At 43.6% G+C, this 72,089-nt stretch overlaps 1 protein-coding gene across 1 annotated transcript; it reads left to right on the forward strand.

Moving 5' to 3' along the window:
• The first annotated feature begins 19,243 nt into the window (after nt 1-19,243).
• Nucleotides 19,244-59,631, forward strand: TSPAN2 (tetraspanin 2). Its single transcript, XM_043459964.1, has 8 exons — nt 19,244-19,395; nt 36,151-36,253; nt 46,594-46,691; nt 47,855-47,929; nt 49,310-49,408; nt 50,737-50,808; nt 54,036-54,119; nt 57,283-59,631. Exons 1-8 carry the CDS (start codon nt 19,327-19,329, stop codon nt 57,346-57,348), a joined length of 666 nt encoding a protein of 221 aa, XP_043315899.1. The 5' UTR covers nt 19,244-19,326; the 3' UTR covers nt 57,349-59,631.
• Nucleotides 59,632-72,089: the final 12,458 nt, after the last annotated feature.

Consider the following 72,089-nt stretch of genomic DNA (forward strand, 5'->3'; position numbering starts at 1 on the left):
TGCTTAGTCACTCAGTCATGTTCAACTATTTGCAACCCCAAGGACTGTAGCCCACCAGGCTCCTATGTCCATGGGGATTCTCCAGACAAGTATACTGGAGTGGGTTGTCATGTCCTTCTCTAGGGGATCTTCCCAACCCAGGGGTTGAACCCAGGTCTCCCGCATTGCAGGCGGATTCTTTACCATCTGAGGCAGCAGGGACGCCCAAGAATACTGAAGAGAGTAGCCTATCCCTTCTCCAAGGGATCTTCCCAACCCAGGAATTCAACAGGCAGATTCAAGTCCCACATTTCCCCTAGTGAACATCTTAAAAAGCATCTTTTGGATATATACTTAGGAGTAGAACTGATGTTCAAATTTGCAAAATAATGCCAAATTGTTTCTCAAAGAGGTTATACTAAGTTACATTCTATCGACAGGGTATAAGAAATCCTGCTGATTTCTCACTTCGGAGTTCTTACACTGGCTATCCTCTCTGCCTGAAATGCTCTTCTCTAGGCATGCACAATTCACTCCCTCATGCCCTTCAAATGTTTCTCAAATGTTACTTTCTCAATGAGGTATACTCTGACTTACTCCATTTAAACTGAAATTTTCCCCACCCCACATTATGCTCAACTGTCCTCACATCTTTCTATATCTCACTTTCTAGAATACTATACAACTAGCTAATTATTATATTTATTGCTTCTTGTCCATCTCCTCCCAGAAGAATGTCAGCTACCATAACAACTAGCATTTTGTCTTTTTGTTCACTGCTATGTCCTGAGCACCTAAATGTGTATCTAGGACAAAGGAGAAGTGGATGAACTTTTACTGAATAAATGAATGTCTACATCTTTTCCAATTCCCTGTATCAACAGACTTGGTAATTTTTGCCAATTAGTTAGACAAATGTTAACTCATTATTGTCTTATTTTTCCTTTATAACTACTGAGACTGAATACCTCTGCACATGTTTCTTAATCACATAAATTTCCTTTTCCGTGAAACCCATGTTCATGTCATTTATCCATTTCCTATTGTGTTTATTATCTTTTTTTTTTTTTTGAATTGCAGGAATTCTGCATGTACAAACTTCATACTGATCCTTTGCAAGTTACATGTATCACAAATATCTTTTCCCAGTGTATAACCCGTCTTTAAGATGTTTAATAAACAGAAATTCCTCATTTTTATATAATCAATGTTATAGTAAATTTCTTTTATGTTTTGTTTAAGAATAAACTATTCTCATGCCAGATCATCAATGCTGGGGGAGGCAGAGCAGTCCTTTCTACAGCTTTCCTTTTAATTAAAAACTTATTTTATTGACCACAGGAGATCCATTCATGAAATTTAAGGTATGAAAAAGGACCTCTGAACCTCTCCAGAGAACAAGCCCACCTACCACCAGACCCAGGACCCTTTCTTTCACTTAACCTCTTCACCTTCTCCCCTCTGGCAACAAAATGAGAGACAACACCATCAATCACTCCCTAAGAGCTGCCAGGTGGGCAAGAGGTGGGGGGAAGTGGAAAAGAGCCCAAGGGAAGGGACTGCAGTTCAGAAACACCAACTGGCAGGAATAGCCCTCCCCCTGCCAGAGGACTGGGCAAGTCCCAGCAGAGGACTCCAAGGGGCACTCAGGGATGTGAAATGTAGCAAAAAATGATGATAAGAATGGGAGGTGGGGGTAGTAAACTAAGGAGAGCTCTGGCTAAAGCAGAAACAAGAAACTTTTTTGCACTTTTTTCCAAAAAAGGGGCACCCTTTCAGATGGGCCCCATTGAGGCAGGGGACAGTTGGGGTAACCTCTGTGCCTCTTAGAGAACCAGCATTGGTGTGATCGCACACCGCACAGGTTCCTGGAAATGAGCAGACATCAAAGGGCGGGGACAGAGAAGGGAATGGCGTTGCTGAGGCCAAGGCTTTCTAGGGCTCAGACCGTGACCTTGTCATTCACTAAGGACAGGCTTCCAGAGGCTTCTTCGGCTTCACAACCCAAGAATAAAGCTTATTTTTCCTGAATGGAGGAGAAAAGAGGAAATTTGAAAACATAGATACCAGAAGATGCCCCTGTCCACCTCCCTAAGATTAGCTCAGCTATCAGCATATAACCTGCAGGAATTTTCAGAGTCCCAAGTTGCCCACAATGGAATAAGTCACTAAATCTTATTTCAAGTGTTCAGACTTTGCCTCCAGTGAATATTTGGCTTTGACACTTCCTGTCATCTCTGCTGAGAAGAGAAGCAAAGCCAGGCGTAGCTGCCAGAGTTCTGGGCGTAGGTAAACCTCCTGCTTCAGGCCTCCCTCACCAACTCCATGGGGAGACAGGCAGTGCTGAGCACTGGACTTGAGAGCCAAAAGAGCCAAAGCCTGCTCAAATTGTTTCTCCTCCTGCACATAACAAAGGAGTTGCTCCCCTTGTTTTGAAAGGGAGCACAAGCCAGGAAACTGAAAGGCTATCAGGTAGAGAAGGGGGTCCAGGTCTGCCCTTTATCCTAAACACATGCCACAGAAAAGTATCAAATGAACCTCTGTGTCCTGCAGAATGGTCCAAGGCACCCAAAAGAATCCCACTGGGCAGAAGCTCAGTGCAAATCCCCCAGCCCTGCAGACATCATCAGACATGTGAGCATGGGATTTCCCCCTCCAGGATTCCCTGCTGCTCAGAAGCCTCTCAGCCTTTTAGGAAATGTGGTCCCAGCACAGGCAGACTGCATCGGGATACAGGCGGTTTTAGCCTTATAGGGTAACCTCAAGAAACGGAGCCCCACGTCTAAACTGTTACAAGAGGGCTTGCCCTAAGGCCCTCGCTTGAGACTCTAGACGCAGACCGGTTTACCCACAGTGGGAAGAGGGGGAGCACAAGTCCTGCCTCCAAGGAGCTTCCAGTCTAAGGAAGAAATGCTGCTAGCGATGCACTTGACCTGAAGGGCGGCGCAGTCCCTGCTGTCAGGTAAAGCGCCTCCTCCAGAAAGCTCCTCAGCGCAGGGAGGCGCCTGACAAGGCAGACCAGAACAGAATAAAATGTGAATTTGGTGAAAAAAAAAAATAAGATACCCAGTGAAACTTCAGTTTCAGATGAACAAGGAAACATTTTTTTAGTATAAGTATGTCCCGGGCAATATTTCAGACATATTTAAACTTAAAAAAAAAAAAAAAAAAAAGGTTCCTTCTGCATCTGAAATTGAAATTTAAGTAGATATCTTGTATTATATCTGGCAACTCTAGAACTGAACAAAACCACAAGGCCCAAACCTAACTTCGTATACGCAGGAACGTGTAAGCCGGTAGAAATTAAAAGGTCAAAGCATAAAAACGCTGAGGGAGCAAAAGTAGTGCCTCCGAGTTAGCAGGAGGCGGCTGGATCTGCGGGCTGCTCGGCGGTGGCAGAGTGATCGGGAATACCTCAGATTCTGACTGCCCCCACAGGCTGCTGCCGGTTGCGTCCTCGTCCCTGTGTGGCAGGCAGGGTGCGATCCAGAGAGAGAAGTCCCGAAGTCCTGCAGCCAGCTGCGTCCACTTGTCCGCTCGGCCAGAGCTGACACAAAGCATTCTGGGAGGGGGCGGGGCCTCGAGGAGAGGCGGTGCCAAGATCTAGGGAATGCAGGTCGCCACCCAAGGGACAGTGAATGCTTCTGAAATGAAGAGTGATGCTAACTCTTCTGGGTTGCCAGGGAAGAAGCCTCCGGGAGACCTATGCCGCTGGAGATACTGGCAACACAGAAACTTGAGAGGTGGAGAAACTGAAAAATGGGAAACATGAAAAATGATGCAGAGCTGAAGCCACAAACCCCGAAGGCCTGAACTCCCTGCAAAGTCAACTCAAGAGCACTTCCACGTAAGGGAAGTCAGAGGTTTCATCTTCTAAGAGGGAATCAAAATGCAACTTTGTGAAAGGCAGTTTTTCAGAGACAGTTTTAGTAACCTCAGCTCCCAGAGGCCTGAGACTTGAGAATCGCCAAGGCTACCCAGTTAACAGACTAGAGGCTGAAGTCAGGAGAACTGCATGACACTCACCTTGACATAACTCAAGCCTTCCTCTTGCTAGTTTTGACCACCAGCCTCCAGGTCCTTGGTGTCCTTTTACGAGAAGAACTGGGAACATCTGAACGTCCTGGAACATCCGGAGCCAGAGTAGTTCTTCCCACCGCTGAGAGTGACAGCTAGGGCTGCCTGCTTTGAGGAGCTTTGAGAAGAACCTAAGACGGCCTTAGCAATCATCACTGCTACTATTAGTGTCTACCTGGCAATGTTAAAAACTTTACCCACTGTCTTCTTTAATGCACAGACAACCTGGGAAGTGGTCCCCCTTGACTCTGCTTTACAGAAGAGAAACTGACATGTAGATGCCATGGGCATCTACAAGTCAAGACAGTCAGCATTCAAAGGAGACCAGTGAGACAAAAGCTCAGACTTTGAAATTGACCATGGAGGTTAAACCCCTGATTCTTGGAAGAAGAGTATCCGAAGATGCTAAGGGCAGGCTCCAAGTCCTTGCAAAGCTGCTTTCTGACAGCAGGGGGCGCCAATGTCTTCGAAAAGTTACTCGTCACAGAAAATTCTGGACATGATTGGTACAAGAGGAATACAGAGGCTAAAGGGAAGAAGTGGGAACGATCCTTTGGGCCACTTGGGCCCCAGAAAAGAAACCCCAAACAAAACTAACCTGTGATGCAGGATAATCAGTCCAGATTTAGCTCCCAGCTTATTGAGCCCTCTTAGCTTCCCCAGAGCTCAGCCAGTGTCCCAGGGGGAAAACCAGCCTGGCCTTTATGGTTTCTCATCTGTCACACCAGCCCCTCAAGATGGCCATAGCCTCTGTGGTTTCTCTCCCCCGCTGTGGAGTCTGCTCGCTCAGGTCAGGTCCACACTCATGCTCAGGATATGCAGATGCCCCCAGGGAAGAAAACAAGTAGGGATCAGCTGTCCTAGGAAAGACCATTTCTTCTCTAGGTCAGTGTGCCTCCTACTCATTGCTTCCACTGCTCTCCTTGTTTCAGTAGATGACTTTGACAGCTTCCCCAGTTTTCTCCTTGATACTGTGTCATTGCGTGGTGGTGGTGGTGGCCTGATGCAACTTGATCTATCCTTCCCAGGAGCGGAAGTCCAGGTTCCGTCTCTGAGCTTCTGCTTTCCTCACTTGTGAAATGATGACGATAGTGTAAACATGAAGGGAAACGAAGGGTGTCAATCAGCCAACACAGTGCCCGAAGTGTGGGACACAGCATAGTGGGGCCTCTGGGTGGCCACCTAAGGAATGTGCAAGGGAGGCCCTGTGGGTCTGGGTGAAGAGCACTGACCTTGGAGTCAGTGGGCACAGATTTGAACCCTGGCTCCCCAGCTTGCTGAGTGACCTTGAGTGACTTTGAATAAGTTGTTTAACCTCTCTCAGTCTGTTTTCTCCCAGTCAGTTGAGGAAAACAAATGTCAGTCTTGAGAGGATGAAACGAGATCCCATATATGAAGCCTTTAACTCTGTGTCTAGCTGTTAGTACATCTTATTTTACTTACTAGATGAAATAAGGGCAGACAGATTAAGGCATTGTCGTTTTTGGGGAGTACCTGTAAAAGACCAAGTATTATAAAGGATATCAGAAAGATATAAGGTAATAAAAATGTTTCCTATACTTTTTGTCCATTGAGCAATTTTCCCAAGTGCTTTGACGTTTATCCTCTTCACATCCTCCCAACCACCAGGTACAGGCAGTCCTCTGTATTCATGGGTTCCATATCCAAAGATTCAAGCAACTGCAGTTTCAATCAACCACAGATTGAAAATATCCAGGGGAAAAAATTCCAGAAAGTTTCAAAAGGCAAAACTTGAATTTGCCACATGAGCAACTATTTACATAACATTTACACTGTATTGGTATCATAAGTAATTTAGAGGTGATTTAAAGTATGGGTAGGTTATATCCAAATACTACGCTATTTTTCATAGGAGACTTGAACATCTTTGGATTTGGGTAGGTGTGGAAAGTGGGGAGCGGGGAGACTGAAACCAACCCTCATGGATACTGAGGGATGACTGATGGTACAATATAGTGGAACAGATACTCTCTCCATTTTAAAGATGAGGAAACTCAGGTTCAGTGAGATTAAATAAATTAGCTAATGTCCACCCAGCAACTTAGGCAGAATCAGAGAAAGAATTAGTCTTCACACCCCTAGTTCCTGCCTTCATGGGTATAATAATCTGACCATAGGAGAACTGACAGCCTTCATAGAAGAATACAGTCAGATAAGGTGGACAGTAGGATAAGGTGGACAGTAGGATAAGGTGGACAGTGGGATGTGAGAGAAGACTAGAGAAAAGAAAGCAGTGGAGAAGCTTGTTAACAAAAACTATGTTTATGTGTTTGATTAAACCACTGCAGCCGCCATTGCCCAGTGCAGATCAGAGCCCTGAAGAGGACAGATGAAGCACGGAAATCTCAATGAGGGGAAGGCTGGAGCACAGTTCACATCTCAGGTCATCTGACAAGGTCAGATTGTGCATCATCCTATGTATCTGTTCCACAGAAATGTTTTGGACTCTTACCACATAGCAGGTGCTGTGTTAGACACCAGCATACAGTCTGGAACAAAAACATATTTCCTGTCTTCATGGAACTTGTCATCTGGTGAAGGAGATAAATAAGCATCACATAGGCTGCAAGTAGATATACATGTATATATATACAAGGGCATCCCAGGTGGCACTAGGGGTGAAGAACCTGACTGCCAATGCAGCAGACTTAAGAGAAGCAGATTCAATCCCTGGCTTAGGAAGATCCCCTGAAGGAGGGCACAGCAGCCCACTCCAGTATTTTTGCCTGGAGTATCCCATGGACAGAGGAGCCTGGTGGGCTACAGTCCATAGGGTCACAGAGTAGGACATGACTGAAGCGACTTAGCACGCATGCACATATACGAATTGAGACAAGTGTTATGATGGGGAAGTACCAGGAGTGCCGAGAGAGCATCTAACCTATAAATGTGGCCATGGGTTGGGAAGCATACAGGAAGGCCCACTCTAAGAGCTGGGCAGGCAGAGGGCAGTGTGCGTGAACTCCCCACACAACAGTACACAGAACCCTCAAGATAAGGGAAGGTGGCAAGCCAGGCAACAGAGAGAGTGATGGAGAAGGTGGGGCAGAGAGACCACCAAGGGCAGGACAGGCTGCGTCTGCAGGCTGTGGTTGGGATCTGGGTCTTGATCTAACAAAAGTGTGCGGCCACGATAGAGCTTTAAGCAGGGGGGAAGTTAAATGAGCACTGAGAAGAGGGGGCAGACGGTGGCCTTTTCAGGTTCTTTGATCTTAAACAGCAGTAGCAGAGTCTGACTTGCTTCAGAAAAAAACTAATTTATGGGAGGCAGACGTTGTAGCATCAAAGGAAAGGCTAAACAACCGGGCCTTGAAAAGGACGGGAACAAAGGAAGTGCCACAGAGGCAGACAGCAGGGATTAAGGGATCGCTCAGTTGGTAAAGAATCCTCCTGCAATGCAGGAGACCCTGGTTCAATTCCTGGGTCAGGAAAATCCGCTGGAGAAGGGATAAGCTACCCACCCCAGTATTCTTGGGCTTCCCTTGTGCCTCAGCCAGCAAAGAATCTGCCCACAATGCAGGAGACCTGGGTTCAATCCCTGAGTTGGGAAGATACCCTGGAGAAGGGAAAGGCTACCCACTCCAGTGTTCTTGCCTGGAGAATTCCATGGACTGTATGTTCCATAGGGTGGCAAAGAGTCAGACACAACTCTGAGCAACTTTCACTTTCACCACCATCAGAACTAACCTGCCAAACTCACGTGGGCTCAACTTGGCCACAAGACAACACACATAAACGCCAGCCTCTCTCAAAACAGCTTCCAAAGAGAGACCAGTGTTCCCCAAAGGGAAAATCACACACAAAAAAACCTGTGGTGGGACCTCCCTGATGGTCCATGGTTAAGATTCCCCACTTCTAATGGAGGGGGCCTAGGTTCAATCCCTGGCCATGGAACTAGATCCCACAAGAGGCACCCAAGACCTGGTGCAGCCACATTAAAAAAAAAAAAAAAAAATGGGATGGTTAAGATTCCCCACTTCTAATGGAGGGGGCCTGGGTTCAATCCCTGGCCATGGAACTAGATCCCACAAGAGGCACCCAAGACCTGGTGCAGCCACATTAAAAAAAAAAAAAATGGGATAGTTAAGATTCCCCACTTCTAATGGAGGGGGCCTGGGTTCAATCCCTGGCCATGGAACTAGATCCCACAAGAGGCACCCAAGACCTGGTGCAGCCACATTTTAAAAAAAAAAAAAAGGGATGATATTCCCAAAGAAATGGGAAAGAATTCTGGTGTGTGTGTGTTGGGAGGGGAGGGGTGGAATCAGAGATCTGCTAAAGATTCCGAAAGAAAGGCAGGAGGATCATTAAGGACAAACTGGATTCCTGTGGTTTTGCCTAGGAAACAAACTCAGCCAGCATCACATCAAGAGGGAAGAGGGTAGACCATATAGGAGGCTTGAGAGATGACGAGTAGAGAAAAAACGACCAGACTGCGCCTCATATCAGGTCACACATCGCACAATGCTCCCTCAGGCCCCATGCTCTGAGTCATCTGGAGCCTTCAGAGAGGTCAGGTAACCACTGAATACTTAAGCCACCAAGCATGGTGAGAGGTGGCAGAGGAAACTGGGAAGGAATTTACTCATCCTACCAATCATTATGTAGAATGTGCATCTGAGTCTTACCCTCTCCTCTGCTTTGGAGGGTGAAGGAAGAGGTCAGTGTTACCTACAGATGAGATTGTGGGTGTGCAGGACAAAAGGAAAATAAGACAAGGGATCTGCTAACACACCTGTAGTCAGGAACCACCCATGGTGGGCCAGACCACTTCCCTTGCCCCTGGAGATATATCTCTTGGAGTCGCATTGTGATTTCCTTCCCAGACAGGCAAGCTTTGCTCAAAATATGTAAATTCAATGTGAAATTTCTCACAGGAAGAGTATTTCAAATGTGGGTTGCAGTATCTTAAGACAACATTGCAAAAGGCCTAAAGGTAAAAATTGCACAAGAGTTTGACACTGAAGTGGGACAGGAAGACTTGGCTTGCCTTCATGGTGTTTTGCTTTGTTGGAACAGAGCTCAAGGTTCTTGTTGAGGCATTGGCCTGACAGTTTCTGAAAGACTTGTTTTTTCCCCTCTTTCACAGAAGACTTCTTGCATTGCAGTAGATGAAAAGTTTCTGGTGGAAAAAGAATGGCAATGATTCCAAGGAAGAGCTCAGAGATGAAACTGTGATGTATAATGTGTCAAACCTTCACAACGCCACTGCCAATACCAAGAGATGCCTCTTTACAGAGAGGCAGTGGGAGACATCGTGGTCACTTCCAACAGCACATGTTACTTTCATGTGCAGCCAGAAGAGGAATTTATAAGAACTGGAGTAGCACAGGCTCCCTAAAGAGGAAACTCTTACTACTGATTCACAGTATTTCCTTACTGGTCTCTCCAGCTCAGATTTCTTTTTCTAATTTGATCCACTGTACACCAGCTCTCAGATTGATCATTCTATTGAATCCCCACTCTGGAGTGCCAACCTAAATCATCCTAAACACCTTAGCCCAATTTTCCTGAATCTTTATTTCCTTGATGATTCTGTCCTATCTGAATACCATCTATATTGTTACTTCCTGAATGTTGATTAAATTACCTCATTTATTTTGCCTTACTGTAAGCAATATTATAATTACTGTTTGAATATTTTTAGTATGCATGCATATAAACACCTAACTTTAAAACATCCATCATGTACCACCAAAAGTTATCTTGTGAATCCCCTACTGGCACCATACTTTGGGAAACACGAGTCAAGGTCTGCCCATGGCTCCAAGCAGGCGCCCTTCATGAACCCTACATTCCGGCCAAGGGGGATGATTCACCTTTCCCCACACACACCACCCACATCCATGTTTGTCCCACCACCGTCTCTGCCTTTCAAATCACACAATCATTCAAGGCCCGAAACCCTGACGCCCCCCACCTCTTGAGGCCTTGGATGACTCCCCTGGCCTGAAGGGTATCACGCTCCTCTGAACCCTCGCTGCCCTTGAAGCACTGGGCACTTCTCATTTGTAACTCAGTGTTGGTCTTCTTGAAAGAGGAGGTTTGGGTAGATGCCATCTCCCCTCTCAGAACATCTGCAGGCTTCTTGAGACCACATCTGGTCACTGCAGAGAGTCTGGCACAATTAAGGCTAGTTGAGTGAATGTATCTCCCTCACTCCTCAGTCCTCTCTTTGTGTAAAATACAAACTTGAGTCATTTTCCAGCTTCCCACAAAATAAAGTCCCATTAACTTAGCAGACATAAAGAGACAAGGTCTTTCACAGTTTGGCCCCACATGTCATTTTATCCCCTCTGCCATCTCCCTGCTTTCCTCCCAGCCAGCACCCCACCCCAACCACACACTCTAGCCACACCCAACTCCTTACTGTCTCTTTGGCTAGTCTCCTTATGATCAACCCATGAAATATACTTCCTGTCTGTCTGTCAAACTCTAGCTCATCAAGTGTTAGCCAAAGTGACATCTCTTCTTTGAAGCCTTTCCCAGCTCTCTTAAGTCTCTCCTCTGTGTTTTCCCAAATCATTCTAGATATTTTTCACTGAAGCACTTGTCAATGATACTATTATTTCTTGTTTAAATGGCTGTTGCTTCCATTGGTCCATAAGCTCCCAAAAGCAGGTGTCATTCAATATCCCCAGAGCCTACCATAGTGCCTGGCAAATAGTAGGCACTCAAGATTTGATGAGTGACCAAAGCGGGAGTGAAAACATAAGCTCTCTAGCCAGACCTCTAGGACCTGAAACCAAGCATTGTCACAGTTTATCTTGGACAGGTTACTTAAACCCACCATGCCACAGTTTACTCATTTTTAAAATGGTCAAAGAAGCTAATAACTATAATGAGCTTAGAACAGAGCTCTGCACGTTAAATGCTCAATAAAGTCTTTTATTTAGATTATTCCCATCAAAGGCTGTGCAGCCAGATGTCTGATGTAATGCTTGCATAGCTGGTTTGAACATGGAATATCCCATGAATTTTCCATGTCCGTAAGTGACAGTAAATTTTTATGGTCTCTGAAGCCCCTGCCCCATCTTTAGTTCTCTTGAGTTGGGGAATGCCCCTTCTAGCTGTGTAATCATGACTATCCCTGGAGCCCCTGGTTTCTAACTATTCCCCACCCCCAACATCTGCTGGTAACTCTTCTTGCCAGGGTCTCTTTTAGGACATCCCAAGTGCAAGTCTCTCCAAAGGGCTCATGTCTGGTACGCAGGAAACACTCATGTCATTAAGTCCATCATTCTCAGTGTAGGCCAACTTGTACTCTGCTATCATGTGGGGACAGCACCAGACATGAATCCAGTACCAATTCTTCTGTCCCCAAAACTCCAGGGACATCTGTCAAGCCCTCCAGGGGTTTTCTTGAAGCCTCTTACAGGTGACTTGAAGTTGGGAAGGGACAGCATCCCATCCATCACCCCTCTCCTTGGGTTGAGACTGACCCTCTCTTTTTAATCTGTCAATGTACTCTTAGCTTTCTCTTAGCTAAGATGATAAGGGGTGCCCTTGGCTGGCAGAATCATGTTTCATTCCATCTTTTGCAAGTCCTATATGGACTGTGTGATGATTGATTTTACATTTCAGCTTGATTGAGGGTGCCTAGACATCTGGCCCAACATTATTTGGATGTGTCTGTGAGAATGTGTCTGTTTATGAGATTAACATTTGAGTGGGTAGACTGAGTAAAACAGATTGCCTCCCTAATGTGAGTGAGCCTCACACAATCAGCTGAAGACTGGAATAGAACAAAAAGGCTGAGTAAGAGAGAATTCCCTCTGCCTGACTTCCTTGAGCTGGGACATTAGTCTTTTCCAGCCTTCAGGAACTGAAAAATCAGAACCAACTGAAAAATCAGCTCTACTTGGATCTGGAGCCTGCCAGCTATTGGACTGGAACTACACCACTGGCTCTCCTGGGTCTCCAGCATGTGGACGTTAGATTGTGGGGCCTTTCAACCTCCATAATCACATGAGTAATTCCTTTAGTATGTATACAAGTACATCCTATTGGTTTTGTTTCTCTAGAGAACCCTGACTATGCAGACAGTCTTGCACCTTGCTTTAGGCTATAAAGGCCCTTAAGTAGCTATGATTTTGCTCTCAGTGTTTGGGGCTTCTGTTGAAACGTAGGAACAAAAGGAAAAATCACATTAAAATAACACCAGATTATTATTCTGTAATTTTTAATTAATCGAATTAATTTCCTAATTCAGATCATTCAAATAAGGATCATCTAGAAGACACAGTAAATATTTAGACTTAGAACTTAGACCTGAATGGGTTATGTTCCTCTCCTTTCTCCAACCTCCTACAAAAGGGAAAATTAAAATGACTAGGTTATTCCCCAACTCCTAAGGTTGTGACAACTGTCTTTTGAGTTTGCTCCTCTCTCCTGTTTCATAGTCCCTTCTCTTGCTTCATACATGCCTGCACAAGCAGGTATATACTCCTTCCTCTCACCAGCAAACACCAGAAGCAGAAAAATAATGAGAGGAAGCCACAGATGCCTGAATGCTGCTGGGAAAACATTGTGGCAGGAGAGCTCAGCAACCTGTGACCATGGAGATGGTTTGTAATCAGCAAACCAAGGCCCTCGTCTTCCTTCCTTCTCTGGGCATCCAAGACATGGCTGATTTAGAAACCCTGAGCCCACAGACTTTTTTCCAGCAACAACTGCATAGCAACAGGATTAATAGCTGCAAACCCAGCAGTCAAAACACTGCCCGTGTCCTGCTTATCAAAACGAAAGTCACGACAACAGGCACACCGGGCTTCTTTTTCTAGCACTAGGGCAGACTTGATATCCTAAACTACATTCTCCATTGAAATTAAACACTAGAGATATATAAGCATCTTTTTAAAAACACATTGCTTAGCTAGCACAAAAGCAAGAGAATCTATAAAGCCCATAATGAAATGAAAGCAAGAACGCTTGAAATTAAGCAGGTACCAAGGCCATCTTTGGCCCCAAGTTTCTGTTTCAACAGCTGCAAAGACTTGGGGCTCATGTAGTAAAGCCTGAAATCCCATTAAGGTAAGGAGTCTATTAGGAGACCCCACCCAAACCTGGTTCCCCTCTCCCAAGGGCTACACCTTCAAGGTAGGAGTGTATGGGAAATAAGCATCATGCAAAAGGAGATGTACATATTTTGATCATGGTGATTAGTGGGGAACTCCCCTGGCAACTTGTAAAGCCAGCCTTCAAATGCACTTGTCATCTGAATTAATACAGTGTGGTGGTACCTTGAGATGATTTGCAGAAGTCAAAGTATACCCATTCTGGAGGAACACCCCCCTACTATTCTGAAATAGCTCTTACCCAGTTGTCAAGATCCTAAATTTCAATAACACCAATTTCAGGGAACTTACCTGTTATTGCTGAGGTATTTGTATGGTGGCCAGTCCCTCCTCAGAAGCCCTTTGCTCCCTTGGCTTCTGTGACATCACTTTCTTTTGAGTTTTCTCTTACCTCTCTGGTCATTTCTTTCCAGTCTCCTTTGAGTGTTACATCTCTGTATGTGCTTGTGTGTATGTTAGTTGTTCCGTTGTATCCAACTTTTTGCCACCCCATGGACTGTAGCCCACCAGGCTCCTCTGTACTTGCCCATGTACGGGTCTCCTAATAGACTCCAGGTGAGAATACTGGAGTGGGTTGCCATTTCCTCCTCTAGGGGATCTTCCCAACCCAGGGATCGCACCTGGTCTCCCCAGATTCTTTATTGTCTGAGCCACGAGGGAAGCCCACTTCCTAAAATGCTATTGTTCTAAAGTTTCTGTTCTCAGCCCTTCTCACATTCTCCCTGGCCATATTATCCATTCTGGTGGCCTAAAACAGCCTTTTGCCTTGGGCATGCATATCCTGGCAGTATAAGAAATCTTTCCAGGGGTACTCCAACGTGAACAGTTTTTAAAGAGTCCATTTCCAGATCCTCAGTTTCCACAGGTACTCTTTCCTAGAATCGATCTGTCTGAAAATATGTCTGTGATTAAGGTGTCTTCCCTCACAAGCTACTGCTCACTCATCCTAAATCTAACTACAGTACATTTCTCCAGAGTTTATATAAAATTCTTTGGGCCAGCAACTTGAAAAATTCATATAGGTACTGAGACACTAACAATGACATTAATATAGTGAATGACTATAATATGGACAACAAATGCTCTTGTAAGTTAGAAGAATTCCAACTATGCTTTCAATAAAATTGAAGAAACACTAAATGAAGTTGTCAGCTATTGATCATCAGAAATAGATCACTGATGATAGATCAGTATGTAAATTGGGGCATATAATTCAGAAGGGGTTTAAAGAATTGATTGGCATTGCTATAACAACTCCTTCCATCCTCATCTACTCACTTATCTAAACAAAGTTTCTCAGCATTAATATCAAAGCAATAAAAAAATATTAAGGGGATTTACACTGGGACCTGTGTTGTTCTAGCAATAAGGAATATTCATTCATGGATACATGAGCTAGTAGAAAAAAATCCCAGCCCCACCAATCTCATTAACAGACACACTTCCAGGAATATTTTATTTCTATGTTTAATGATTGCTTATTTAAGATGTATTTGTTATTTTAATCAACTGTATACTAAGAATAATTTTAATAATAGTCTAGAAGAAATTAATTAAAACTTGAAGCTTTATGGTCTCAGGAGGAAACATTTAATCTCTTTTAATAAACATATAAAAATATTTGCTCAGACAAGTATAAGAGAACATTCAAGAAAAATCTTTCAAGCATAAAAATGCATTGCTTTAGGATTACATTTCATTGAAATAAAATACAAGTTCAAGGAGAAAAAGGAAAGATGTAAAACTTTCAAGGAGCTTGTTTACGTATTTTTAACAGATGATGAATATATAAATGATAAATCATTATGTTTTACACCAAAAATTAATGTTGCATGTCAATTATACCTCAATTTAAGAAATTATTTTGAATTAAGCTGCTCATAAATGTTTAAAAATTGAAGAGAACATCATCTGAAAGTCTTGATCAAAAATTTCATGTTGTCATTTCAGATATTAAATCTGAAAAAGAAAACTTGGATGATGGTAGGTAGCAGATCACACTAGTTTCTACTGAATGCATTAAAATGAGGGATGTGATCATTTTCTTTCAAAATATTTAAAATACATCAGAATGACATCTTTTGCATACACTCAAATTTATAACACATAATTTTATGTGTCAATTTAATGCATGAGAATAAATACTGTAAAATTCTATTTATATGATATTATATACGAAGAAAAACTAATCTATAGTAAAAATATAAAAACAGTAGTTTTCCCCAGGAGAGATGGGGCCATGTACTGGCCAGGAAACTTTCCAGTGGTGACAGTAATATCCTATACCTTAACAGGGTTTGGAGGTAGAAAGGCAAACATATTTGTCAAAAATCATTGACTGGTATGCTTAAAATGTGAACATTTCATTCAAATAAATTTTACCTTTAAAAAGTATAAACAAATATTAGAACTCTACTTACTGTTAGTCATTCTAAACAGTTTAGAGGTAAAATGCATTAATGCCTAAAATTTATCTATAAGTGCTTAAAAAATAAGATAAATTGATGAATGGATAGATGTAGAGGTAAGTAATGTAACTAAAGCAAAATGTAGAATCTAGGCAGTGAGTATATGCTGTTTACTGCTCAATTATTTCAACTTTTTGTATGTTTGAAAATATTCATAATAAAATATTCGGAGAAATGTGCAAAGAAGGGTATACTTTTTCATAATTATTTTAGGGAATGTGTGGACAAAAGTTTGGAGAACATTGGCTTCTATTATCAGCATTTGTGGATGAATCTTCAACCACAGTCCAACTTATGTGGTTCTTCAACTTACAGTCCAAACCTCTCTCCAGAATCCCAATCATTATTTCCATCTGTCTCCTGGACCACATTATCTGGAATTCCCATCAGATCTAAAACAACAGATCCAAACACGAACGTATTATCTCCCTATGTCGGTTAAAATATCATCAGCTGCAAATAACAGAATATATGCGTCAAACAAAATAAGGGTTATTTTTCTTACATAACAAGAAGTCTGGAGCTAGGTGGCTGCTGGTGTTGGTTCCACAGTTCAGCGATCTCCTGGCTGGCAAGTCTGCAATCTCTTGGCCTTTCCTCACAGTCACAAAATGTTCTACAGCTCTAGGTATCGTGTCTGAGTTCAAGACAGGAAGAAAGAGAAGGGAGCAGTGCCAGTGATAGCCGAACCTTTTTTTCAAGACAATTTCAGGTTTTCCAGAAACCTTCCAACAGACTTTCATATAAATTCCATTAATCAGAACTGTGTTATGCGACCATGCCTAGCTGGAAAGGAAACCAGGAAGCAAGTTCTTAGCATTCCTATCCTCTAAATTGGATGTAGGATTGGGTGACAGGTGAGTCCACCTACAGTGTCTGTAACATTCTCCCCCAAACCTGCTTCACCTTCTAAAAGTGTATCTCTGTTAATGGTTCCATGATCTGTCTGGTTACTTACCCAAGTAAGAAATCCAGCAGTCATCCTTTCTTCTCTTTCCCCTCTACCTCTTATATCCAATCTGTCTTGATCTTTCATCAAGTCTGAATCTCTCTCAAATCTGAGCCTCCTTCCTAAACCCACTACCCCTGTCTTGGTTCAGGTTCTCATTTCTTATCTGAATTGCTATGGGTGGTGGTTTAGTTGCTAAGTCACGTCCAACTCTAGTGACCCCATGGAACCCATAGCCCGCTAGGCTCCTCTGTCCATGGGATTTCCCAGGGAAGAATACTGGAGCAAGTTGCCATTTCCTTCTCTAGGGGATCTTCCTGATCCAGGGATCGAACCTGTCTCCTGTATTGCAGGCAGATTCTTTACTACTGAGCCACCAGGGAATCCCTGCATTGCTGTTTTAGTCTCTTAATTAGCTTCAAGTCTTCACTTCAAGGCATCCTCCACACAGCCCCAATTTGACTAAAAACAGAAATCTAACTATCTTACCCCTGCTTAGTTTCTGTATCTAGCTTTGCATAACGTCCAGTTTAAAGGCTAACTTCCTTATTTAATGGAGTTTCCTACTTTCATATAATAATCTACCCTTGAACATGTGTTATCAGCTAGAATGCCCTAGTCCTATCGAGAGTCAGCTCCCCTAAGACACAGCTTTATTGGAGGGAGCGACTGGGGAAGTCTACACTCAAAATCTATATATCCGTTATGTTAGTAGGCAATGATCTGTCTCTACTACATGTGTACTAAAATTGTAATATGAAAGAACAATAAATTTATAATAGGAATTCTTTCCTAAAAAGCCTAGAATAGTCTCTAAATGTAGTTTGTCTTGGAGACATAATATCCAACAATATATTTAAAGTATGATATCATTGTTTTTCATTTATTTCAGAGACTTGTTGAATGTCTACTATGTACTAGACATTATTTTTTAATTTGGTTTTTTTTCTTTTTTAATAGATCAGAGATGACAAGCTGTTTGACTGAAGCTAAAGATGTGCCTCTTTCTGCATACCTAATGACTATTTTACTATTTGGGGCTTACGCTTATTACTGGAACCTGCACACTCATTCTTCTGTCTTCTATTCATTTTCATAAGTAAAACGCATGAGATATTCAAACAAATGTCCAGAGACATAGAGGTAGGCAAAGATGGCAACATGGTAGAAACTGACGGGTAGGCTAAGACACAGTAAAAGCTAACCCTTACAGTTCTTACTCTGTGCCATGCATTGTTCTAGGCACTTTACAAATATTAACTTATTAATCTTCATAACTCTATGAGGTATGTACTGTTATCTCCATGTTGCAAATGAGGAAACGGAGGCTCCAGCATAGTTTTGCACTTTGGTGACCTGACTGAAAGCTATGCCCTAGCACCATCCCCTCTCACCTCCCTCTGCTCCATTTGGGCTCCCTCCCTTCTCACAGTCCTCGCTGAAGGCCCTTGCCTCTCCAGCCTGTACTTTTGCCCAAGCTGCCCCATCTGCTCCTCCTCTCTCTTCAGACTCATTCAGGACCTGCTCAGGCCCACTCTCCCCAGCAATGCCTTCCCTGCCCGATGCCCTGAGGCTAGTAGGTGCCTACCAGAGCCTTGCCCTCGTCTTGCTATAACTATTTATTCACAGACCTGTCGCTACCACCAGAGTCATCGGGCCAGGCTTGGCTGTCTCCTCATTGTCGCGTCCCTGAGGCTTGCTACTATCCCTGGTATATAAGAGGCACTTGAATTAATGCATAGGCTCCCTGGATTTCACACTTTCTTGTCGCCCCCGCCGTACTGTCTGGCACCACATATTGCAGACACTTAGTCAATGGGAGTGGGAGCCTGGTTTCCCCACCAGCGGTTTTATATTAATAAAACAAAGCAAAACAAAACCTGCTCCCGCTTTTCTCCCATCACCACATCACAATAATCCCTGAGGTTTTGCATTCCTTTCCAAAGGCTTCTATTGTCGAATCCATCAGGACCCGGGTTGTCTGATCCCCTCACCGCAGGCCAGGCCGTGCAGCGTGGGGAACAACCTTCTGGACGCAGGAAAGCCTCATCCCGCGCCTTCTCCCAGTTCTTGCCTATTAAGGTAAGAGTTCTGGAGAAGCGCGGGAGGAGCCGAGGGAGGGTCTCCCAGAATCTGCTACCGCGCGGCCTGTGCGCTGGCAAGTCGCTGGGAAACCACAACTTGGGATCCGGGTGCCCCGGGCCGGGTGTCCCGCGACGGGTACTGACAGCTTCTGGGCAGCCTTGGGTCCTACTTATCTCTTCTACCCGAGGCCACCTTCCCAGGTTTCCATAGCCACCAGGGCCGTGTCCTTATTCTCAACCATCACCGCAAGCCTCAAATGAGTCTGCACAGAGCGCTGATTAAATGGGTCTCGGGTTCCCAGTGGACGCTCCTTTCTCGCAGATGCTCCGATAATCACCGCGAGCCGCGCGCCTGCGGGGCGCTTCCCCCGGCCTGGGGAGGGACGGAGGCAGCCTTCCCTCGTTCCGGGGGAGAGCGGGGTACCCGCTCCTTCTGGTCTTTCGATCCCCGGCCCGCGGCGCCCCCACCCATGGCCAGCCAGCGGACTTCGGGGTCTCGGTGATCCTCTCACCCGGTGCGGGCTCCCGCCCCGCCCGCCGCCCCGCCCACCGCAGGCCCCACCCGCCGCAGGCCCCGCCCACGGTCCATCGCGTTCCGCCCCCTCCCCGCCGGCTCCCGGCGCTCCGAGTCCGGGCCTGGGGACTCCGGATCCCGCCGCCGGGGCCGCAGCATGGGGCGCTTTCGCGGGGGCCTGCGGTGCATCAAGTACCTGCTGCTCGGCTTCAACCTGCTCTTCTGGGTGAGACCCGGAGCGGAGAGGGCCGGGCAGGGGAGGGGGCTGGGTGGGGGCGCAGGGCTGGGGTCCCCAGGGAGCTGACCGCTGCGGCGTCCGAAGGCTTCTGAAGGCTGGGTGTTCAAAAAGGCGGAGGTGAGAAAAAGGCAGACAAAAGGGGGTGGGGGGGAGGGAGAGAGGGATGGAGGGGGAGAAAAACGAGAGAGAGATAGAGCAACGAAAAATGGTGAGAAGCGGAGAGACCCCGTGCGTGTGGCTCTTCCCGTTGAAGAACCTCTGTGCCTTGCTTTTCATCTGGAGCCTGATGACACCAGATGCGGGGACACCAGCTTCTCCTTACCTCCAGATTCCCTCACGCACCCCGCACCCCACCCCACCCCCCACACCCCCACCCCAGTGCACACACCCCCTTCTCGCTCTGCCTTTCCGCTGGAGCCCGGGCCTGGCCAGGGCGCGGGGACTGCCAGAGGTGGTGCCCCATCCAGAGTGTGTGAAGACAGCCCCTGGCCGTGGTGGGCATATGTGGGAAATCTGGGGTAGCAGTGGAAGTGATATTGGCGAGGTCATCCTTTTTCTGAATTTTAGGGGAGGGTACCGCTGGGTTGGAAGGAAGGGGTTGTGTTCTTCTGTAAGGGAATGGGAGGAAGGGAGGGGCTTCCAAGGGGCGGCAGCACCACCCCACAACGCCCTGCCAGCAGGCTTTGCAAAATACTACTGCTCCCAGCGATGATCTCATTCAACTTTGCATTGAATGAACAACATTCCAGGGATTAGTGGTTCACTAATATTGTTCACAGATAGGGCCACGACCCTTGTCTCCCGTATTACTGGAACAAGATTAAGGCTAGACCATCCCTGAATTCCTAGATATTCTGTCTGAGGCCCTGAAGGACTAGGAGACAAGGTCTGAGAATTGTCTTGTGTGCACATTCCTTCTTGGGCTTCCTCAAGGGACTGCCAGCCACTCTAACTGCTCAGATAGACCCTGAAGGAAAATATAGATCCTGCTTTGGGTGAAGAAGTTCTTAGAGCTGGGAGGGAGCAGCAGGGGACTAAGGGCTTTCAAACAACTAGGATAGAGGAGGTTGGTGACTGTCCTGACTACTCTGGGGATCTTTTCTTCCATGACACCAACTAATTACTGAAAGATGGTCTCCACTGGTGTCTGCCAACTTGTAAGCCCAGAGGCCTAGGTGACTCCAGCAGTTCCAAGCTCTCAGAGGCCAAGTTGCCATCCTCAGCATCCTTCAGCAGGGAAAGGTGTGAAGCAGGTACCCCATAGACAGTCCTGAGTTTTAAAATTACACATGGCTTTTGTACACTTGGTTATTTGCATCCAGCATACTATGGGGAGGGGCATTCCTAAAGGCCTTTTACGTTGTACTTTGTAATAGTCTGGCTTAATTTTAAAGCTGTTAATTATAAGTGTTACGCTTCAGTGACACTCTGACTGCTTAAAAGAGGTCTTATCTAAGCCTGAGAAGGAATTCTTAGACTGGGTTCAGCTTATTTAGTGCCTGATGTCATGCCAGCCTTTCCAGGGATAATAGGCAACATTTATTGAGCATTTTCATTGTGTCAGAGACAGTGCTAAACACATTGCGTTCATTATTAACTTAATCCTCACAACACCCTGGATGTGCATAGTATTATTATCCCCATTTATACAAATAAGGAAAAACAGAAGCACAAATAGGTCCACTTGCCCAAGGTCACACAGCTAATGAGAGGCAGAGGTGGGCCTCCAACTCAGCCTTCATGCTTCTGAGCACTGTGGTACACGTAGTTAACCAGCTGTTCTCAAAGTGAGTCCTGAGCCAGAGCACCTCCGGGAAAGTTGTCAGAGAGGCACATTCTAAGTTCCATCACAGTCCTGCTGAATCAGAAATTCTGGAGGAGAGACCCAGCAATCTTTTTAAACAAGTCCAGGAAATGCTGATGCATGTTCAAGTTTGAGAATCATACTGTTAAACCATCATTACATGAGACTTGTAAAAATAGCATATATGTAAATATAAATATCTATATGCACACACAATCACACATATATATTTGTAAATAAAAATACTGTTCCCTGAGCTGCTAATCTAATTGAGGAAATGACCAAGGCATATAGAGCAACAACAAACACAACAGTATATAATCAAGTGACAAATTTCACACCTCTGACACAGGAAGGAAGGGAGGTAGGAACAAGCAATGCTTGAATGCCCACCATGTGTTAGCCACTAGGGTTAGGCATGGCCTTTTATATATCTTATCTAATTAAGGAGTTCACAGGAGGGACTTGCCTGGTGGTTCAGTGGTTAAGACTTCACGCTTCCAGTGCAGGGACTTGCCGGACACGGGTCTGATCCCTAGTCAGGGAACTAAGATCCCACATGCCACATAGTCAAATAAATAAATAGAAACACACACACAGTAAATAAATAAGTAAGCAATTTTTTAAAAAGTCCATAGCGTTAGTGATGAGTTGGAACTATTCTCCTGAAGAAGGTGATGTTTAAGCTGAATTTAGAAGGACTGGTAGACTGGAGGTGGACAAGGGTGAGGGGATGATACACCACCACCATTCCCAGCAGAAGGACAGAGCAAGAGTGAGAGTGGCACCTGACAAAGGGATCAGGTTCAAGTGCAGAGACCCCAAGCAGAGTGTGCTTGAGCAAGTTATTCTTATTTCTAGCCTTGTTTTCTCAGCTGAACAATTGGGGTAAGAGTTGTTGAGAGGATTAAAAGGAAAGACATAAAGTATTTGATTTCACCTTCCCATGAGCCCAGTATACAGTAAGTGCTCAATTTTTTAATATTATTATTAAGTGCCTGGCACACAGAAAGCATTAATGAAAGTTAGCCCTCTTTCCCCAGAGTCCCTTAATATCTGGGAAAAGTGTGTATGTTTGCTGCCAAAGAACTTGCAGCTTGTCTTCATTTACACATTAGCTTCTCAGTTTGTACTTGTGGATTTTCCCCACTAGAACTTAGAATGCTCTGAGAGCAGAAAATTTTTTTCTGCCTTGTTCACAAATATATCTCTAGTGCCTAATAGTACTCAGCACACAGAATGCACCCGTAGAAAGAATTAATGAATCGAGAACTTGATATACATGGCCTTTGCTATTTGCACAGATAATCAATTGTCAACTTTATCTGGAGGACCCTTTCTACTTATTACCTGTCGATTGATTCTTTGCACAGATTGGGCCCAAGAGGGGAAGTGGGGCCTTGCTCACTCTCAGTTCCACGAGGAATGGGGACCAGGGACAGGTGGCTCTCCCATGTCTATACCTGTACAACTGAAGGGAATGGGGGGACTTGAAACAAGCGCCTAATGATTTAGAGGAAAGTGATTGTTTGGGATACATAGTCTAAGTATCTACCTTCACTGTAACCAAGGGAACCTGACTGCAGAAAAGCCCCACCCTAGCTTCTTATGTTGTTTTTTCCTGGCTGGAGGATTTGTGGGAAGTTTGGGGAAGGGGGAGAGAGCAGGGGAGAATTTTCCTGGAAGGACAGGCATTTGCCGGGACTTCAAGCATAATATTTACACACACTCTTAGATGCTCGTGTGCCTGCCCATCTGAGGTCCCCCTGGGTGGCAGCACTTCCTTTCCTGTCAGGAACTCACCAGAAGGCAGGAGCATAGGCAAGCGGGGGTGGGGTATATTTTGTGATCTGCAATTTGACAAATGGATTTGCAACCTCCTTCTGGCTGCTTGGCTAAAGTTTCCCTAGGTGGTGCTCCTGATTTTATAAACATTCAACTAGATCCCACCAGAGCCTGGCCAAGGGCTGCTGACTGTATTCACCCTTGAATTTTAACAAAACAAAAGTAAAACCTAGCCCTGAGCCCCACTAATTTAATTTGTTATCACGGTTGATGTCTGACACGTAACCCCTCCCAACATCTGTCGTGTCTAAATTCGGATACTACAATCAGATAGCATGGCATAGTTCCATGCATTTCACTGAAATCACCTTTATTTTTTTCCCTCCGTTGCATAGCAATATAAATAAAACACCACAATCCAACAAGCCACTTGTGTTGGTTTAAAGAAAAAAAAAACCTGGGCGCTGTTTATTTCTCGGTTTGTTGTGTGTTCAGCGTTTTCCTATCATTGTGCTGTGTGAGCTGCTCAGGGTTGCCAACCAACAGGAAACAAGACCACTCCTTGTCAAAAGTCCGATGCCATATATGGCTTGTCTGAAGTTGCTCCCCTTTCCTTCTCACTGTTGTTAATGCAGCTTTGGGGTTTCACTTGGTGATGTCTAACGGGTCCTTTTAAGAAGGGCTGTGTCTTGTGGGCTTGAGAGTCAAAGATGTTTGACTCCACCAAAGATCACAGAGGTTGCCTCCTCCTCTTTCCCAAACTTATTTCAAATAGTAACTTCAGAGGTACCACCTATCAGAAAAACTGTTTAAAAAAAAAACGATACCTGAAGAAAGTATTCTTTGGGATCCACCCCAAAGGTAGACCACCCCAGAAGGCGATTAGGAATTTCCTCGGCCCTGTTGTCGGATGGTCTCTGCTTTTTTTAATCTTTAATGTTTTTGTAATTTTTTTTTTTTTTTTTGGCTGTGTTGGGTCTTCATTGCTTTGCATGAACTTTTCTCTAGTTGTGGTGAGCAGGGGCTACTCTTCAGCTGCAATGCACAGGCTTCTTACTGTGGTGGCTTCTCTTGTAGAGCACAGGCTCTAGGCACTCGGGCTCCGGTAGTTGCAGCACACAGGCTTAGTTGCCCTGCATGTGGAATCTTCCCAAACCAGGGATCAAACCCGTGTCCCCTGCATTAGCAGGCAGATTCTTATCCACTGTGTCACTAGGGAAGTCCTCGTCTCCACTTTTGATTTCTGTCAAGGTGAGGAGAGAGTGCCAGCTGCCAGCCTCCCCTGTTGTGGATGACAGGGGGCACCCAGTGTTGCTGGGAGAGGCAAGGGCCCTATAATAGGGGCCAGCCTGCAGAAGCAAGAGCTATCGTCCCAGTAGTCTTACAGACCTCAGCCAGGTCTAGGCAGCATGGCAGTTCGCATCCACGGATTCGAAGCCTAGAAAGTAGATACTTGCATCTCATTGAGTTTATTCCTGGCCATAGTATTTACTAACTAGGGAAGCTTGATGAGTAAGCTGTTTAACCTCCTTGAGGCTTTTCTCATCTATATAATGGACTTAATCAAGTACCAACATCAATCTATGATTTTGGTGCAGATAAAAGAGTAAGTGAATGTAAAGTATTAGGTATGGTACATGTGCATAGTAAACACTAGGACAAGATTAGTGGTAATCCTGTTTAAACACTAGAAGACAGGAAAGACTAGGAAAGTGGAATCCAGAATCTAAGAGACTCGTGAAAGTAAGGAAAAGTGGGAAGCAGGTGTCCTAAGTCCAACCAGTCAAGCAAAGTGGCAAGAGTCTTGTAGCTTATTGAAGGCCTGGAGTCAAAAGGAGAGATTCTTTCCCCTGCAGTTAGTCACTCAGCAAATATGTGCTGACCACCTAGCGTGTGCCCAGCACCCTGCCAAGTGCTGGGCATTCAGAAATGATTAAGATACATTCCTTGATCTTGAGACACTCAAGACGCCTTTATATGGTGCTTCACTGAGCCTTTTTTTTAATTAACTTTTTATTGGAGTATAGTTGCTTGACAATGTGGCGTTGGTTTCTTCTGTCCAGCAAAGTGAATCAGCGGCACGTGTACACACATCACCTCTTTGTTGGATTTCCTTCCTATTTAGGTCACTACAGAACGCTGAGTAGAGTTCCCTGTGCAGGTTCTCCTTAGTTCTCTGTTTTATTAGTCAGATCATCAGCCGCACTCCCTTGTGCCTTTGAGTGTAGTTTATCATCTCTCTCATGTCGTTGCTCCTCGGGGCCTGGGTGCGCCGTGCCGGTCTCTTCCTCCTCCCATCCCTCAGCACCTGGAGGAGCTTCAGGCGTCACTGACAGGGCTCTGGGTAATGCACACCAGCTTGGCGGCTGCTTGTTTCTTCCCTGTCATGCTTCTGAGCCCAATGGGTGGAAATAGGCAAACCCCATGATCAGTGCCTCTCACCCTTCAATGTGCATACAGATCACCAGGGAATCTTGTTCAAACAAATATTCTGATTCAGTAGGTCTGCATTTCTCAGAAGCCCCCAGATGTTGCTGCTGCTGCTGATCCAGGAAACACATTTTGAGAACAACTGGTTTAGGTGTGGCCCTAAGAGATCAAAGGTGCCCTGGTGGCTCTCATTTCTGAATGGGGCAGGGAGCGTCCTCCCTTTTGGCCTGCTTATCTGGCTTCCTTGTGGCAGTTCTTTTTCCAGTTACCTCTCTACCATTATTCTTTTTAGATTTTTCTTTTACATTGAGCGTTGATGGTTTCTACAGTTACCAGGAGGTCATCTGTCCATTGTCCCTGGCATTTCACTGTGTTATCTCAGAAAATGCAGTATCTTTGAGTCTCCAGTCATGCGTGACAAAAAGGAACATAACTTCTATCCCCCACCTTACCACTGACAATTTATATCACAACAAGGCTGTTCTCCTAAAGCAAGTGACACTACACTAACCGTCATGTCATTCTTGCTAGGGGAATTAAGGAGAAGGAATTGAAAAAGAAGTGGGTAAGATGGGATGACCAGATAGGTTGAGAGCGCATCATACAGATTTGAATAGGGGTTACCTTGGCTTGCTTTTTTTTATCCTGTTTGAATTTTTTTTATGGGCAAAAATAACATTCACATGATGCCTTGGCTTACAAAATGCTCTTACGTACATGACCCATTTGATCATGAATCACAACAGTCCATGAAATAATGTAACCCCCATTTTACAGATGTGGAAGCTGGAAGGGAGACACAGTAGATGGTGTGTCTAGGATCAAAGAGTTAAAGAGGAACAAAAGCAAGATTCACACTCAGGTCTTCTGATTTTAAACACTGTGCTGTTTTCACCAGACATACTTATGAAGGCACTTGGAATGTAAGGTATAATAAATGCTGCAGACTTGGAAAATGTGAAGTCTATGAACAGAGAGATTACATCCAGTGTTTGATTGTCTTGATGCATTCCAGAAATGCAGATACAAAAAAGATGCATAAAACACTCTGGCATATGGGAGAAAGAGGGAAAAGTTGAGAATACCTCTGATCAGCTTAAGGCAGAGGAAAAGCAAGATGGGAATTGATAAAGGGTACATATTGATATCAAGCGATAGTGTTTAAAATTAATTTCAGTAAGCAAAAACTTGAAGAAGAATATGAAACATTACATAAATGACAGGGAAGCCTGGCGTGCTGCAGTCCATGGGGTTGCAAAGAGCTGGATACGACTGAGGAACTGAACAACAAAATATAAATGGAAACTATGTGATAGCTGCTTTCCCATGCATATTTTCTATTTTAACTTCTTTAAACCCTCACAATGACCTTCTAAAACAGCATCTATTGTCACCCCTAGTTTACATATGAGGGAACAGGCACAGAGAGTTCAGAGCCTTTTCCAGGGCCTCAGAGCTGACCAGCTGCAGAGCTGGCTTTCTGTGTGTGGCCCCAGCATCTACCCTCTTAACCACTCCAAGTCTACAGACTGACAAGGAGAGAAGTTTGAAGCTGGGATGAGCATGTTAATTCTAGAGCATGTTAATTCTGCACTCTCCAATATGGTGGCTGTGTTACTAACCACATGTGGCTTTTCACATTTAAGTTAACCAGTATTAAAAGGAATTTAATATTCAGCTTCAGTCACACTAGCCACATCTCAAGTGCTCAATGACAATGGGTCACCAATGGCTGCAGTATTGGACAGCAGAACACTTATATTTACATCCTTGGAGAAAGTTCTACTGGACAGCTCTAGCCTAATTTATTCTTTCTCTCATAAGTCATCTTCTCATGCTTTTCTCTATTGGATCTTAACTAAAGCTAAAGAGAGAGGTGGAACATAGCTTCTGGAAAGGGGCCCTGACATACTTAGTGTAGAGGTTTAGAAAACTCCCAGCTGTTACAGAGAGAGCTAAAGTAAAAATTAGTAGAGGAAGACAGCAGAGGTCTAAGTCATTAGAATCATGGCCACAGTATTTCCTATCTTGAGTAGGATTAAGTTTTCAGTTTTAATGTAACATTAGTCAGTCTCCCTCCATAATAATCATAAGTGCTGGGCATTCACTGTTCTCAGTGTGTAAGATGAAGTCGTTTAATTCTCTCAGGGAGGCATTATTATTACCTCCACTTTGCAGCTGAGGAAGCTGAGGATTAGAGAGGTTAAGAGACTTGCCTGAGGTCACAGGACTAGTAAGTGACAGAGCTTGATTCAAACCCAGGATGCCTAGAACCCCCATTTTTATCTGCTGCAGCTCCTCGACAACACAGCGTATACAAGTGGATGTTTTTATTACTAACCTGTCCAAGTGCATCATTATTCAGTCTGAAAGCTCAGAAGAGGTGAAGTTTTCTACAAGAGCAGTTGGCAAATGTTCCAAAGTGTGTGCCAACCCCTGTCCTCTCCGCTGTAATTGTGATTGGGAAAGCGTCAGCTTATAAACTAGGCCAAGGGAATGGGGAGGGACAACAGAGCCCCCCAGTGGGGCAAGGATGGGCCTGGAAGCTGCTGCCACTCCCTCAGGAAGCCCTTGTGGTCTCTCCTTGCCCTAGCTGTATCTGTCTAGCCCCCTGTGAATGGCCTCATGCTGTCTGCCTTCCTGACCCCAAATAAGTTCTGGTCAAATAGCTGTTAAGAAAATTCTCTCTAGAATACAAGACTCATGATTCCTACTGGGTTCCATTCAAGCTAATTTTTTAAATTAAAAACGTGTTTTGGCTTGTTCCAATCTAATGTAAATTTTACCTGAAACATTTTTTTCTCCCCTCCCATTGTCTTTCTGTAACAACTAAAACTGGGCGAAGATTGTTATTATTGGTTGATATTCAAGAAACCTGTCTATATGCTCGAGTAGTTCTCTCAGACTACCTTGTAAAATATTAGGCCATAAAATAAGTATTGTTTAATATTCCATTTGTGGACTGTTCAATAAGGAAATATTCAATTTGCTTGTGTGAAGCTCCATACAGATGAGATGTTACATGTTTACTCAGAGGCAAGTCTGGGATGAAGCCAGCTAGATGCTGGTAGGAGGAAGTTCAGACAACATCCAAAAAACCACTTTTGTCCTCCTGGAGCTGGTCCTCTAGGTCATGTGAGATGGACATTGGGTTTAAATCAATTTGGTAGCTTGGTAGATTGGATTTTACTTTAGTTGTACTTGATCTTCATTTGATAAAGCCATCTGCTCATTGGAATCATTAGCCAGTAGTCTGTGGCATTTGTTTTAATGTGTGAAGAAAACCATATAACCATCATCTGTCTCCTAATTCTTACGGATCTCCCTTCTCCTTTGCCTTATACTTCTTTAGAAAAATGCAGTATGTACAACCACTGAATAAACTTTGCCTATCTCTATTTAAGTTACCTTCCTTATCATTCAGAGGAAGCTTTTCATCCTGGCTCAACTTCCTCTCCTGAATTTAGTGTCTCCCCAGTTATTTTGTGCAAAGCATCCCCCCAACTTCAGCAATGTCGGTTGATCCATACCAGTTAACCCTATAACAACCTAAACAAACAGAAGAAGATGTGTTTAACACAATTATATCGCCTGATTGTCTTTCTGGATAGATAGATAATGTCCCAGTCTGTCGCAGTTTGGATGGCAGAATCCTTCCATTGGGCTTTCCTGGTGGCCCAGATGGTAAAGAATCTGCCTGCTACACAAGAGGCCCAGGTTCAATCCCTGGGTCATAAAGATTCCCTGGAGAAGGGAATGACAGCCCACTCCAGTATTCTTGCCTGGAGAATTCCATGGACAGAGGGGCCTGGCAGGCTACAGTCCATGGGGTCGCAAAGAGTCGGACATGACTGAGCAACTGACACACACAGACACCCTTTTATGGTACCGAGAATTAAGCATTGATTTTAAAATCTATCCTTACCTGAAGGAAGTCTTTCAGGAATTTCTTAGCATGAGCTTGCTCTCATGAAATCATTATAAGGAAAGTCATGTGGGAAATCAGAAACACTGGGATCTAACCAGTGTATTTCCAGACTGACAGCCATGCATTTCCAAGCTAACAGCCCTGTCTTCGTCCACTGCCCCCATCCTGCATCCCAATTCCACCTCACCTGGTCCTGATGCGGAAGCAAGGACACCAACCTTCCTCTGAGGTGGTTTCGCCTGGATGTCATATGGCATTTGGCTCTTGAATTTCTTCTGACAAAATCCTTCGTTTTGAGAAAGTGCCATCTGAATCCTTGCCTTGCTTTCACTGCATAATAGGATGAAAATCTCGGGAGCTGGCTTTCCTCTTTGAGAAAACTAGTATCATCCTCTAGAGCAAATGTGCTTCTGACTTTTGCCTGCTAAAAGGATGAAACTCCATTACCCTTATGGTTTCCTAATATGGTTTGCAATCAGATGAAGAATTATGAGTGTTCATTACATGATTCCATCTGGCTGAGAATTGCCTTCAAGAGCAAGTATTAGCTTAAAAGCTTTTAATGAAATCTCTAGGGTTGAAGTGTCATTTTCTGCTTTGTGTGACGTCATCCCGAAGAAGAAAATTGCCAACAAGTTGGGTAGGTAGATACACAATGGCATTCACCCTAGAAGAACTAGAAATACAGAATTCATTTTGTTTATTCTTTCCTTTAAGGGTGCTGTGTGTGTGTGTGTTGCCATGATTATGTTAAATCTTCATGTGTTCTGCCTGTAAAAGGTGTATATAGATTTATTCTTTGTGTTCATGCCTGATGCCTGGCATGCATCCTTACAGGCTGGAAAGACACAGAACTGATACTAGCTGCTCTAATTATTTTTCTGTGGGCAAGTGTTATGCTGGGTAGACTCAACAGTGTCTTCACACAGTGCCATCTGAGGTGTCTGCCCAGTGTTCCCCAGGTGCAGATGAAATTAAATTAGTACTTTGAAAGTATTCCCTTGGAGGGCTGTGAAGGAGGTTGTCCACAGTTGCTCCTATCAACCTGTCTTAGGTCACCATAAAGAAAAAAAAATTACTATAGATTGAGCGGCTTAAACAACAGGAATTTATATCTCATAGTTCTGGAGGCTGGAAAGTCAAGTTCAAGGTATCCGCCAGTTCAGTTCCTGATGAAAGCTTTCTTCCTGGCTTGCAGACGGCTGCCTTTCCCTGCATCCTCCATGTCAAGGAGAGGGCTCTGATATCTCTTATAGGGAATCCCCACCTCATGACCTCGTCTAACCCTATCACCTCCCAAAGGCCCCACCTCCGAACACCATCACAGTGAGGGCCAGTTAGGACTTCAGTGTCTGAATTGGGGGGAGACACAATTCAGTCCACAGCACAGCCTAAATGACACCTTTGTGAAGAAGGCCCTCCATTCATTCACTCAACAGATGTCTGTTCGGAGCTGGTTGTTCAAGGGAAAGGGATGAGGAGCTTGGGACACTCCAGTGTAGACGCTGTGCTTGCCCTCATACAGCTCAGGCCTTAATTTTCTTTAAGTTACAAAAATATTTAAACAGAAATGGTTATATAAGACATGGAGGAAGGCACATACGTAGGCCAGGGTAAGCTTCCTAGAGGAAGTGACGTCAGAGCTGAAAGCTATGAGCCAGGTGGAGCGAAGAGGAAGCTTTCTAAGCCAAGAAAATAGCAAGAGCAGGGTCCCCAGGTGAGAGAAGAAACTGTGTGTGACTAGAGAGAGCATCTGAGGACTATTACAGCGTCTCCCATCTAGGCGCTTCCCTGGTAGCTCAGCTGGTAAAGATCTGCCTGCAATGCAGGAGACCCTAGTTCAGTTCCTGGGTCGGGAAGATCCCCTGGAGGATAGGATAACCACTCCAGTGTTCTTGGGCTTCTCTGGTGGCTCAGACAGTAAAGAATCTGCCTGCAATGCGGGAGACCTGGTTTCCATCCCTGGTTTGGGAAAATTCCCTGGAGGAGGGCATGGCAACGCACTCCAGTATTCTTGCCTGGAGAATCCCATGGACAGAGGAGCCTGGCATGCTACAGTCCACGGGGTCGCAGAGAGCTGGACGTGACTGAACTAAGCCCACACACCCATCTAGGGAAAAGCACATGAACTGTCTGAGAACATCCCTAAGTGATGCTTTTTTTCTGGAGGATTTAGTCATCAGATAACAGAGTAGCATGTATTTGCTGTTTGTGGTCAGCATGGCTACCTTCTGCTGGAGGTGGGGGTGGGAGTCAAGGGGAGCTAAGCAAAATGGAGGACCCAGGCCTGGGGGGTAATATATGCATTTTTCTGTCTCAGCACTGTCCATCCCTTCAATTAGTGCCTTCCTAAGAACCATGCTTTTGATCCATGAAAAAATAATTTCTGAAGTAAAAATATATATCCTCAAGATAGAACCTTTCATCAGCAATCACAGGAAAGTGGAAATAAATACAGAACAATACAGTTGAAATCCACTAACAAGCTTTGCTTCATGTTAAATGACTTGTTTATGGCAGATGGGCATTACTTAAAAGAAAACTTTTTGTCCATCCACTTTGCATTAAAAGTTTTCTAATCAAATCTGTAGTCCTATCCCCTGCTACTTTAGTTTTAAAACACGCACTTTCTCCACAGACATGCTTACAGTTTGCAACTTTGTCCTGCAGACTCTACAGAATATAGTTAGCTACTGAAATAACTTGTCCGTGAAAATGCACAATGTAATTGTACCGGGTGATCCCTGATCTAATGGCGAGGATTTATATGTCATTGTCTGTTTCTTTCACTTCTATCTTCTCTATTTTACTGCTGTCCTCTTTTTAAACAGTGCACACACTTTTGCCCTCAAAATCCTGTTGCATAACATTCTCTGAGTGCTTAATGCGCAACTGGTACTCAGAAAAGAAATGGCAACACAAAGAATGATGACATCCGGTGTCTTCTCAGGGGCTGGTTCTCTGATGGAATTCTTACCCACAGCGTTAAGAGTCTCTCTTGGGCCACAGAGGCAGGATCAGCTTCTCACAATCCCCTGAGATCCTCTGGAAAAGGAACTAGATCTTCCTTATCTGGTGAATCTTTGCCTCCTGGCTCAACATCTATTGAACAACAATAGATGTTCAATAAATACTTATTAAATGATTAACGTCCAAGCCCTACTCATGCTGTTGTATGAAAAAGTCCATTCCTGGAAAAACAACATTCCTAATGGCAATTGTTGCAAAGGCATGGGGAGTGATACTGGTCCTGGATGCAGAGCAGCCCTCAGCAAAGTTCTCTGGTTGAGAGAGTGGATCCTTCATGGTCCTTGCCCATCACCTCATCCATCCTGTAGCAATCCCAATCTGGTCTTCAGCCACTCAGGTCGCTACATGTGGCTCCTCACTGTGTCTGACATCACACAGCACTCGTCCCCATCAAAGTGAAGGCTTCCACCTCCTCCTCCCCTCAAGACCCTGCCACAGGCTTTCCACAATGGTAGCAAGCTTAGTAGAAGCCATGAGCCACGTGCTGTAAATCCAGTTTCAAGCTCCACACTCTGACTTCCCCCAGAAGCTTCTCTCTCTCCAGCACAGGGTTCCACATAAGGGAGTGCAGCCCTTACCCGAGCTGTTCCCTCTGCCTGCAGTCCCTCCCTGCTCCCCTAACTCATTCTTCAAGATGTAAGTCAAAATGGAATGTCTTCTGCTGACAGCCGGGCGTCAGAGTTTGGTCTCATCCCTGAGTAGTGATGCAGTCCCATGGAGCACACTCCTGCATCCTGTGACATTGATTAGTTTATGGGATTATCTTCCATGTCAGACTGCATGTGTGTTAAGTCACTTCAGTCATGTCTGACTCTTTACGACCCTATGGACCATGGCCTGCCAGGCTCCTCTGTCCATGGGATTCTTCAGGTAGGAATACTGGATTGAGTTGCTCTCCTCCAAAGGGATCTTCTTCCTGACCCAGGGATCGAACCCACATCTCCTGCACTGGCAGGCGGATTCTCTACCACCAGCACCCGCTGGAAATCAGACTGTCTTCTTCATTGTTGCTTCTTTGATGCTTAGCATGGTACCCAGTCAGGACCATAGTTACCTTCGAAAGATATGTAGAAAGGAAAAGAGATGAGGGCAGCCTTTGTCCCCACGTTGGCTGAGGTGCAGTGTTGTGACTGAATGCAAAGGACGGACAGAGAATGGGGGCATTGTGCGAGGGGTGGTGGATTTGTCTAGGAGGGTTAAAATGTAGGCCTAGAGGCTCACTCAGTGAGACATCTCTTCCTAGGTTTGGGAGGCACCGAGCGATGGGTCTTACTGACGCTAGACTTGCTCACTTTGTCCCTGACTGCACTGGACTTGATGCGAATTATTTTCACGCAGTTTCAGGTATGTGGTAGAGCAACCAAAGCCCAGTGAACACAGAGTATTTTAAGTCTTACAAAAATGGTGAGTTATAAAGGACCAAAGGACTGTGTCATCTCAGCTGATACCACTTTCCAAAGCAGGCATAGCTGTCATCTGGAGCAGCCTACGACTTGACCTGGTTCACACCCACAGTGTTCCCAACCTGGCGGCATGCTGGGAGGATTCCCTCCACAGTGACGACACCCAGCTCCCCCACAGTTTCCTGGACCCAAGGAGGAAACCCTAGGTTTGGGGTTGGGGGTGGGGGGACGTGGATGAGCACGCTCAGATTTTTTTCCTCATTGGCCCTGGGGTTTTAAATTGCAACCTCTCTTTTAATTTTCCGTTATGCATCAGACACATCTGTGCCAGAAGCGGACAAATGTATTCCGTCTGGGAGGATGATCCCAGACGGCTATAAATTAGAGCCTGTGTACAGAGATGCCAAAAATGTGGCCTCGTGGTAGGGTGTCCCTGGGACCAGTCACCTCCTCCACCGTCTGCTCGGTGGCTGCAAGCCTTGGCCTGATGCCTCTGTCAATAGATTTTCGCTTTGTGTTTGGAAACTCTTTCCACCAAGTGGCTGCAGAGGTGGGGCGGGCAGGGCTGCTTGTGAGGTTCTGTTGGACACAGCCATCCAGGCAGCACCCCGAGGACAGGGCTATCCCAAAGGGCATCACTCTCTTCCCTGTACGAGAAACAGTAATGATCTTCAAAGCCAGTTTCCTCCCAAACTAAAGCCCAGCCCAAGAAAACTCACCCCAGTTTTTTTGGATTGATGAGATAAACTACCATATCAGGCTTTTAAGTTTATAATATACCTGCTTCACCTACAAAACTTCGAGAGGATCGTGCAAAGAGAAAAGTCACCTGTAATTTTACCTTCCAAAGAAAAATATTCTTAATGTTTTAACAGTACTCCTTTAAATATTTTTCCATGCCTTGCTAATGTTTTTTAAACTGCAAAAATCTTTTAAAGCTGGTCGAGCAGCCCAGTTCCCTTAGCTGTCCCTCACATTATCCAATTAATGCTTTCCTCTAAGTACTGGAAACTTTTAGTTGTTCCACCTCAGAGAGTCCAGCTGGTAGAACTCTGCGCCTCCAGTTCCTCCTGCAGACATCATGCTGCTCTACTGAAGAAGCTGGCCACCAAGGGAACGGGGGTGAAAAGAGATAAAGTCTTCATATAAACCCAGTCAGAGAGCCCCAGCCCTTCACAGAGAGCCCACAGAAGGACCCTGTATAAATAGGGCTCTGACCCCGACTTTGACGTCATTTTCCTTGTCTCTGACTTTGATGCTTCTGCCTCCGTGTCTGCTCTGCCCTACTGGGGCCGGGCAGCCTCTGAACTAATGGCTCGGGGATGGCTTAGGCAGCCCAGCTCTAACCGGATGGGTTGGCCGAACCAGGAGGCTCTTTTTACATCTCTGCTCACTTTCCTCTGGTGCTTTGAGTCCAGAAGGTGCCAGTGAGTAACTGTTGAACTGATATAGTGAAATTCGAGATGGCTGTTTGTGGAGAGAGAGGAAGCCATGGCGGGGGCCCGCTGGGACAGCCCTGCAGTGGCAGGGAGGGCGTTCAGACCGGTGCGGAGCCTCACAGAAGCCCTCACAGCGGCAGAGAAGCAGGCAATGAGTCTAGCAGCCGCCAGCCTGCCCAGCCACCGCCTGTGCCAGCCACTCAGCCTCTCCATGAGCCACACGGCACACAGACCAGGCTTTTTCAGAAAATTATTTTTTCCTTTCTTGCTTTCCATGGAAACCCAAAATAGCAACCAAAAAAAGGAAAGAAAGAGACAAAAAAACCCCGGCCAGTTTCCCCTCCTGCAGAACCATCCTCAGGCGGGGCAGTGCAGTGACCATGGTGGCCTGGGCGGGCAGGACAGGTTCTAGATGCTTCTAAAGCGGCTCTCTAACTGGGCACTGTGCACTCAGGAGGTGTGGGTGGGTTCTGAGGTTGGCGTGTTTTCTTCCTATTTAGAAAAGTGGGTGTCCCCCAGGTCTGGGAGTTCATCTTGCTCTTGGTGACCTCTCTCTGTGGTGCTGGTGAGGAAGTCCAGAGTACCCAGCAGGGAACAATAGGACAAGGAGCAGATAGCTTCCAGGGGGACTGTTGTGGGAACTCTTTTTGAGAAGCATCCTGGGCTAGACTGTGCCTGCCCCGTAATCGCAGGGCAGCCTGACAGAATGGGAGAAACTCTGAGCTTGGAATCAGGAGAGCCCAGCTTTAACATCCCATCAGGGACCTGGGGTTGGGGACTCTGAGCACATCATTCCACCCCCACTATATGAAAGATGAAGAGGGGTCCAGCTGGTTTTTCAGGGGCCCCTCTGCCAGCCCCCAGTCTCCCAGAGCATACACACATGTTCCCCTCCCTTGTAAACACAGGCTGTTTCCCTTTCAGCTGGCAGGGTCGGCTGTCATTGCTTTTGGACTATGGTTTCGGTTTGGAGGCTCCATGAAGGATTTCTCCTCGGAGGACAAGTCCCCAGAGTACTTCTACGTGGGTGAGTGACTGCGGCCTCTCCTTCTTTAGATGGGGTTGCCCGGGCTTAGAGGGGAGCCTGCAGCTGGACTTCCATGGGAGGGGAACGGAGAGAGACAGAGGAGGCAGATCAGAGCCCCAGATGCCCACCCAGGCCAGGCAGAGGGGAGAGGGCCCTGCTACCCCACACCTGGTTCATCCCTCTGCTTCCAAAACCGAGGGCGACCAGGTGGGACTGAATGGTTGTACTTCTTTCAGCCACTTCAAGAAAGAAGCCCAGCACGTAACCACAATTCATGTCCAAAGAATTGGAAAGCCCCGCTGCACTCCCTGAGTGAAGTGGGTACACGACAATGTCAGTCCTTTGCTCATCCATAGGGTGACAGGGAAGCCCTGCCCAGTCAAGCTCTTGTTTTGTGTATTTGTGATTTTGTATATTTTAAATTGTCTAGGAGAGACACCTAACTCAAAATAAAGAGAGACAGCTCAAGGTGTGGAGGGGCTAATCAGAGTCCCTCCATGACTAGGGACTGCAGAGGGGAGGGGAAGTGGAACAGAGTGGGGTGGGGAAGGCAGGGAAGGGAGTGGGGGTGGGAGAGCTTCCCTGGGCAGAGACCTCAGTGTGGGAGGGATAGTGAAGGCTTCTTCCCGCAGTGGGAAAGGGGTGAGGAGTGGGAAGCTGGTATAGACCATGTGATAAGCTGAGGCTGAGAAACTAGTGTATAACTAAGTGCCAACTTAGTGGTATTTGCAGTTGGTGCATCAGGGGTCATTCTAAACTGGTAAGGCAAGAAGGATTTGAGTTAGGTATGAAAAACCAACCTTAATCAATACTGAAGAGGACGACTAGGGACTGAAGAGGTTTGGGACACAAGGCATGCCTATGAGACAGTGATTAGCAAGCCTAGGCTGGGCAGATAACTCTTACCAGAATGCAAAGCATATGGGCATGGAAGAAATTACAATTAGAAATGTTGAGAAGGGAGGGAGGACAGATACAGAGGGCCTTGAATGCCAGTGCTAGTTAATTTAACAAACAATAGAAGGGGGGCTTCTCTCACGGCTCAGTGGTAAAGAATCTAACTGCCAATGCAGAAGCATAGGTTCCGTCCCTCATCCAGGAAGATAGCACATGCCTCTGAGCACCTAAACCCACGTACCACAACTACCGAGCCTGTGCTCTAGAGCCCAAGTGCCGCAACTACTGCACCCCGTGTGCCCCAGAGCCTGTGGTCCACAACAAGAGAAGCCTGCGCAGGGCAGCGAGAGAGGAGCCCTCCTTCTCCACAGCCAGAGAAAAGCCCCGCACAGCGACGAAGACACGGCACAGCCAAAAGTAAATAAATAATGCAGTTTTAAAAAACAAAATAAACAGCAGAAGGATAGTTTAGAGTTTGAAGGAGGGTACAATCAATCTACAGGGCTTCCCTGATAGCTCAGTTGGTAAAGGATCCGCCTGCAATGCAGGAGACCCTGGTTCGATTCCTAGGTAGGGAAAATCCACTGGAGAATGGATAGGCTACCCACCCCAGTATTCTGGCCTAGAGAATTCCATGGACTGTATAGTCCATGGGCTCACAAAGAATCAGACATGACTGAGCGACTTTCACTTTCACAATCAATCTACATTGCATTTTAAAGCGATTATTCTGGAATGAGAGGGGAGGACAAAAAAGACCATGCTAGATTATTGATACAGTCACACCTAAAGAAATAAGGTCATAACCCATGGTGGTAGCAGTAGGAATTGTGAAGAAAAGGATAGAAAGGCAAGAAACTTTATTAAGCATTATTAAATGTCATTATTAAACATTGTTAAACTCAGGGGCAGAAGGAATCAAAACAAAAAAAGGTATCAGTGATAGAGTCAAACATAGAAGTCACAACTCATGATTTTCAGATGGAAACCTGAGTTACAGAAGTCAGGGACCCTGCTGGGTTAGAGAAGGGGTGAGGGTGTGGAAGGAAGGATGGAGGCCAGTCTGGGAGCAGCCTCTATCTGTGTTCCTCCAGAAACAAAGCACTGATAGCCGTTTCACAGGTGTAGATTTGGGTCCAACAAAAGAAAAACTTTTCAATGGTTTGAGAAATCAAAGAAGCTGAGCAGATTTCTATAGAAGTGACCCCTCTGATACATTGGTATTTAACCAAAAATCCAAATGGATCTTCCATCCATACAGCAGATTCCTGCACCAAGTAGGAGGGTGAACTAGCTCCAAACATTCCTGATCCTATTTCCAAATCTAAACTAAAGCAATATGAACTGCCCAGGATGCAAGAAATGTCACGTGTTTGTGGACGTATTTGTCAGGACTCTTTCAGTTGCAAATCACAGAAACTTGACTCAAACTGTTTTGAGCAAAACAGAAATTTCTTGACTCATAATGGAAAAATCAGGGTTAATACTCATCTTAGGGACGCAAGTGATGTGATCAGAATCCAGTCTGTAGCCATCTCTTAGCTCTGTTTTCCTGTGGCTCCAGTCTGGGGCAGATTCCCCCTAGATCTGATAAATCGGCCACCCACAGCTCCAGGTACCATCTCCCAAGTAACCATGGCAACAGTGTGCTCCTCTCCCAACTGACTCAACCAAAGTCCTGGGTCTCACTGTCATTGGCGGTCTTGGGTCCAGTGCCCATTCCCACACCAGTCATTGTGGCCAGCTGCCTGAGACGGGCTTGTTGGCTGAAGCCTGGGCCTCACACCTGCCATGGAGCTGGGGCAAGTCAGCCCTCTCAGACCACATGGGCTGAGAGTGAAGGAGGTTCTTTGTCTAATAGAGAAGAAAAGGAAGTGAACTCAGGGTGGGAAAAACAACAGCCCCCACAACAGGGCCTGAATCCTTCCTGCTTGTTCCTGGTGACCTGGGATGTGGGCATGGGCCTGCCACCCTTGGTTCTTCCTCAGTCATACCTCCCCTCTCTAAGTCACCCACAATGGGCTGGTGGTGAGAATGCTTATGTTCAGTGCTCAAAGTTCAGAGAAGAGAGTTATCACAGAGTCTTAGCACTGAACAGAATAAGGAGACTAAGGACCAGGGTGTGAAACAGACAGGAAAGGGGGGCTGGCAGTCAGCTGTGGTTTTCCAGCTTTTCACAATGGGGCTCAGCCCTCAATCCAGGTTTGCCAATACCTAAGCCTGTGCTTATTCTGTTTGTTTTCCTGTGTTGTCTCTCTAGTGAGTGCCAACAAAGTCCTTGTGAAGTCAGGAAACTTCTCTCCATTTCAAATATTTCTTATAAATAGAAAGAGCAATATACATGTTTATAGAAGTTGATATTTCTTTCCTCAATAAATAATTTTCCAAATAGGAAAGATACCAGATCTCTTGTAATAAAATGAAAAGAAAAAAATGTACCAGGATGCCATTTTATGGACTTGCATAGCAAACAGTATGAGGTAATAGGACTTTAAAGAAGAAGCAGGCCCAGTTTTTGGAAAATCTCACTTCATGTCGCTAGGTACTGTGCACTGAACTGTGTATTTTCTTTTCAGAATAGGTTCCAGAGCAATCAGCGCATTAAACTCTTATCACCACTTTTTAAAGAGCCCTGGAGAACAAGCTTGGCCCATTAAAATGCTCTTAAAGAAACACAACCTTCCCCTGAGAGGGACCTCAGGAAGACACGTAACTCCCTGCTTCTGGGCAGATGACTGCCACCCTTTGTAGGAAATTCTTCTTCCTCTGGGGCTTCCCAAGTGGTTGTTGCTGTTCATTCCCTCAGCTGTGTCTGACTCCTTGTGACTCCATGGACTACATGCCAGGCTTCCCTGTCCTTCACCATCTCCTAGAGTTTGCTCAAACTCATGTCCATTGAGTCGATGATACTGTCCAACCATCTTGTCCTGTCACCCGCTTCTCCCACCTTCAATCTTTCCCAGCATCACGATCTTTTCTAATGAGTCGGCTCTTCGCATCAGATGGCAAGTATTGGAGCGTCAGCTTCAGCATCAGTCCTTCCAATGAATATTCAGGGTTGATTTCCTTTTGGATTGACTGGTTTGATTTCCTTTCAGTCCAAGGGACTCTCAAGACTCTTCTCCAACATCATAGTTCAAAAGGTGCTATTGGTAAAGAACCCGACTGCCAGTGCAGGAGACACAAGTTCCATCCCTGGGTCAAGAAGATCCCCTGGAGAAGGGAATGGCAACCCACTCCAGTATTCTTGGCTGGAGAATCCCCAAGGACAGAGGAGCCTGGTGGGCTACAGTCCATGGGGTCACAAAGAGTCGGACACTACTTAGCACAGCACACATGCACTTCCTCCTCTAGGGGGATGCTTTCCTTTCTGGGACCCTTGTGTCTTCCTCCTTGGTGATGGAGAGAATGTCCCTTCATATAATAAAGATCTGGAATTGACTTCATAGTTAAGGATCAGTGTGGAGAGGATCCAGCTGTGAGGGGAGTTAGAAATGAGGCCAGGGAGCCAGGGCAGTCAGACTGACTGCACCTACCACCTCTTCTCAAGGACTTCTGAGTTCAGGTCAAGACCTGGAGGCTGACCCAGGGTATCACATCCACTGGTTGCTAGGGTGGAGAAGGGAGAGGCTGGCAAGAGTGGAACTGGCAACAAGAAAGGCTAGGTGACTTGTTGTTTCCCAGACCCTCTTCATGTTGGTCTCCTTCACTCTTGGGAGAAACCCCCAATGTCTTCCAAGTTCCACTAACATGCCAGTCTGCTCTCCCATTACAGTTTTTCTCTGGGGCTGCCCCTTAGGGGTATAGACAACACAGGGGTCTTCCTTCGAGAGGCACAGGGTGGGGAGAGATTCCCTGGGCCCTCAGAAGGCTGGAACACATGAAGTCATGTTTGTGAGCTAAGGATGGAGGGCATCAGCAGGTTCCTCCCCAAGGGGAAGGAGCTGCCTGCTCAGACACAGCCACTCACTCTCTGGAATCCCAGGTTGTCTGTGGCTGTCCCTCGGTGAATACAGAGCTGCAGAGCCTGGCTTTGACTGTGGCTAGATGTCATGTGTAAGGTAAGGGTTCCAGTGCTGAGTGTTCTGGGGCTTTTTAAAGACTCTCACTCACGCTGGTAATATTTTTTACTTCTCAAGTTTTAGTTGTACCTGAGATTCATAGTAGTTGCAAAACAGACATGTGATATAGCTTACACTGTTGACACAATTTCTCCAAAGCATTTTTACAGAAACTTAAGTATAGATAATTATTGCCATATTGCAAATAACACAACTGAGAAATAAGAGGACTTACCTAAAGAGACAGTTGGCAGGCCCAGATTTCTGGCTCCCACCCCAGAAAATACTTTGAGGGGAAACCCCAGAAATCATCAGTGTTAGATTCCTTGGGCACTTTTCTCAAGGAAGGAGATAAAGAACTCTCCTGCTGTTTATTGTTGTTGTTTTGTCATGGACTGCAACCCCATGGGCTGCAGCATGCCTGACTTCCCTTTCCTTCATGATCTCCCAGAGTCTGCTCAAACTCATGTCCATTGAGTTGGTGATGCCATCCCACCATCTCATCTTCTGTCCTCCCCTTCTCCTCCTGCCTTAAATCTTTCCCAGCATCAGGGTCTTTTCCAGTGAGTTGGCTCTTCGCATCAGGTGACCAAAGTATTGGAGTTTCAGCTTCAGCATCAGTCCTTCCAATGAAAAGTTACAGATTTCTAGTTAAGAAAATCACCTTTCTTCTGGTTCCTGCTGAAAGCGCAGCATAGGAGTTAGGGTGTGCACTTTGGAGTAGAGCCCTGAGTTTGGTTCCAGTTCCAAGCCTTACTAGCTGTGCAGTCTTCGGTAAGTTACCTCTCTGTGTCTCAGATTCCTCCCCTCTGAAATATGAATACCACCTCTACATACCTCACAGGGCTGATGTGCGTATGAGATGATTTCACCTGTGAATGTACTCGAGTGCAGTGAGCCCTCAGTAAATATTAGCGGCTGTTCTTCCTGCAGGGCAGGCCAAGGCAGGAGTCAGCCTGTGGGTGGCACGGCTACATAGGAGAGTAGGAGAAGGGGAGATGTTGGAGTGGTTTAGATGCCAGGTAGTCAGAGCGAGAGACGAGCTGATAGCACTGAGGCTTCTCAGGCGCCAGATTCCTAAGATAATGCCCGTCAGGGGCATAGTACAGACTCAGAGCCCCTGAGGCACTGGAGTGGTGGCGGTCACTCTTAGTGTTGAATGACTCCGTGACTCCTACAATAGCACTCAATAACTAACAGCTGCCATTGTTATTTAGCGAGAACCCAAGTCCTTACCCAGCTTTCCAAGTGGCTCAGTGATAAAGAATCCGCCTGCCAATTCAGGAGACAAGTTCCATCCCTGAGTCGGGAAGATCCCCTGGGGAAGGAAATGGCAACCCACTCCAGTATTCTTGCCTGGAGAATCCCATGGACAGAGGAGCCTGGTGGACTACAGTCCATGGGGTCGTAAAGAGTCGGACACAGCTGAGCAACTGATCACACAAGTCCTAACTTTCTCCATAAATTAAGTCCCATCCAGTATTCTAAATTCATATATAATTGTGTGTGTCCATGACAAGCTAGGAGGAAGGGAAAGTTGCATAGAAGCAGAGAAAAATATTTTTAGATGAAAAATGGTCATTAGATGGATATGTAAAATCATCTGCTGCCAAAAAGCCACTGAAATTGATGTCTATGCCACTATTCAGTCCCTAAAAGGTGAGCCATTTAAAAGTGAGTTGACTCAGACAAGACTTTTAGGAGGTCACTGTCTCCTTTCTGTGTTACTTGGAATGATGCTTCTAGCTTAGAAAGAAGGATCTGAAACCAGAGACAAGTGATGGAATTGTTAGGAAATTGGTGGTAGCATGTCACCTGGAGATCACTGGCATGGCAAGGCCCAGCTGTTAATGCAAAAAATGCAATATCAAAATGTTTTCTCTCTCTCAAACTAAGGGAAACAGGCCTCAGGAAGCATAGGGGATTGGGTATAGGTTATCCACGTGTCACAAAGCTGCTGTGGGAGCAAAAGGGTTCCACAGAAAGTGAGTGAAATTTGCTCAGTCATGTTCGACTCTTTGCAACCCCATGGACTGTATAGTCCATGAAATTCTCCAGGCCAGAATACTGGAGTGAGTAGCCTTTCCCTTCTCCAGGGCATCTTCCCAACCCAGAGACTGAACCCAGGTCTCCCTGCATTGCAGGCGGATTCTTTACCAGCTGAGCCACAAGGGAAGCCCAAGAATACTGGAGTGGGTAGCCAATCCCTATTCCAGCAGATCTTCCTGACCTACAGAAAGCATGTTGGAATTAAAGTGTGGCTGCCAATCAATCTGTCCATTCAATAGCTGTGTTTTGAGGGCCAGATCAGAAAAAGGATAAGGTATCCTTGGAAGCTACAGGTGGCCCCGTGGTATACAGAGTATTACAGCCAGATTTGAAACTGGATTCAGCAGGCCCAAGCCCTTTGCCACGAGTAGAATTTCTTCCGATTTTCACATCAACTCCAATGAGTTTGGCATGGGGCTGAGTCATGTGGCCACACATGCACAGGAGGTGTGCTGGGGAGAGGTTTGCCAGGGAGAAGCCTCGGGAACTGGAGCTGCTGGGTTAGTTTCAGGGTGTTTGCTTTGAGTTCTGTGATTCTGATAGCCTAAGAATGGAGTATGAAGTATGTATGTGCTCAGTCATGTCTGACTCTTTGAGACCCCATGGACTGTAGCCCATCAGATTCCTCTGTCAGTGGGATTCTCCAGGCAAGAATACTAGAGTGGGTTGCCATTTCCTACTCCAGGGGAACCTTCCTGACCTAGGGCTCGAACCCACGTCTCCCACATCTCCTGCATCGGCAGGCAGATTCTTTACCACTGGAAGAATGGAATATTGTACAAATAAGCACATTTTCTAAGGAAGCTGTTACTTCAGAAGGGCAAGGGGCTGAGTGAGCTTGTTCACAGTGGGGAGCGGCTCTGTCCGCCTCAGACTCAGGTGCCTCTGTCCACTGTACCCGAGCCTCCTCAGGAGCACCCCTCCGTCCTGGGCTGCACACTCTCAGGAGCCTTTCTGCAGGGCCTGCAGCCAGTCTTCATCTGCCTGACTCGGGAGAGCCCAGCCGTGTGGTGGCTCCTTGGATGCTTGTTGGAATGTAGTCCCAGCATGTATCTCTAAGCAAAGATGGGTGATGGTTGATAGTCCATCCAGAACTTCCAATCTGATTTGCTGTCTCTTTATCCTTGTATCCAACAAACACTGACTGGGAATTCTATCTTGCTCTTGGCATATTCTAGGTAGGGTGAATAACATTTGTTTGAGGGTTTAACATCTATAGATGAGAAAGACATATATGGGAACCCACAGGCTGAGTTTCATCATGATGAATTCCTATGTGACTGGAGTGTAGGATGGATAAGGATCCCAGGGCATCCAGTCTCTAGGCTGTGACTCCAAGCAGGATCTGTAGACAGTATCATGTAGTGGTGAAGAGGCAACGGACATTGTAAGCAGGAAATCCATCCAATAAGGTGGCCCAACCAGGAGATGTTCTGTGAGGGAACTGTTTCAATGGGGTGGAATCAGGGCTCTGGGCCTGTGTGTCCTGCCTGGAGCCCTCTGCTGCCCTGACCCCCATTATAGAAATAGAAATATGTAAAATACTTGCCTTACTTACTTACTTACTGCTTTGAGGAGATGGAAATAAAAGAGCTTTGAAAAGTGAAGAAATTCTTTAGAACAATAAAGTCTTTAGGCAGGGGGGCCAACAGTAGTATTATTTTTAATATGTTTTCATTTCTCTCATTACCACATCCATTCTCCATGAAATTATTTTTTTAGGGAAAAGGAAAAGGGAGGAAGTGGCTGAGCCTGCCTAGCAGGAAATACATAAATACCTGTCTAGGGACCTTGGAAGAACAGGGCTTCCCCGACTCTGAAAAGGGACCTGAGAACAGCCTGGGTGGTGCAGGAAGTGGCAGGCCTGCCACTCCGTCTGTCAGGGAACAGCAAGGTCTGCCCACAAACCACCGGCAGCACCCAGAGGGGGCTTCCCACCCAGAGGCACCCTGCAGGCCAGCCTCAGGGTTTCCCCACAAGGGTGGCGTGCCAACTCCCCACCCCCTCGTGGATGGGAGTGGTTTCCAGGTGACTCACATGAATAAAATGCAGAAAATAAAGTTGAGGCAATGGGCATTATTCTAAGCAAGCCAAGTTCCAGACCCCATATTGTGTTCTAACTTATCTCAGGATCAGAAAAGGAAGTCAGAACCTGGCTTGTCCTTCTTTCTCTCACAATGAGAACATTTCTGCCCTTTTCTTTCTCTGTGAGAACAGCTGTTCCTGTGGCTTGACTTTAGAACTGAGCAAAATTATCACTCAAATTGAGGCCGCTGTTATTGCTGGGGAGGCAGGATGGGCTGATGGCCATGAGCTGGCTTTAGAGGCAGATGGGTATTTTTATCCCAGCTCTATGATCTTGGGCAAATCACTTGACCTTCAGGACCCAGCTCCTCTGCCTAAAAAAAAAAAAAAAAAATGAAGATAATAATGGTACCTGCTTCATGAAGATTAAATGAATAAATTTGTGCCAAGTGCTTAGAACAGTTCCTGGAGAAAAGAAGCCCTTAAAGCAAATGTAGCTAATAGTCTATTGACAATAACACTGTTGGTGCATACTACCTTATCACCTCCCCTCACCAGCTTTTTTCTTGTAACATGTATGACCTAGCATGTGTCCTGTGTATGTGGTATTGTCCTGTAAAGTTTATCATTCACACAGAACCTTACTGCCTCATCACTGTGTCTTCCACCCCTCTCCTTAATTAAAAGCCTCCCTCTTCTGTCCCACGTCCTCCCTGCTTCCCTGTCTCTGCCTGGGCCGATCAACAGCCCTCTCCCCTCCCAGACACTTTGTCCTCAGGGCCTCTCACAAGGAGGGGACAGCTACTTATTCCAGAGTGCCACGAGAGACCACAGGCTCCTAGGAAGACGTGGGTTCTTATCCCAGCTCTGGCACTGGCTCCTCACCACCCTTGGATTCATTGTTACCAGTTTATGTGAATGGCACTAACACTCACTTCACAGGGGTAGTGGAGGCTGGAAGGTACAGTGCCAGGCAGACAGGAGGCACTTGGAGGTGACTAAGAGCACAAGTTGTGGAATAGATGCTCGTCATGTGACCCTGAGCGGCTTGCTTCACCTCTCTAAACACGAGCTTTCTCTGTTCCCTGGCGATTATAGTAGCCCCTCCCTTTCAGGATCCTTGTGCGGGTGTTGGAAGCGCTCAGCAGGAAGCATTCCCCAAGGGCTAACCTTTATCCTATTAACAACTGAAGGCTCTGCCAGGCGGGATGTCTGGGGTGGTGGTGGCGGAGGCCAGGCTGGCGGCGTTGGTGCTGGGGAGAGAGCCGATGGTGACTGGTCAGCATCTTCTCTGTGCTCTCCCCGCAGGGCTCTATGTGCTGGTTGGAGCAGGGGCCCTGATGATGGCCGTGGGCTTCTTCGGGTGCTGTGGGGCCACAAGGGAGTCGCAGTGTGTTCTCGGATCTGTAAGTGGGGAGAGGTGGGGAGGGACTTGGCCTGGAGCTGGGCATTATCTTTGTCCCTATGTCTATGGAAAGCTTGGAAAAAAAAAATTAGTTCATTAGTGTGAAGATGTTTGGGGAGGAAAAGTGCCTGATGATACCTCACAGTGACTGAGAGGAGGCTACAAGATTCCTGTAGTCAGGGAAGCACTGTTATCTACAAGAAAAGTACTGCTGTTTGAGATCAATAATTTAAGCAAACATCCCTCTTGTGGTTTGTTTTAACAAGCAGCCTCTGTTTAAAAAAAAAAAAAAAAGGAAAAACTGCAGTTAACTGCTATCCATCCAATGCCAGTGTGACCGGAGGAAAAAGAGGCACAGGAAGGAAGTTTTTGTATTTCTCCACGAGGCGTCAGAAACAGCAGGTTTAATAGGCAGCCTCTCCTTGCTCTCTGCAATCTTTGATGTTTGAACTGTGGCCGCTTCTCCTGACCTCCTGCCATGTACGGTTTCTAACTCACTTCCTCAGTTCTCCACTCTTTCTTTTTCCCCTGTGTGGAGCATCTTGTGTCTTGTTTATCACTGAACTTAGGTTAATCAGAGCAGACCCACGAGATCAGAGCAGAAATCTGTCCGGAAGAACACCCTTCACCTCCACCCCCTCCTCCTCAGAGAATCCATCTAGAGCATCCAGTCTCAGGTCACCTCCTCCCTAAATCCAACACTTCCAGTCACTCTCTATCTCCTGCTCTTATTTTATATCTTTATAGAACCTCTTTTGTTCATCAAGCAGTCACTGAACATATGGGTCCCAGGCACTGGTGGAATTTCTTTATCACTCTGAAATTATCTTACTCTTCTATTGCTTACTCATTCATCATTTCCTCCTCTTTCTATTATTAATATTACGTCCAGAAGAGCAGAGACACTGAGATCTTGTCTTATTCACCACTGTATACCCAGTGCCCAGGGCAGTTCTTGGACCAGAGCAAATGCTCAATAAATGATTGCTGAATGAATTACTGAGTGAACAAATGGCAAGTGGACTAAGGGATCAGATGCTTCCTTCTGTAATATTTCTGTTCAACCTAATAACCTTGTTTTTCAAATGGAATTAGAATTAAAGAGGTTAAATAAATTAAAAAGGTTATTGAATTAATGAAGTTAGTATTTTCTCTCCTTTACAGTTTTTTACCTGCCTATTGGTGATATTTGCTGCTGAAATAACCACTGGAGTATTTGCTTTCATAGGCAAGGATGTAGTAAGTAAATGTTACTTATAAATGTTCTTTAATGATGGTTAAAGTGTTCTCTTTATGGCAAAGGACATGAAAATATTGACAACCACAGTGATATTCCAAAGCCAAATAACCCCCACAATTATCTTTTATGCAGAATTTTTAACCTAGAAATGTGGTGCAGGCTTAAGCGTGTGTGTGTGTGTGTGTGTGCATACATGTAAGTGCACATATATTCCTGGGGAGGTAGTTAATTGCTTTCATTAGATACATAAAGGAATCTATGGGTTTTTGTAACGAAAGGCTCTCTAATTTAAGGTGATCCCACTTGGGATGTGGGAGGAGCTAGATTACAGGTGTGAGAAGTAGGGATGGGGAAGAACACACATTCGCATCCCTGTTTGCCTGTCCTTTGTTCTTAGGGTTTGGCCTGGGCAGAGGCCAGGTCAACCTCAAAGACTACAGTCTGCCTTCTGGGTGCCCATGAAGCCAGTTTAGGTTTGTGCTCAACCTGTAAGCGTGCAGGATAAGTTATCAGAAGAACCCACAGACAAAGGGAACTTTTTAGGCTTAAACATGCAAAGAGGAGTGAAATGGAAGAGGAGGAAGAACGGAATCTTAAGTTTTGCTGTATTTCATGTAAATTCACATGCTATCAATTCTGTTTATGAATTTATTTTAGATTTTTTAAATGGTAAATATGTAGAACGAGTAAATATCACCTCCTCTGGAATTTTTCTGAAGTTGTTGTTCAGTTGCTAAGTCATGTCCAACTCTTTGGGACCCCATGGACTGTAGCACGCCAGGCTCCCCTGTCCTTCACCACCTCCTGGAGTTTACTCAAATTCCTTTAACCTCAAATATGTAGGTTAGAGGAATTGGATCTTACAACTTCTTGAGAGCCTATGGATTTGGGGGTCACATGCTGTTACACTAGAAAAAGCATTCTCTGCATTTTCTATGGTATATAAATGCTGAAACAGTTTTCCTTGGTATGAACACCTTTTAAACCATGTCATGAAAAGATTTGAGTACTTGTTCCAAGGGAATCCCAAGAATGCATAGGTTTCTACCCTGACTGTGCATCAGAATCACCTGGGTGGGGTCCAGGAACCTGGGGTTCAGTTTTTGCTGCTATCCATTCAGGGCTGAGAACCTCCACTCTAAGAAATCTTTCCATTCTGTGAAAATTATTTTTGGTTAGGCTATCCTTCCATCAGAAGCATCTTAGAAATTCCAGAACCTGCAATCTGGTCCATATATGCAGAATTACCCTCAAATCCAAATAAACACATGGAAAGGCCATATTCTTGAAGGATGGGGAAGAGGGCTCTTTTCTTGATGAAAGGAGAGCATTTGAAACTTCCCACTCATGTCCCTTTGTTTTCCTGATATTTTTTTCAGGCAATACGACATGTTCAGACCATGTATGAAGAAGCTTATAATGATTACCTTAGAGACAAGGAAAAGGGAAATGGGACTCTTATCACCTTCCACTCAACAGTAAGTGACTTTACTTCTTCCTTCAGATTTCATCTTCTAAAGATTGTTGAGTCACCGACTCAATGGACATGAGTTTGAGCAAACTCAGAGAGATAGTGAAAGACAGGGAAGCCTGGCATGCTGCAGTCCATGGGGTCACAAACAGCTGGACATGACTGAGCGACTGAACAGCAACAAATACTATGCACAAGCTAGGTTCTCTCTAATCACTTAAATTAAAAATAAGAATAAATTGAGTGAAGCCAGGCAGCAGCATTGTATTTCTGCCTTCGTGGGAGTCACCTTTTGCGTTATATGTAGACTCTAGAAGAGAAAAAGGTCTAACACAGAGTTGACAAGAGGAAGTCTAGACATGCACCCAGAGAGACAAAGCTGCCCAAGTAAATACCAGCTTCTGTCAAGAGTGGCCCTGCAGTGTAACAAGAACAACCATGACCTTCACGTGAGAAAAGCTTATCTCTAGCTGCTACTCTGCCGCAGAACAGCTTCATGACCTGGAGCAAGTTCCTTGCCTCCCTGATCCTCACTCAGCCCCCAGTTGTGAGCCAAAGGGGTATGTGAGAGAGGCATGTGCGGCTTCTCCCAGGACGTCCTGTGGGAACGTGCTGTCAGGGCAGTACTCTTCAGCTACCAGCGGTTAATCGAGAAAGACTTCCGGGGGAGGTGGGCCAGGCCAGTGGTGTCCTGATTTCTCAACCACAGTGATACAGAGAAGCAGCAATGAACTCCTGGCCAGGTGTTTTCAGGTAGCCCAGACCCACAGGTCTGTCCTGGAAGTTGCCAACCATTTATCCTGTTCAGCCACAGCCGCACCAAGGACGTCAAACAGCACACAGGTTCCTTTGTCTTTGCAGGGCAGCCCTAAGGCAGGATACCTGGTGGCTGGCCAGTCGTTCAGTCCCTGGGGTTCTCTGTGGTCACTTCTCCTCTCTATTCCAGGCTCTCTGCAGTTAATGAGCCTTTCCTGAAGCTCATAAAACATTAGCTACTCAGCAAACCCAAAAGGAAAAATCTAAAGACCCAACTCCTGTCTAAAAACAGCAGTTTACACAGGCACTGTCAGCTTCTTACCTTGTTTGGATTGCCTCCAGTCACCTCTTGTCATAAAAGGTGGACACTTTGGTGAAGTCATTTTTCTGCTTTGCCAGCATGACCATATGACCACACTCTCCCCAGAATTGGCTGTTGGGTTGCAATGTCAGGCAACAAAGATGTTTTGTGGCCTCAGCAATCCCAGTCCTTTACAGAGAGACCCAGACTTGTAACTGCTACTTCTTCCTCTGTGCCCTCCCATTACCTTCCCTAAAAGCTCTTTTCTGACTTTCTAGTTTCAGTGCTGTGGAAAGGAAAGCTCTGAACAGGTCCAACCCACCTGCCCAAAGGAGCTCGTAGGACATAAGGTAAGCTTCTCTACCAGATTCCTATCCTGCCTGTGGTGTTAAGATGGTTCTTGCCCTCAGGATGGAGGGTGTGATTCTAGGAGGCCCTTTCACAGTGGCTTCTAGCCTCAGTTTTATTCCATACAGAACAAGTGAAGCAATACTGAGTCCCAGTCTCCTGGTACCCTGGGGAATGACGGTGTGCTGACTTGCCGGTGATAAGGCAAATAGAGTGGCATTAGTTAAGTTCACCAAGGCCAGGGGTGTGCACTCTAAGAATGTTGCCCCATACCCTTCCATGGGTGTCATGGCACTGATAAATCCTTCCTTTATTAAATGCTACATGACAGGCACTATGCCAGGTTCTGAAAACTCGAAGATGGAAAACAGATGGTCCCTACCTCAGTGGCCTCACAGACTAGCCAAGGGAGCTGGTGCAGTGCAGAGTACAGTATCTGCCCAGCATACAGTGGAGACACAGTGGAGTCAGGAATGCTTGACCATGGATGGGATTCTTGAGCCAAGTTTGAATAAGGGGAGGTCATTCCGGTCCTGAAAGTAGCAGGAACAGAAAACATGACAGTTGGAAATTCCAGGATTGCAAGAGAATAGGGAGCCCGGAGGGAATGGCAAGGGACACTTTTGGAAAGGCTGGCAAAGGCGTGATTTCATACCTGGAACTTGAGGGAAGCCATTGCTTTTAGTAGAGGATGAACATAATCGGTTTTGCATTGTAGAAAGAGCACTCAGGCGACTTGGGGTGTGACTGGTAGAACAGGAGGCTGGAGAGCCATGGAGGGAGGCCATGAGGTGACACTTGTTTTCACCCTGGTAAGAGAGGATGAAGGCTTAGAGCAAGTTACAGACAGTGGGGAGGGAGAGGAAGTGGCAGACTCAGAGATGTCCGGGGTAGAATCCAGAGTCCTAGGTGACTGACTAGATGTGGGTAGGGGGTAAAAGGAAAGAAGCTAAGACTTTGGACTCCTGCTGGGTAGACAGAGGCTCACTCACTAAGAGAGGTGAAAAGAGGGTAAGGAGCAGTTGACAGCTTCAGTTTCAGTTAAGTTTGTATACTAGGTACCTGTGAAATTTACAGGTAATCTGAGATGAAGACACAGGTGTCAGAATCCAGCAAGCTGATGATAGCTAAAGCCTAGGAGTGGATGGAAATGCCCAGGGGAGCATGTAGAATAAGGAAAGAGGTGGGCTAAAGTACTATCATTTAAGGGGTAAAGTGAGGACAAAATGGGCTTCCCTGGTGGCTCAGTGGTAAAGAATCTGCCTGAAATGCAGGAGACATGGGAGATGTGAGTTTGATCCTAGGGTCAGGAAGATCCCCTGGAGAAAGAAATGGAACCCACTCCAGTATTCTTGCCTGGAAAATTCCATGGATAGAGCAGCCTGGTGGGCTACAGTCCATGGAATCACGAAGAGTTGAACACGACTCGGTGACTGAGCATGCACACTCATGAGGACAAGTAGCCAGAATGAGACTGTGTAGGAGGAGTCAGAATGAAGGAAAGTTCAAAGACAATGCTCCTGTAGAGTGAGGGAGGTGGTGGCTTGTCCATAAAGTCAAATGCTGAGGAGAGGACAAGGACATAAAGGCTGGAAATGATGTGTTGGATTTGATGCTTAGAAGATCCTTAATGACATTTGCCATGCAGTTTTGGTGAAGCAGTTGGGAAAGCGCAGGAACAATGTGGGAAATAGGGAAGTATGAGAATGTTTCGAGAAGCATCTGTATCATGGTCCTCACAGTATCCTATCTCCTTACCTCTTAGTTTCTTTTTCATAGAAAGAAACTTTCTGTGAAAGAAAGGAAGGGGACACGGGCAGAGCTGGAGGACACTATTAGAGCGGATTTCTGTTTTAGACTGCAGATCATGTGCATGGTGTTACATGATGAGTGACAGTGTCGGTGGAGAAGGAGAGGCTGAATGTGTAGGAAGGAAGGGAGATAAGTGGCAGTACAAGCTTCCAGAAGTGATGAGAGATTAAGATCCAGAGTCAGTAAAGGGGTTAACTTTCCACAGACAAGGGCAGTGACAAGAAGCAGTGTGCCTTGCTCACCTTGCATGCTCCCTGCAGAGAGTAGTACGTGCCACTGGATGAATGGGGTGTATAAGTTTATAGGTGCAGGTGAGGAAGATTGGAAGAATTTCTGTGGCTTGACTCCAGTAAGTAAAGAAGTCATTATTTAGAGCAGTAGTTCTCAAACTTTTACCAGAATGCAATGTAATTATTTTTGTGAGTCCTTGGCCTTCTCTAAACTATTAGCTCCCTGAGAGTGAAAGAAACCATGTCTTATTTTCTCCAAATCCATCATGCCATTCCAGTGGCATGGCATGTAAGGCAGATGCTGAGAAATGTTTGTTGAATGAATTAACCATGAATGAATGAAGTATGATAGGAGATGTGAGGAGAGTGGTAAGAGTTTCATATAGCTTATGCAAGTATCAGAGAGAGCTGATCATTGACAAGTAAAAGGACCTGGGCAGCCTAAGGACAAATTTGGATTGCAAGAATACCTCTGTATTTAAGAGGACCAAACAGAAGTTGGAGAAAGTAATTTCAATTACTATACGAGTGAGCTATTCTGCCCCTGTGTCCAATATTCCCCCATCCATGAAGTTTCTTTGGGCCTGCCCTGCACAGTCTCTGTGGGACGCAGATGGAAGAATAAGGCCATCCATCTCAGCCACCCTGGAAGAAAACATTCCTCCAGCCCCCAGCACTTGGCTTTCCTTTGTTAAATTTGAACCTATACAGACTTTATAGCTTCTTACTTACATACCTACCACTAGGTGATGCCTACCTTGCATTGTGAATTGGACCAAGTATTTTTAAAAAGTATGTAAAATCATTTAAACTATAAATGGCAACCCAAAACAAGGGGCTATTATTCTGGGTGTATTTTACTTATTTTTTATTTGCTGAAAGAAAGGAGAGGCTGCAAATTTTTAAATGCCTCATGTTCCAGAATAGCTTCCTCCAGCCAGGTTTCAGGGCTTTGAAGCAGCCATTGGCCTAAATAGGAAAATTCCACCAAAAGGAGAGTATTATCCTTTTCCTCCCAACTACATTTTTGATTTATCAGACCCTAAAGGAGATTGTAAGTACCTAGAAGGAATGGTTTAAATATGACCAGAAGCTGACAGAGGTCAACTCTCACAGGAATGGATTGGAACTGGATGATTCACACATACCATCAGTTGTTATTCCTGACCTTTTCTTTTCCAAAACAGAATTGCATTGATGAAATTGAGAGCATAATCAGTGTTAAGCTCCAGCTCATCGGAATTGTCGGTATTGGAATCGCAGGTCTCACGGTGAGAAAGTTCTAGAATACCTTCTCTGACCCCCTAAAAAGCCTTTGAACCTTTGCATCTTACTTCTCTTCAAGTGTGATGTGGCAGTGTCTTTGGAGAGATTTCTCATAAAAGACAAAGACTTTTTGACAGGATATCTAAGAACAAAGCTAATTAGATCCATCAATACTTCTCTAAAAATATGACACAAATTTCCATTTTAAATGAATTATGACTTTGAGTTTATCATTGCAATAGCTTCCCATTTTGAGGCCATCAAGCTTACACTAGACAAGTGATTTTTAATTCCGAGTCTCTTCCTTTGTTAGAAATTGAAGATAACATAGGTTAAACTCTCTCACCTATGATCTTCAGAGCCAGCACCATGTAGTGATTAACAGTGTGACCTCTGGCATCCCACTCCCTGGATTCAACTGCTAGCTCCACTACTTACAAGCCCTGGGGGTCACTGGAAGTTTTCTTAATTTCTCTATGTCTTAATTCCTTCATCTGCAGAATGGGGATCTTATATATCAACCTCATAAAATTGTTGTGAAGATTAAGTGGGATAATAGATATAAAGAATAATTAGAAATTAATTCATATAAAGTGTCTGGAATGCAGCAGTCAATAAATGCTAGATCTACATGTAATGAGTATTCCCAAACCCAGGACCCAGGCAAAACATACATAAAAGTCTAAATTGAAGCATAGTGCACCCATGCACTGGCAAGTAACTCAGTACCTCTAAAGCCCAAAAGAAGAATGTACAAGAGTCTATAGGGTCAGAAAGCTATGGTAGGTGTAGCAAGAGATGACACTGGAATGGTTTAGGAGGGTCCACATAATTGAGTTCTTTGTGTTACTTTTTGATAGGTCGGGCTTTATCCTTTAAGGTAGAGGGGAGCCACCCAGGTTTGGAAGGACATGTAGTTCAATGTGGAGATAAAGTTGGAGGGAAGCAAGATTTAGGTAAGCCCCTAAAGAGGTGATTTCCACTGTCCAGGGGTTCAGTTATAATGCTAGGATAGACTTGGGGCTTCCCTGGGAGCTCAGCTGGTAAAGAATCCACCTGCAATGTGGGAGACTCTGGTTCGATTCCTGGGTTGGAAAGATCCCCTGGAGAAAGGAAAGGCTACCACTCCACTATTCTGGCCTGGAGAACTACCATGGACTGTATAGTCCATGGGGTCGCAAGGAGTTGGACACGGCTGAGCTGCTTTCACTTTCACTTCAAGATAGACTTAGGCTTCCCAGGTGGCTCAGTGATAAAGAATCTGCCTGCCAATGCAGGAGACACAGGAGATGTGGGTTCAATCCGTGGGTCAGGAAGATCCCTTGGAGGAGGAAATGGCAACCCACTCCAGTGGTCTTGCCTGGAAAATCCCATGGACAGAGGAGCTGGGTGGGCCATAGGGTCACAAAGAATCAGGCATGATTGAACAAATAAGCAGACAAGATAGACTTACCCTCTAGTCCTCCTATGTAGGTTAATTCATGGTCTAAGCTAAGGCAAGGGCAATGGAATTGTGAGGAAATTAATGAATTGGCAGTTCTCAGGGGACACACAGTCATCTTTGCTCCTTTCTTGTAGTTAGAGCACAGAGGGCTGGGGCAATGGGTGAAAATACTATGCTGAGGACATTCCTATCTGGGGACCTCTCTCAGGCCCCTCCCCACTCACCCTGGGGCTAGCCTGATGACCAGTCTGTGGCTTCCCAAGGACAGTTCTGAGACAGAAGATTTGAAAAAGATCTGCATTAACAGAAGTATCAAATAGACCCTGCCAACAATTTTACAGTCTCAAGTGCCCATTCTAAAAGTGGTCGCCCCTGACTCGCAACAGTGCCGGGGGAGACTGAAGAAGCTTCTCTCTGAGGGTACAATGTAGCTTAAGTAGGGGTTGCATCCAGCCTTACAACCATGGAAAAGGGGGAATGCCCTCTGTTGGCCATCTTGACTCAGCACCCCCAAAGTTCCTTCTTTTATTCTTTTCTTCATAAGGTAAGTTTTTTTGTGTAATCAGTTAACAAGATGGCCATTAAGTGTCTCCCCTGCCACACCCTGGTGCTGAATTCTGTCAGTCAGAAGCTTAGAGTCCCGAACCCGGTTATTCCCTTAAGTCTATCTTTTCCCTTCCAAAAACTGATAACACGTGCCTTTTTAAATCCAGCATTTATAGATCTTAGTCTGATGTAGGGTGAGATTGAAGAGAGAGTCAGAATTATGATACTAATTTCTTTGAACAAACATTGGTAGCAGTTTATAAATATCACACCTACACATAGCATTTCACAGACTCTACAAAATTGTAGAAGTTATTGAAGACAAAAATGATTTTTTGGCATCCTTCTGTTCAAACCATTTAAGTAGCTATTGATTTTGCCAGATATTTAGCTTCTCAAAGAATTATCCAAGACATAGAAGATGTCAGTAATGCCATAGTTCAAACACCTCAGTTTACGGTTTGGTGAAATTGAGTTAAATAATCATGCTTTATTAAGAATAATTTGCACTTAAAAATTAACTGGAAATGAAGAGATGGTCCACTTTTTGAATGAATCAGTGGCTTTTTTTTTTTTTTTGCCATGCTACATGGTATGCAGAATCTTAATCATAGTTCTCAGATCAGGGAATGAACCCATGCCCCCTGCAGTGGAAGCCTGGAGTATTAACAACTGGATTACCAGGAAAGTCCCCAGATGCTCCATTTTTTAATATGTGGTCAGTGTTGCAAAAATTCAAAGCTTTGCCAGCAATAGAAAACTATTTAGACCACAGGTGTATTTAAACAACAAATGGTTACAAACACATTTTCCAAAGTAAAAATAAAAATGAGATCTGGGGTTAACCTGAAATATAAAATTCCAAAACCAGTAGTGTATTAAGTCTTATAATTATTAAGAACAGTCCTATAAGCTAGAAATAGATGCCTTTTCTTAGAGCAGAGTCTTGTTATTTTTAAAACAATAATAAAATAGGAATGTATTTTAAGCAGTTAATGGAAGTCTTTAACCAGTAGCCATAATTATGTATCACACATAGAAGTGCCACTTATAACCAGTAATTATTGGTTATAATTACTTGTTAACTTGAGTTAAACATACAGGCAGTTTGCTGGCCTTTTTTAAAAATCAATTTTCATCATTTGAAAGTCATTAACAAGTGGTTTCTTCTGTTTCAGATCTTTGGCATGGTATTCAGCATGGTCCTTTGCTGTGCGATACGAAATTCACGAGATGTGATATGAAGCTACTTCTACATGAAAAGTGTAATCTAGAGTATACAAATGTCACAGGGGCTGTCTCCTGGCTCGTTTTTAATATTCAAAGGACATTAGGATCTAAAATAATTTGCTGTTACTTGTACATTTGCACATGTATGTGTGTTTGGCTCAAGACTGGTTTTCACCTTTAATGAATGCCTATGTATGCTGACTGAGAGCATGTTCATGTGTGATCTGCGTGTTTCTGGTATATGCATAATGAAATCTGGTTGCTGGGAATTCCTGAATCTTGGTATGTGAGCATATTTAACTCTAAGAAAAAGATCAAAAAGTTTTGAAAAAAGAAACTTGGTTATTTAGAAGAAAAATTATAGTAGGTCAGTTTCTCAGACTCTAGCCATAGGAAGTAAGATACAGAGAATTCAGGGATTTCTAACTTATGGAAGCAATAAGCCACAGAAATTGAGAGATCATGGTGCAATGGTAAAAGCAACTGTGTTTGGGTTAGGTGTAAGGGTTTCCTGGGATTTTTTTTTTAATATATGTAATCTCTCCAGAATTTAGAATTAAATACACCTGTAAAACTAAATATAGCATGGAAAATCTAATTTGAATAAGTCATACTTTCCTAGTATTTAAAAAAAAAAGAAAAACCTCACTCTGGAAAGAGTGTCACACAGACAATCACATGCTCTATAAAACAGTGTTTTCAGGACTAAAAGGAAAATCTTTTAACAACGTTTTAAGGAAATATTTTTGTTCTTATATAAAGACAGTTAAATATTGCTTTATTACTTTCCATTTCTGACTCTTCTCTGAACCACTGCCACCCTCATATCCACAAAAGGGCTTTGATCTCAAACTTTTCTGTGTTTCTTCAGATAAAAGCATAGAAAGACTAAAGCAAGAGATCTAGCAGTTGCAAATTGTGGGAAAGAAAATTTTTACTGGCACTGTATCTTTGAAATACCTCATAACTTGAGTTTACATATTTTCCTAATTTTTTGTATTTTTCTTATTTATTCACCTAGAGAATTCTTCTTTATAGATTAAGAACTACAAGTTTTCACCTCTTAAAATATATTATATCAGAGCATCCTTAGCTAAACCAAAATAAAGGAAAACATCCTCTCCTAGTTTTGTGCACACAACAGAGACAAGCTAAGGAAATAAAAACACACACACAACAGAAACATGTTCCTTCTGTGCAAGTCTCTTTATAAAAATAAAATGTTTGTGTTCTTTATGGTCTTGATGCTTCATTGTAATCCCAAATTTATAATCTAAATTGACATGTATGTCCATTTTTAACAACTTGCTGCATCTAGTAAATCATAGATTTTTTTTTAATTTACATTTTAAAAGGCCACACAAAAATGAAAGTATGGGGGACTTTTGAAACCCCCAAATAAGTTTATACTTGTGTGAGAACACAAGTCTTTGGGTCTGCACTAAAGGAAAGTGTACACTTCAAGAAACTTTCACAAAACATTTTGCTGAAAAGGCCTATCCATTTGAAATAATCTCATTCCCTTAGAGAACTGCGTTTCTCCTGCCATACTTGCTACTGCTGATAATCATGGAGGAAGATTTCTAGAAAAAAAGTCCAGTTGGAGGCAAGCTAAAAATTTAATTGTGCATGGTTACTTTGCTGTGTCCATAGGTAACAAAAAGATTATTTTAAGAAAATCACTTCATGAAATAGATGTTTCTATGCTGGGAGTTGAGAAATAGAGCTCTGAAAGTAAAGAACAAGCAGTCCATCTCTCTTGGTGGCTTTACTTCGTTTGTCTGCCTAAAGACAGGAAACAAGCCTCAGGGTATACTTAGGTTTCTTTCAGCTCAGATTCCTCTGGGATTCAACAAAAGTGAGTTTCATTCTATATCTGAATTAACCTTAAAGAACTTTAGTTAAAAGTGGAAGAGTAGAGATTCATTCCATATATGATTAAAGTGCACCTTTTGGGAGTAATTTTTCTAAAATATGTGCCATGAGTAAAAGTAGAGAATTTAACCTCTGGGTGAGAGTAGACTTATATACGTATGTATCTTGACTCTCTCTATATATATAGAATATATATGTATAACCTGAATATATGTATACATGTATTTATATAAACACATGTATACATATATGTGTACAAATATATATGCACATATATAAGTTTTTGGTTATATTTGTTTACCTGAACTAATATGAGATCAGACCCAAACATTTTCTTAAATGTATGGTACCCAGACACTGAATCAAAGCATCTTGATGAAATATTTTAAGTTATTTCAAATTAAATTTTCTATGTACTGCAATTGCTTGTTTGATTTATCTTAAAATTCCATTATATATTTATCCACACCTTCATACAACTTATCTAAACATCTAACTATTAATATCAATCAACCTAAACAATTGATGAAAAAAGGAAAGAGTAGTAACCTTTCCATGGCGTTATTAGTGGGAACTATGGATCACAACAAACTGGAAAATTCTTAAAGAGATGGGAACACCAGACCACCTTACCTGCCTCCTGAGAGATCTGTTTGCAGGTCAAGGAGCAACAATTAGAACTGGACATGGAACAACAGGCTGTTTCCAAATTGGGAAAGGAGTACGTCAAGGATGTATATTGTCACCTTGCTTATTTAACTTATATGCAGAGTACATCATGCAAAATGCCAGGCTGGATGAAGCACATGCTGGAATCAAGATTGCTGGGAGAAATATCAATAACCTCAGATATGCAGATGACACTACCCTTATGGCAGAAAGTGAAGAAGAATTAAAGAGACTTTTGATGAAAGTGAAAGAGGAGAGTAAAACAGTTGGCTTAAAACTCAACATTCAAAAAAACTAAGATCATGGCATCCAGTCCCATCACTTCGTGGCAAATAGATGGGGAGACAGTGGAAACAGTGGCTGTCTCTATTTTCTTGGGCTCCAAAATCACTGCAGATAGTGGCTATAGCCATGAAATTAAGACGCTTGCTCCTTGGAAGAAAAGCTATGACCAGCCTAGAGAGCATATTAAAAAGCAGAGATATTACTTTGCCAACAAAGTTCCATCTAGTCAAAGCTATGGTTTTTCCAGTAGTCATGTATGGATGTGAGAATTGGACTACAAAGAAAGCTGAGCACTGAAGTATTGATGCTTTTGAACTGTGGTGTTGGAGAAGACTCTTGAGAGTCCCTTGGACTGCAAGGAGATCCAACCAGTCCATCCTGAAGGAGATCAGTCCTGGGTGTTCATTGGAAGGACTGATGCTGAAGCTGAAACTCCAATACTTTGGCCACCTGATGCAAAGAGCTGACTCATTTGAAAAGACCCTGATGCTGGGAAAGACTGAAGGCAGGAGAAGGAGACAACAGAGGATGAGATGGTTGGATGGTATCACTGACTTGATGAACATGAGTTTGAGAAAGCTCCGGGAGTTGGTGATGGACAGGGAAACCTGGCGTGCTGCAGTCTATGGGGTAGCAAAGAGTTGGACACGTCTGAGTGACTGAATTAAACTGAACTGAAGTGGGAGCTGGACTTAAAAAAACACTCTCACAAAGTTATTGTATATCGTTCTATTTCAATTAATACTGTTTCACCCAAATTACATTTCTCTTCCCCAGAGTAGCTCCTTTATTATCCAAAATACAACCTATAAAATTGCACACTGCTCCCTTGTAATGCCCTTTGACCGCCAGGCCCTTGATTTCAGCAACCCCATTTTCCCTACCCCTAGGAGGGAGCACTAACAGGCCTTTTGAAGTTAGTTGCTTAGCTACATCATCTTAGTTTGGGCTCATCAAAATCAAATTTGTGTCAAGGTATATTTTAAGATGGGTTTCCCTAGTGACTCAGCAGTAAAGAATCTGCCTGCAATGCAGGAGCCCCAGGAGACAGAGGCTTAATCCCTGAGTCAGGAAGGTCCTCTGGAGGAGGGCATGGCGACCCACTCCAGTATTCTTGCCTGAAGAATCAAGAGGAGCCTGGTGGACTACAATCCATAGGGTCGCAGGGAATCACAAGTGACTGACACGACATAGCATACACACATGCATATTTTAAGAGAGACAAAAGGTTTCTATTTTCTTTCAACATGACTCTTTTTTCTATAAGATGTACCTGTGAGGTATTGCGTGTGGGTGTCCTTTGAAAGGTAAAAAGACTACACCAATGCAAAATGTTGTTATTAATCATTTTGTTGATATTCTCATTTTAACAAGGATGACTAAATACATTTCAGGAGTCCACTATTCAGATGGCTCTCTCCTGGGGACATGGAACACATGAGGAATAGAAGTAATATGTCCAGAATGCTACAAAGCAAAATCTATGCTGATTTCACAAAGTTTTTAGCTAATATGCCAGTAACACTTCCAAAACTTTGATGTTGTTTTGTTTTTGTCCTGTATAACTTATGATGGTTTTACTTATATTAAATAGAAGAAATTTAAATTAAATTAAAAGGTATAACTAGCAAAGTGCCTAGCATACCTAACATTGATAAATATTACCTATTGTTATAATTATTATGTTTATGAGTTTTATTAATTATTAGGTTGGTATGAAAGTAATTGTGATTTCAGATGTGAGTTTTAAATCATTATAATTTGCCCAAACATATCTTTATTAATCAAAATAGGAACCATTACCATCAACACATTTTTGCCGATGAGAATTAAGTTTGTTTATTAATGTAGTGTAAAAATCTGTGCTTCGGTATTCTACGATTTCTTGGAAAGCATTTTCTGCCTGCTGCTGGTTGTCAAGATGCTTGAAGAAGTAGTAGTCAGTTGGCAAGAGGTCAGGTAAATATAGCTGATGAGGCAGCCCAACTCATTCAACTTTTGAAGTGTTGGTTGTGCGACATGCGGTTGGGTGTTGTCATGGAGAAGAATTGGGCCCATTCTTTTGACCAATATCAGGTGCAGGCATTGTAGTTTTCAGTGCATCTCATCAGTTTGCTAAGCATAGTTTTCAGATGTAATAGTTTTGCTGGGACTCAGAAAGCTGTAGTGGATCAGATCTGCAGCACACCACCAATCAGGGATCATGACCTTTTTTGGGTGCAAGTTTGGTTTTGGGAAGTGCTTTGGAGCTTCTTCTCGGTCCAACCACTGAGCTGGTCATCAGCAGTTGTCATATAAAATACACTTTTTATCACATAGCACAGTCCGACCAAGAAATGGTTTATTGTTGTGTAGAATAAGAAAGACAACACTTCAAAATGACAATTTTTAAAATTTTCAGTCAGTTCATCAGGCACCCACTTATCAAGCTTTTTCACCTTTCCAATTTGATTCAAATGCCAAAAGGCCATAGACTGGCTGATGGTGAATTCTTGGGGAACTTCTCGTGAAGTTTTAAGAGGAACAGCTTCAATAATGGCTCAGAGTTGGTTGTTGTCAACTTCAGATGGCCGGCCACTATGCTCCTCATCTTCAAGACTCTCATCTCCTTTGCAAAACTTCTTGAACCACCACTACACCATATGTTCATTAGCAGTTCCTGGGCCAAAGGTATTGTTGGCGTTGTAAGCTGTCTCCACTGCTTTACAATCCATTTGAACTCAAATAAGAAAATCACTCGAATTTGATTTTGTCTAACATCGTTTCCCTAGCCTAAAATATAGAGCAAGTAATAAATCATTAGGAAAAAACATAGCATGAGAAATGTGCATTAAAATGATGTTTTAACATAATCACATTTATTTAAGAAAGTATTCCAATATCAAATAACAAATGTCAACAATGCAAAAACTGCAATTACTTTCGCACCAACCTAATATAATTCAAACATGTATAATTGTGTATAACTAAAGATACTTCCACAGATACCAAATACCTATTTGAACACATTCATCTGTTGAATTAATAAATAGTTTTTGATATATTTCCCAATTCTAATTTAAAAACTATATATCAAGAGCCATAGCTAGAGTTCCTGTATTTTTCTCTGGGTCTCTCTGTCTTGTATGATGCAACCCACTCTTCAGTTCAGTTCAGTTCAGTTCAGTTGCTCAGTCATGTCCGACTGTTTGCAACCCCATGAACCGCAGCATGCCAGGCCTCCCTGTCCATCACCAACTGCCAGAGTCTACCCAGACCCATGTCCATTGAGTTTGTGATGCCATCCAACCATCTCATCCTCTGTCGTCCCTTTCTCTTCCTGCTCTCAATCTTTCCCAGCATCAGGGTCTTTTCAAATGAGTCAGCTCTTCTCATCAGGTGGCCAAAGTATTGCCGTTTCAACTTCAACATCAGTCCTTCCAACAATCACCCAGGAGGGATCTCCTTTAGGATGGACTGGTTGGATTTCCCTGCAGTCCAAGGGACTCTCAAGAGTCTTCTCCAACACCACAGTTCAAAAGCATCAATTCTTCGGCGCTCAGTTTTCTTTATAGTCCAACTTTCACATCCATACATGACCACTGGAAAAACCATAGCCTTAACTAGATAGACCTTTGTTGGCAAAGTAATGTCTCTGCTTTTTAATATGCTGTCTAGGTTGGTCATGACTTTCCTTCCAAAGAGTAAGCATCTTTTAATTTCATGGCTGCAGTCACCATCTGCAGTGATTTTGGAGCCCAGAAAAATAAAGTCGGCCACTGTTTCCACTGTTTCCCCATCTATTTGCCATGAAGTGATGGGACCGGATGCCATTGGTTTTCTGAATGTTGAGCTTTAAGCCAACTGTTTCACTCTCCTCTTTCACTTTCATCAACAGGCTCTGTAGTTCTTCACTTTCTGCCATAAGGGTGGTGTCATCTGCATATCTGAGGTTATTGATATTTCTCCTGGCAATCTTGATTCCAGCTTGTGCTTCATCCAGTCCAGCGTTTCTTATGATGTACTCTGCTTATAAGTTAAATAAGCAGGGTGACAATATACAGCCTTGACGTACTTCTTTTCCTATTTGGAACCAGTCCGTTGTTCCATGTCCAGTTCTAACTGTTGCTTCCTGACCTGCATACAGGTTTCTCAAGAGGCAGGTCAGGTGGCCTGGCATTCCCATCTCCTTCAGAATTTTCCACAGTTTATTGTGATCCACACAGTCAAAGGCTTTGGCATAGTCAAGAAAGCAGAAATAGATGTTTTTCTGGAACTCTTCTTGCTTTTTCAATGATGCAATGGATGTTGGCAATTTGATCTCTGGTTCCTCTGCCTTTTCTAAAACCACCTTGAACATCTGGAAGTTTATGGTTCACGTATTGCTGAAGCCTGGCTTGGAGAATTTTGAGCATTACTTTACTATAGTGTGAGATGAGTGCAATTGTGCAGTAGTTTGAGCATTCTTTGGCATTGGCTTTTTTTGGGACGGGAATGAAAACTGACCTTTTCCAGTCCTGTGGCCACTGCTGAGTTTTCCAAATTTGCTGACATTGAGTGCAGCACTTTCACAGCATCATCTTTTAGGATTTGAAACAGCTCAACTGGAATTCCATCACCTCCACTAGCTTTGTTCGTAGTGATGCTTCCTAAGGCCCACTTGACTTCACATTCCAGGATATCTGGCTCTAGGTGAGTGTGAGTGATCACACCATGGTGATTATCTGGGTCATGAAGATCTTTTTTGTACAATTCTTCTGTGTATTCTTGCCACCTCTTCTTAATATCTTCTGCTTCTGTCAAGTCCATACCACTTCTGACCTTTATTGAGCCCATCTTTGCATGAAATGTTCCCTTGGTATCTCTAATTTTCTTGAAGAGATCTCTAGTCTTTCCCATTCTATTGTTTTCCTCTATTTCTTTGCAACCCACTCTAATATTTGAATTTTTTTTACTTTATTTTGGAACTACTATTTTGTACACTTGAAAATGCTCTTTATGAGAATGCTGATATGCTAAAATGAAAAAAGCAAGTCTCTGCCTCAAGGAGGTTAGAGTGGAAAACAGGAAAGTATAATTACCATGAGGTAAGTGTTATGATAATCATTAACCCAGAGTGGATCTACTCAGCCTTGGAGAGGATGGTCAGAGGAGAGAGGCTTCCTGAATTTTAAAACACCAAACTGAGTCCTGAAGAATACATACAAATGAGTCAAGTAAAAAGTAATAGAAGTAGAGAAAGTGAGACATAGCTATGTTAAAAGCTAAATAGAAATTGGCCAGGAGAAATGAGAGGGTAGGGAAGAACTTAATACTTAAAAATAGAAGTAGAGTGGAAGATACCACAAAAAAAGAATTGTTATTGCACGTAAACTCAGACTTGCTGCTCGGTACAGGAGGCAATCTCATACAGAAAAAAAACAACCTTTATAAAAATTCAGGTACCAGTTCAGTCGCTCAGTCATGTTTGACTCTTTGTGACCCCATGAATCACAGCACACCAGGCCTCCCTGTCCATCACCAACTCCTGGAGTTTACCCAAACCCATGTCCATCGAGTCAGTGATGCCATCCAACCATCTCATCCTCTGTCGTCCCCTTCTCCTGCCCCCAGTCTTTCCCAGCATCAGGGTCTTTACCAATGAGTCAACTCTTCGCATGAGGTGGCCAAAGTATTGGTGTTTCAGCTTCAACATCAGTCCTTCCAATGAACACCCAGGACTGATCTCCTTTAGGATGGGCTGGTTAGATCTTCTTGCAGTCCAAGGGACTCTCAGTTGAGGTATAATTGACATATATTACTTTCAGGTGTACAAATTAATAATTCAGTATTTGTAAATATTTCAAAATGATCACCACAGTAAGTCTAGGTAATATCTGTCATCATAAATTGTTAAAGAATTTTTTTCTTGTGGTGAGAATTTTTAAGATTTACTCTCAGTAACTTTCTCCAGTAATACTGGAGTGGGTTGCCATTTCCTTCTCCAGGGGATCTTCCCAACCCAGGAATCAAACCCAGGTCTCCCACATTGCAGGCAGATGCTTTAACCTCTGAGCCACCAGGGAAGCATTTTCACATTTCACTTTCACTCAGTAACTTTCAACTATGCAGCACTAATTATTAACTACAGTCACCATGCTGTATACCCTATGACTTATTTATTTTATAACTGAAGGTTTGTTCCCTTTGACTCCCTTCATCTGTTTCATCTACCCCCCACCCTCCACTTCTGGCAACCACCTATCTGTTATCTTTTTCTCTGGGCTTGTTTGGGGGTTTTTGCCATATATAAGTGAAATCAAATGGTATTTGTCTTTCTCCATCAGACTTTTTCACTTATAATACACTCAGGGTCCATCCATGTTGTCAAAAATGGGAAGATTTCCTTCTCTGCTGAGCAGTAGTCTATTATATACATCTACTAGAACTTTATCCATCCATGGCCACTTAGTTTTTTCAACATTGCTACAATCTTGACTATTATAAATAGTGCAGTAATGAACATAGGGGTGCATATATCTTTTCCAGTTAATGTTTTCATTTTCTTCAGATAAATATCGAAATGTGGAATTGCTGGATCATATGGTAGCTCTATTTTCAATTTTTTAAAGGAAACTCCATACAGTCTTCCATGGTGGCTCCAATTTATAACCTACCAACAGTGTACAGGGTTTCCTTTTCTCCTTGCTATTTGTTTTCTTTTTGATAATAGCCATTAAACAGGTGTGAGATGCTATCTCATTGTGGTTTTTATTTGCATTTCCCAAAGATTAGTGACAGTGTACATTTTTTCATGTACCTGTTGGCCATCTGTATGTATTCTTTGGAAAAATGGTCTATTCAAGTCCTCTGCTCATTTTTTAAACCAGATTGCTTATGTATCTTTTTGATGTTGAGTTATATGAGTCTTTGTTATTTGGGATATTAACCCCTTGGGATATATTGTTTGCAAATACCTTGTCCCATTTAGTAGGTTGTCTTTTTATCTTGTTGATAGTTTCATTTGCTGTGCAGAAGCTTTTTAGTTTGATGCAGTTCATTTTTGCTTTTGTTCCCATTGTCTGATGAGACAGATTGAAAAACTATTGCTAAAGCCAACATCAAAGAGCATACTACCTACGTTCTCTTTTATGAGTCTTATGGAATCTGGTCTTACCTTTAAGTCTTTAATCCATTTTAAGTTGATTTTTGTATATGGTGTGAGAAAGTAGTTCACTTTCATTCTTTTGCAGATAGATGTCCAGTTTTTTCAACACTATTTATTAAAAAGGCTATCCTTTCCCCATTGTATAATTTTGGCTTCTTTTTTGTATATTAATTGACCATATATGCATTGTTTTATTCTAGGTGCTCTATTCTGTTCAATTGATTGTCTTTTTTAATGCCAATACCATACTGTCTTGATAACTATAGATTTGCAATACTGTTTGAAATCAGGGAGGATGATGATCCAGCTTTGTTCTTCTTTCTCAAGTTTGCTTTGTTTATTTGAGGTCTTTCATGCTTCCATACAAATTTTAGAATTGCTTGTTCTAGTTTTGCAAAAAATAGCATTGGCATTTTGATGAAGATTGAATTTAATTATGTAGATCACTTTGGGTAGTATGGAAATTTACTTTAACTACATTAATTCTTCCAGTCCATGAGCACAGAATATCTTCCCATTTATTTGGGTCTTCTTCAGTTTCTTTAATCAATGTCTTATAGTTTTCAATGTACAGGACTTTCACCTCCTGGGTATTTTATTATTTTTGATGCAATTGTAAATAGGATGGTTTTATTAATTTCTCTGTTACTTTATTACTAATGTATAGAAATGCAACAAATTTCTATGCATGATTTTGTATCCTGAAATTTTACTGAATTCATTTATTAGTTCTCATAGTTTTTTGATGAAGTCTTTAGTTTTTTATATATATATAAAGCTATATATATATAGCTTTTTATATATAGGTTTTCTATATATAGTATCATGCAGTGACCATTTTCATTTCTAATTTGGATGTCTTTTATCTTTTTCTTGCCTACTTGCTATGGCTAGGACTTCCCATACTATGGTGAGAGTGAATATTCTTGTCTTGTTCCTCATCTTAGAGAAAACATTTTCATTGGTATGATGTTCTCTGTGGGCTTGTATATATGACATTTATTATGTTGAGGTATGTTTCCTCTAAAAGAGAAGTTCTATTACTTGAATTTCCTTTTATCAGGAAGCATCACACTATTACCTGACAATATATCATCTTGGTACATTCACTTACTTCTAAAGAATTTGGTCATTAGAAAAGCAAAGATTAATGCACTGATTCCAAATCCATTAGGTTATGAAAGAACTCTTTATATTGCAAAGTCAAATGAGAAACAAGAGAGACTCTTTTTAAAGAACTGAATCTCAAATATCCTCTGCCAAAAAGTGACTCCTTCAAACTTGAGATTGAATTAAAGACTAGTTCAGAACATGTTCCCAAATTTCCATCTTTCTCTTCTCGCACAAGCAATAATTCTTCACTTTCTCATTTATTATTTATTTCTTATTTATTCTAAGTTCTCTATTTATTGTCTCACTTCTAAACCCAAAGAATACTAATACTTTCCAAAACAGCATTTCCATATACTCAAGTTTCTGGATCCATTTGAGGTAAATTGTGGGTCATGCCAATTTCTAAGCTCTTTCAAGGATTCTTCGCCTTGGACAACTCCATTTTCAAAAGAAGTTTAATACAACATATATGTGTCTAATGCAAATGGATTGCATTCAGTGGAAGGAAACAAGTTGTCTCTGATGCACCCATTGTAGGGTTCCATGGTGGTACAGGCCACCATACCCATGTCCAGGCCTAGCCTCCTTAACAAAGGAGGAAGCTCATATGACAAATGTCTTCTGAAGAAGTAAAACCCTCACTGTTTGCAGATGACATGAATCTCTACATAGAAAACCCTAAAGACTCCACCAGAAAATTACTAATCAATGAATATAGTAAAGTTACAGGATATAAAATTAACACACAGAAATCCTTTGTATTCCTATACACTAACAATGAGAAATCAGAAAGAGAAATTAAGGAAACAATTCCATTCACCATTGCAACAAAAAGAATAAAATACTTAGGAATAAATCTACCTAAAGAAATAAAAGACCTATATATAGAAAACTATAAAACACTGATGAAAGAAATCAAAGATGACAAAAATAGATGGAGAAATATACCATGTTCATGGATCAGAAGAAACAATATAGTGAAAATGAGTATACTACCCAAAGCAATCTATAGATTCAATTAAATCCCTATCAAGCTACCAACAGTATTTTTCAGAGAACTAGAACAAATAATTTCACAATTTGTATGGAAATACAAAAAAACCTTGAATAGCCAAAGCAATCTTGAGAAAGAAGAATGGAACTGGAGGAATCAACCTGCCTGACTTCAAACTATACCACAAAGCTACAGTCATCAAAACAGTATGGTACTGGCACAAAGACAGAAATATAGATCAATGGAACAGAATAGAAAGCCCAGAGATAAATCTACGCACCTATGGACACCTTATCTTTGACAAAGGAGGCAGGAATATACAATGGAGAAAAAACAATCTCTTTAACAAGTGGTGCTGGGAAAACTGGTCAACCACTTGTAAAATAATGAAACTAGAACACTAACACCATACACAAAAATAAACTCAAAATGGATTAAAGATCTAAACGTAAGACCAGAGACTATAAAACTCCTAGAGGAAAACATAGGCAAAACACTCTCTGACATAAATCACAGCAGGATCCTCTATGACCCACCTCTCAGAGTAATGGAAATAAAAGCAAAAATAAACAAATGGGACCTAATGAAACTTAAAAGCTTTTGCACAACAAAGGAAACTATAAGCAAGGTGAAAAGACAGCCCTCAGATTGGGAGAAAATAATAGCAAATGAAGCAACTGACAAAGGATTGATCTCAAAAATATACAAGCATCTCATGCAGCTCAATTCCAGGAAAATAAATGACCCAATCAAAAAATGGGCCAAAGAACTAAACAGACATTTCTCCAAAGAAGACATACAGATGGCTAACAAACACATGAAAAGATGCTCCACATCACTCATTATCAGAGAAATGCAAACCAAAACCACAATGAGGTACCATCTCACGCCAGTTAGAATGGCTGCTATCAAAAAGTCTACAAACAATAAATGCTGGAGAGGGTGTGGAGAAAAAGGAACCCTCTTACACTGTTGGTGGGAATGCAAACTAATACAGCCACTATGGAGAACAGTGTGGAGATTCCTTAAAAAACTGGAAATAGAACTGCCATATGACCCAGCAATCCCACTGCTGGGCATACACACCAAGGAAACCAGAATTGAAAGAGACACGTGTACCCCAATGTTCATCACAGCACTGTTTACAATAGCCAGGACATGGAAGCAACTTAGACGTCCATTGGCAGATGACTAGATAACAAAGCTGTGGTACATATACACAATGGAATATTACTCAGCCATTAAGAAGAATGCATTTGAATCAGTTCTAATGAGGTGGGTGAAACTGGAGCTTATTATACAGAGTGAAGTAAGTCAGAAAGAAAAACACCAATACAGTATACTAATGCATATACATGGAATTTAGAAAGATGGTAGTGATGACCCTATATGCGAGACAACAAAAGAGACACAGATGTAAAAAACAGTCTTTTGGACTCTGTGGGAGAAGGCAAGGGTGGGATGATTTGAGAGTGTAGCATTGAAATGTGTATATTATCATATGTGAAGTGGATCGCTGGTCCAGGTTTGCTATATGAAACAGGGTGCTCAGGGCTGGTGCACAGGGATGACACTGGGGGATGGGATGGGGAGGGAGGTGGGAGGGGGGTTCTGGATGGGGAACACATGTGCAACCATGGCTGATTCATGTCAATGTTTGGCAAAAACCACTACAATATTGTAAAATAATTAGCCTCCAATTAAAATAAATTAATTTTTTAAAAATGTCTTCTGAGCTGGACTATTTATAAGGGCTCTCTCTGAACCTCATAGCCTTTCCACATTTCAAGTTCTTGAAAAACATTTTTCAGATTCTGTGAAAGTCATATGTGATTAGTACCAGTTAGGTTTAAACATTAGACTTTTTACTCATTATTCAAATATCTGTATTCAACATACAGTATTCAGAGGGAATGTTATAATCCTGCAGCTTTAAGTGTTCATGTCATCAAGCAATATGAGAACCTGAAGACCCAGATTAATATTTGGAGTTCATCCTAATATCAACTTCAGATATTAAGGTAAGAATAATTTGGATTCCTGACCTTGCATATAAATGTACAATTACTGTGTCCTCATTGGTGGAGCATGGGTTTGGGTACTAATCCATCTGCACTGCCTTAGCATCCCCTCAGACACTGTCAGGTTGTAGGCATTTACATGATGCCCATGTTAATGCAACCAGTGACTGTGGGATATAGCAAAGACAACTGGCCCTGCTGACAATGGTTTTCACACAGTGGCAAATTCTTTATCCAGAATTTGGATAGAGAGAAATGGAAAATACAGGATTAGTCGTCCTTCTGAGGTCAAGTCTACAAGGGACTAGGTCTGTCACTTCACACTGCTCTTGAAACCAAACTCTCATGAAAGAGTACTTAAGAAAGGAAAAGAAAAACAAAACACTTGCTAAGCAAATTTACTGGAAAACAGTGTTTCCATATTGAAGGTTTAGGTTAGAATTTAAGATGATTCCTCTCAATGAAATCCCTTCACACTCTACCACTATTCCTAAAATCTTTCATAATTATACTAGTTTTTCATGACATCAAAACCCCAAACAGCATAAGTTGCTGAAAAATGTCTCAAATTACCTGAAAGACTACAAAGGATTTAGACTTCTACATGTAAAATGATCGTGGCCTCTTATCTAGGCTTTTGGAGTATAGCTTTCATAAGTCAGTAGGCCCACC

This window comes from Cervus canadensis, chromosome 2, assembly GCF_019320065.1.
Source record: "Cervus canadensis isolate Bull #8, Minnesota chromosome 2, ASM1932006v1, whole genome shotgun sequence".
Classification (NCBI taxonomy): domain Eukaryota; kingdom Metazoa; phylum Chordata; class Mammalia; order Artiodactyla; family Cervidae; genus Cervus; species Cervus canadensis.

Bases quoted from the DNA above. Each gene is read 5' to 3' on its own strand.
- TSPAN2 (XM_043459964.1), top strand. From the start codon at position 19,327: ATGGGGCGCTTTCGCGGGGGCCTGCGGTGCATCAAGTACCTGCTGCTC. The intron at 46,692-47,854 runs GTAAGTGGGGAG...TCTCCTTTACAG, and splicing joins CGCAGTGTGTTCTCGGATCT to TTTTTTACCTGCCTATTGGT. The intron at 54,120-57,282 runs GTGAGAAAGTTC...CTTCTGTTTCAG, and splicing joins TTGGAATCGCAGGTCTCACG to ATCTTTGGCATGGTATTCAG.